A 71,301-nucleotide genomic window follows, 5' to 3' on the forward strand; every position below is an offset into this window, starting at 1 on the left:
TAGGATCTAGTTATCCTCAGTATTAGGATCTAGTTATCCTCAGTATTAGGATCTAGTTATCCTCTGTATAAAGTTAGGATCTAGTTATCCTCAGTATTAGGATCTAGTTATCCTCAGTATTAGGATCTAGTTATCCTCTGTATAAAGTTAGGATCTAGTTATCCTCAGTATTAGGATCTAGTTATCCTCAGTATAAAGTTAGGATCTAGTTATCCTCAGTATTAGGATCTAGTTATCCTCTGTATAAAGTTAGGATCTAGTTATCCTCAGTATTAGGATCTAGTTATCCTCAGTATTAGGATCTAGTTATCCTCAGTATCATAGACTGTTGTGATACAGCCTGGAATCAAACCAGGGGCTGTAGTGACGCCTCTAGCACTGAGATGCAGTGCCTTAGACCGCTGTGATACAGCTTGGAATCAAACCAGGGTCTGTAGTGACGCCTCTAGAACTAAGATGCAGTGCCTTAGACTGCTGCGCCACTCAGGACATGCAACAATGCAAGATTAAACATGATAGTCAGTTTCCACCCAGGACAACACCTACACGTTTTCACCCCTTGACTTTTTCTACATTTTTGGTGTTACAGCCTGAATTAAAAGTAGATTGTGTCACTGGCCTACTACCCACAATACCCCATAATGTCAAAGTGGAATAATGTTTTTCAAAATGTTTACTGTTTAGGGTGGTGTGTTTGGACCATGGTAGTAGAGGTGGACATGAAGAAACTCTCAATCCCGCTCCACTAGAAAACTATTTTCATCTCAAAGTCATCTGTCCGACCCGCAGGTGCCTCAGGCAGCCCTCCAGTGCAGTCAGTACATGCTCATCATGTCTTATCAGGATCAGATAGTGACAGGGGTCCCAGAGGGGGTCAGACAACCAGAGAAGACATGTCTACAGAGCTCAGGTGAATTTTTGCAGTATGTTAACAATATCTTGAAATTGATGGGTAGACCTACAGTATCTACAGGACAGCAGCTTAAAGCTACAGTCTGGGATCTGGGAATAACAGTCATTTCAATAACTGAACTATTGATTCTATTCTTGGATAATTTAATGTATAAATGTATACCATGGTAGTTCTTTGTCATGCCTCATTTTAGGAGGATCTGATGGTGACAGGGGTCTCAGCAGGGTCAGTCAGCCAGGGAAGACCAGTCTGTGATGGTGCTGAGGTCAGACAGCCAGGGAAGACCAGTCTGTGATGGTGCTGAGGTCAGACAGCCAGGGAAGACCAGTCTGTGATGGTGCTGAGGTCAGACAGCCAGGGAAGACCAGTCTGTGATGGTGCTGAGGTCAGACAGCCAGGGAAGACCAGTCTGTGATGGTGCTGAGGTCAGACAGCCAGGGAAGACCAGTCTGTGATGGTGCTGAGGTCAGACAGCCAGGGAAGACCAGTCTGTGATGGTGCTGAGGTCAGACAGCCAGGGAAGACCAGTCTGTGATGGTGCTGAGGTCAGACAGTGAAGACCAGTCTGTGATGGTGCTGAGGTCAGACAGCCAGGGAAGACCAGTCTATGATGGTGCTGAGGTCAGACAGTGAAGACCAGTCTGTGATGGTGCTGAGGTCAGACAGCCAGGGAAGACCAGTCTGTGATGGTGCTGAGGTCAGACAGTGAAGACCAATCTGTGATGGTGCTGAGGTCAGACAGTGAAGACCAGTCTGTGATGGTGCTGAGGTCAGACAGTGAAGACCAGTCTGTGATGGTGCTGAGGTCAGACAGCCAGGGAAGACCAGTCTGTGATGGTGCTGAGGTCAGGCAGCCAGGGAAGACCAGTCTGTGATGGTGCTGAGGTCAGACAGCCAGGGAAGACCAGTCTGTGATGGTGCTGAGGTCAGACAGCCAGGGAAGACCAGTCTGTGATGGTGCTGAGGTCAGACAGCCAGGGAAGACCAGTCTGTGATGGTGCTGAGGTCAGACAGTGAAGACCAGTCTGTGATGGTGCTGAGGTCAGACAGTGAAGACCAGTCTGTGATGGTGCTGAGGTCAGACAGCCAGGGAAGACCAGTCTGTGATGGTGCTGAGGTCAGACAGCCAGGGAAGACCAGTCTGTGATGGTGCTGAGGTCAGACAGCCAGGGAAGACCAGTCTGTGATGGTGCTGAGACAGTCAAGACCAGTCTGTGATGGTGCTGAGGTCAGGAAGTGCTGAGGTCACAGTGAAGACCAGTCTGTGATGGTGCTGAGGTCAGACAGGGAAGACCAGTCTGTGATGGTGCTGAGGTCAGACAGCCAGGGAAGACCAGTCTGTGATGGTGCTGAGGTCAGACAGCCAGGGAAGACCAGTCTGTGATGGTGCTGAGGTCAGACAGCCAGGGAAGACCAGTCTGTGATGGTGCTGAGGTCAGACAGCCAGGGAAGACCAGTCTGTGATGGTGCTGAGGTCAGACAGTGAAGACCAGTCTGTGATGGTGCTGAGGTCAGACAGTGAAGATCAGTCTGTGATGGTGCTGAGGTCAGACAGCCAGGGAAGACCAGTCTGTGATGGTGCTGAGGTCAGACAGCCAGGGAAGACCAGTCTGTGATGGTGCTGAGGTCAGACAGCCAGGGAAGACCAGTCTGTGATGGTGCTGAGGTCAGACAGTGAAGACCAGTCTGTGATGGTGCTGAGGTCAGACAGTGAAGACCAGTCTGTGATGGTGCTGAGGTCAGACAGCCAGGGAAGACTAGTCTGTGACGGAGGACAGTATTTTTCTAAAAGTTGCTATTTCAAGGCAAGTCTGACAAACCACCAAAGTTGATTTCCCAAACTGTATCAAGGGTTGATCGAGGCTTTTCAACAAAAAGAAAACGTGATGGTAGACCTGGTAGAAGCTATTGATGATGATGCATGGATACAGATGTGTTTGAATGCCCAGCCATGTTCATATCATCTCAGACATGAAAGACTGTAGTTCAAGGCCATCCACGGAACATACTATGTGCCAGTGAAAGTGCATTAGATGCACTCGGAAAAGTCATTCCTCTACTGGAGGTGTAAAATACAAAAGGGACATATTGGCATAATTATGGTTGTGAAGTCAGGCTGAATTATGACAAAATATGTTTTGTTTTTTCTTATCTCGTCATGTCTGCAGATTCTCCCTTCTCCCTGATTTTGTTTGCTTAGAAATGTTGATACTGGAGACTCTTATCTGAAGAAACTTTGTAACCAAGCATTTATTGAGGCTTAAGAAATGAATTGAAATGAATTTAAAGGTTGGTTATCCTCCCACGATGTCAAGTTAGGTATTACTAGATTAAGGGTATACTTGGCAACTTTCATAAGGTCTGGATGGCTTTTATGGAATTAAGTACGACTGAGTCTGGAGTCTGTATTGAAAACATGCCCACGTTAGGTTAGATACCCGGTTTCGGTAATCCCTAGCTGCTGGGATCCTCAGTCCTGGCCCTGGGAGTCTGCCGTCCTGTGGGCTGTCACTCTGGCCTTGGCCTAACACACGCAATACCAATAATGACTGTTTCACTAAGATCCTAAAGCTGAGCGGGTTTGTGTTGGGGCGCTGCAGGACGGTGGACCACTAGGGACAGGACGAGGTGAGCCAGCTATAGTGTGTGCAGATAAAAAACCTATACAGCACTATAAGATGAATTATATGGAGGATTTTCTGTGTATTCATGTATATTTGAGACGGGGGAAGGTTCATCTTTATTTTATTTTTTATTTTTATTATACCTTTATTTAACCAGGCAAGTCAGTTAAGATGGATGTCATAAGGTGAATGCACCAATTTGTAAGTCGCTCTGGATAAGAGCGTCTGCTAAATGACTTAAATGTAATGTAATGTAACAAATTCTTATTTTCAATGACGGCCTAGGAACAGTGGGTTGACTGCCTTGTTCAAGGGCAGAATGGCAGATTTTTACCTGGTCAACTAAGGGATTCGATCTTGCGACTTTTCAGTTACAATTCCAACGCTCTAACCGCTATGCTACCTGCCACCCCTACAATCTAACCACTAGGCTACCTGCACCCTCTACACTCTAACCACTAGGCTACCTGCCACCCCTACACTCTAACCACTAGGCTACCTGCACCCTCTACACTCTAACCACTAGGCTACCTGCAACCTCTACAGTCTAACCACTAGGCTACCTGCCACCCCTACACTCTAACCACTAGGTTACCTGCCACCTCTACAGTCTAACCACTAGGCTACCTGCCACCCCTACACTCTAACCACTAGGCTACCTGCCACCCCTACACTCTAACCACTAGGCTACCTGCCACCCCTACACTCTAACCACTAGGCTACCTGCCACCCCTACACTCTAACCACTAGGCTACCTGCCACCCCTACACTCTAACCACTAGGCTACCTGCCACCTCTACACTCTAACCACTAGGCTACCTGCCACCTCTACAGTCTAACCACTAGGCTACCTGCCACCTCTACACTCTAACCACTAGGCTACCTGCCACCTCTACACTCTAACCACTAGGCTACCTGCCACCTCTACACTCTAACCAGTAGGCTACCTGCCAATCAAAAGACTTTGTGTCTTTCCAAGAGTTGTTAATTTGTTAAGCTATTGGTTAAAATATTTACTATTGAATTACCTTTGTTCAGTCTTATTAACCACTTAACATATTTAATAATGACCTCTTACCAAGCTTGACGACTGTGGGCGTTTTTGCTTACATTTTGTCCTAAATAGTGATGGCATACTGGATTGTGTAAAAATGTAGGAAATGCGCATTAGACCAAAAATCCCCCCCCAACGCACACACTTCTAGAACCAAAGTGGCGCTCCTGAATGCACTAATCAAGTTCACCCACAGGTGCAAGGAAATGCTCTCTCCATCTATCTCACGCAGGCACACATAAACACTCTGCAACTACACACACAAATGACTGTCAGTTCCTATGTATTTCATCCTACTAATGCACGCATTGATGGCCCTGGCGAAAATATACATAATGACAAGTCTCTTTCCGAGCAAGACAAACATTGAATACAAAGGCACCTGGTATTCAGATTCCATCAAGTGATATTTTCGTTAGAACTTACCCAAGTCGAAATGGGAACTGAGGGCAAACCCGGGGACGAAGAATGATGAAGACATTATGACCATCAGCAGAGCCGCCAACATCTTCCTCGCAATGTGGAGTTAAGGATGCTGCAGAGACACTAGCCCACTGCAGCTTCTAATCAAAGAAATGGGCCAGTTGTAGAGAGAAACACTGCATTTTTTTGCACATTCAAGCCCGGTTTTTGCGTTTCAAATCGCTCCTTCATCTTTTGACGGGCAAAAAAATAACAATCGGATTGAAAGGCAGATGTCGACAGATTGTTAGAATGTCCATTTGTTGGCTTGTATTTGATGGTATTATTGCTTGTCGCTACATAGCAACACAGACATCAGAGTCTCACCTGCAATTTACCGTTTCCTATGCAGTCCAATTGTGGAAAATGTGCTGTGATTGTCGCTGCAAAAGTGTCCCGGGTAAGTGCCGTTACCCGTAGCAATCAACCGGATACCACACAGTATTTAAATTGCTGCTATTCTCCGATCTCTGCTGCACCAAACGGCTGACAGGTGTGATGTAGGCTATCATACCTCTCACATATGAACTCAGATTAATGCTAAATTCTTTGATGATGATATCACCAACAATAGCCTAATAGCACACTTCACTATGAATAACGCAATCTCATTGAATTACTGGCAGCTTCTCATAGCTGTTGCGTTAATAGCACAAGCACAGAGCGGCAGCTGTCCGCTTGCGGGTGCTGACAGCGAGAGCGCCATCTTGCCTGCTAATGTTCCATTCCCAAAAATAATTTCTGACTGAGCTGGGGTTCAGCTCTGCTCCGGAGACTGCGGGGGAGGGGGTGATGCGCTTTAGCTGGCGGATATAGCCTATTTGAGGTGAGCAGTTAAGCAAGACCAGTTTATGCCGATGAACCAGTCGTATGCTTATCTCACAAATCAAAATGTGTTTTGGTTATAGAGTTAGGCTTTAGCATAGACTATAACTGTCATCATTCACATTGTTGATATCATGTCATGATGTGACTTATTTCACGTTTCCCTTTCCTTAGATATTATAATAATAAGAATGGACTCTGTCTCTCCCTGCTGTTGTAAAGTGTCAGCCAGGACCCCCTCTCCTTCCATCCATCCATCTATCCCTTTACCCCCCTTTCCTCCTTGGCCCTCATTCCCGCTTCCTGACACACACACACACACACCCCTCTCTCTCGCGCTCTCTTTTTCACTTCCATTAATTGAATTAAGATTTCCCCCGTCTCCTCGCGTGCCACGGTCCGTATGTCACAATCAGCGCAACCCTTCCTTTTAACACAGAGAGGCGGATCAAAATGTCACAGGGCTGTTCACAAGGAACGTCTGTTCCCCTTTTCCATGGATGGAATTCCCTTTTTTGTCACATTCTTCCCGTACAGAAAAACCACATGAATTTCACATGTAATCACGTGTTTCAACATGTGATCTAATGTGATCATGTGATCTTATGTGAAGTTAATGTGACAACATGAAGCTACACATGTGAAAACGTGTGATATAAATGTGACAACATGGGGGATGCAAAATTTCAACATGTGATACCATGAAACGTACACGTGACAACATTTGAATGTTTTTCACATGTAAAACTGCTAATTCAATCTTTACACATGAATGTTTTTCACGTGTGAAAATGCGATTTTACATGTGAGAGTTTTATTTTCAATTAGAAAGTTTTTCACGTGATAGTGCAAATTCAATTGTCACATGTGACTGCAAATTTCACATGTGAATCTGCAATTCACATGTGAGGTGAAAACATGGTGGTGGAAATACGTATGATTTCACATGTGAGGTGAAAACATGGTGGTGGAAATACGTATGATTTCACATGTGAGGTGAAAACATGGTGGTGGAAATACGTATGATTTCACATGTGAGGTGAAAACATGGTGGTGGAAATACGTATGATTTCACATGTGAACAACTGACCTCACGAGTATCTCTTTGGATTTCATGTGGGAAAATTTCCACTCAATATGATTTTTCATGTGAAAATACAATTTCATATGTTTTTGGTTGTTGTAAATAGTGTAAACATATTGAATGATTATGACTACACTAGATATATTGAAATATCAGAACTAAATGATCATAACACCATCTGAGATTTGAACTCACAACCTGTCGATTTTAGGCATGCTGCTCTTTCTGCATAACAGTCTGTAGCATTCCCCTACACATTCATTACCCATAATACATCTCTGCACTTAGGAAAAGAGTAGCATCTGCACTGTTATTTTAGTTATCAGTTATTCTGACTACTCTCTCATCATTGATTTCATTAACTTCTTTCAGCAGTTTGAGGGTTTTCTGTATAGTTGTCTAATGTTGGTGAGGAATATTATTCAGTTTTAATGTTACTCCCTCAATCACTATGGTAAATATACACGTTTTCCTTGATTATACAAAGCTGAGGTTTACTATGAAGTCCAAAGTGTTGGAATACAGGTGAAATCAGTTACTGACACAGACATGGAATGCCATGAACACGCTTAACCAACAAGGTCTTCTACCAAATAGGGCTATCTCCTCTATACCACCTCTACTTTGTCACAACACAACTGGTTGTCTCAAACGCATTCAAAAGAAAATAAATTCTGCTAATTTCATTTTAACAAGTCACACCTGTTAATTGAAATGCATTCCAGGTGACTACCTCGTGAAGCTGGTTGAGAGAATGCCAACAGTGTGCAAAGCTGTCATCAAGCCAAAGGGTGGCCACTTTGAAGAATCTAAAATATTTGTTTAACACTTTTTTGCGTACTGCATGTTTCCATATGTGTTTTTTTTTCCATAGTTTTGATGTCTTCACTATTATTCTACAATGGAAAACATAGTAAAAATAAAGACAAACCCTGGAATGAGGAGGTGTGTTCAAAGGGAATAGGGGGCCATTTTATATTTGTAATAGAAAAGGCATTTTAGCTTTTGTATTAAACGCATGCCTTTACAGAGGTACATATTAGTTGCCAGGGCACAATATGTGTAGTTTTATCTGTCTAGTTAATTCATATTCTGATCGCTGACTGAATGATACACTGTGTTGCTTATGTATTGTTTCCCTGGTAACAGCATGGATGGAGGGGGGGGGTGGAGCGATGATTTCTGAGGTGAAAGGCTAACAGAAGTGGTTCTCTCCACACACACGTCTCAACCCATAACACAGATCATGTTCAAATGCTGTGCATATAGGCTACAGTTTAAATATCTGCATCGAGGAGGCTGCTGGGAGGAGCTATAGGAAGACGGGCTCATTGTAATGGCTGGAGTGGAATGAATGGAACGGAGCCAGAGTAAACATGCATGTTTGCTACCGTTCCAGCTATGATTACAATGAGCCCGTCCTCCTATAACTCCTCCCAGCAGCCTCCTCTGATCTGCATATCAAGTCGTTGGTACTGTATGTTGAAGCAGATACCTTGGTATTCTCCGACTAACACATTGCAAAGTCAAACACAGACACTTTGTGTTATATTACTGTCCTTTTTCAAATACTGTCACGGCCGTTGGAAGAACTGAACCAAGGTGCAGCGTGGTTAGCGTACATATTCCTTTTTATTTATATGACGCTGACAAAACCAAAAAACAATTAAAAAAACAACAACCGTGAAGCTTAAGGCTATAGTGCCAACAAACAAAGACAACTTCCCACACAGAAAGGAGGGAAAATGGCTACCTAAGTATGGTTCCCAATCAGAGACAAAGATAGACAGCTGTCCCTGATTGAGAACCATACCCGGCCAAAACATAGAAACACAAAATCATAGAAAACAAACATAGAATGCCCACCCAGAATCACACCTTGACCAAACCAAATAGAGAAATTAAAAGGCTCTCTACGGTCAGGGCGTGACAGTACACCCCCCCAAGGTGCGGACTCCGGCCGCAAAATCCGAACCTATAGGGGAGGGTCTGGGTGGGCATCCATCCGCGGTGGCGGCTCAGGTGCGGGACGTAGACCCCGCTCCACCTCTGGCTCACCCCGCTGTGGTGGCGCCTCTGGTGTGGGGACCCTCGCTGCTGACCCCGGACTGGGGACCCTCGCTGCAGGCCCCGGACTGGGGACCCTCGTTGCAGGCCCCGGACTGGGGACCCTCGTTGCAGGCCCCGGACTGGGGACCCTCGTTGCAGGCCCCGGACTGGGGACCCTCGTTGCAGGCCCCGGACTGGGGACCCTCGTTGCAGGCCCCGGACTGGGGACCCTCGTTGCGGGCCCTGGACTGGGCAACCTCGCTGCGGGCCCCGGACTGGGGACCCTCGTTGCGGGCCCCGGACTGAAGGACGTAGCTGGAGGCTCTGGTTCCATGCAACGATAGACAGCTGTCCCTGATTGAGAACCACACCCGGCCAAAACATAGAAACACAAAATCATAGAAAACAAAACATAGAATGCCTTACCCCAAATCACACCTTGACCAAACCAAATAGAGACATTAAAAGGCTCTCTACGGTCAGGGCGTGACAAATACACAATATAAACACAACCTCCAAAAAGATCGCGTTCAAATACAACGTAGGTCGTTTATAGACCCCTCTGCTCTGCTCACAGAGAAAAGCAGTGAAGGAATCAGTGCATTGGTATTAATAAAATAATAACCTCTTCCCTCTTCCTTTCCCCCCTCCTCCTCCTCCACCTCCTCCCCTCCCCTCTTCCTTTCCCTCCTCCTCCTCCTCCTCCTCCTCCACCTCCTCCCCCCCCTCTTCCTTTCCCTCCACCTCCTCCCCTCCCCTCTTCCTTTCCCCCCTCCTCCTCCTCCCCTCTTCCTTTCCCTCTCATCCTCCTCCTCTCGCCTCTGCCCACCTCCCTCTCTTCATGCTCCCCATCATCCTCCTAACCACTTTCCTCATCCATCCCTCCCTCCATCCCAGACTCAGAAAGTCCCCTGGGGGTGATGGACGAGAGGGCCTGCGGCTGCAGACTTGGAGCCCAGGTTTTACTAGCCCCTCTGGAGCACAGGTCATTCTCCAACTGGGGAGCTGCAGCTGGTTCTGTGGAGCCGATCATTACCACACCCTGGTTTCACTCCCTCCCTCTCTTTCCCTCCCTCCCTCTCGTTCTCTCCCTCCCTCTCGTTCTCTCCCTCCCTCTCGTTCTCTCCCTCCCTCTCGTTCTCTCCCTCCCTCTCGTTCTCTCCCTCCCTCTCGTTCTCTCCCTCCCTCTCATTCTCTCCCTCCCTCTCATTCTCTCCCTCCCTCTCATTCTCTCCCTCCCTCTCTTTCCCTCCCTCCCTCTCTTTCCCTCCCTCCCTCTCTTTCCCTCCCTCCCTCTCGTTCCCTCCCTCCCTCTCGTTCCCTCCCTCCCTCTCGTTCTCTCCCTCCCTCTCGTTCTCTCCCTCCCTCTCGTTCTCTCTCCCTCCCTCTCGTTCTCTCTCTCCCTCCCTCTCGTTCTCTCTCTCCCTCCCTCTCGTTCTCTCCCTCCCTCCCTCTCGTTCTCTCCCTCCCTCTCGTTCTCTCCCTCCCTCTCGTTCTCTCCCTCCCTCTCGTTCTCTCCCTCCCTCTCGTTCTCTCCCTCCCTCTCGTTCTCTCCCTCCCTCTCGTTCTCTCCCTCCCTCTCATTCTCTCCCTCCCTCTCATTCTCTCCCTCCCTCTCATTCTCTCCCTCTCTGTCTGTCTTTCTTTCTCTCCATCTTCTATCCCTATACCCCTCCAGTCTCTCCTCCCCTCTCAGTCTATCCCCTCCCATCTCTCCCCTTCCCTCTCTCTTTTCTCTATATCCTTCTTTCTCTCTCTTCTCTATTTCCCTCTTTTTTTCTCTCTCTCTCCATCTTCTCTCGCTTTCTCTTTTTTCTAGCCAGCTGCTCTGGAACAGTCCCAGTGAAGCCTCCACTATGTGGGTGTACAGCTTTTCTCAGTAGGAAAACATCTACAAAAATATCCCATATATTTAATTAAAGAACACAGACAAGAATACATACCTCTATGTCTAAAGTTAAACCATACATCCCAGAATCTGAAATCTGATGCATTGCACCAAATAGCTAAAAAAGTTCCTGCTCATCTCCAGTCCTTAGACACATAACATTCCTCATACATACACCAGCTTAGTAATGGGTAGTGGACATGTAATGGTGTTGTGTACACAGGCAGTCAAGCTGTGTATGTTAACACGTCATTAGGAAGCTGTCGTCAGCAGCTCTGTTGTGTTAATCCTCTACTAATGTGCTGTATATAAAAGTATGTCCCAACATTGCACCCTATGCCCTGTGTAGTGTACTGCATTTGATAGGGGCCCATAGGGCTCTCGTCAAAAGTAGTGCACTACCTAGGGAAAAGGGCGCCTTTTTGGACTCTCTGAAATGATTATCTCTCTGAAATGAGATGCTTCACAATGATTTACTAACTGAGTCTTTCACCAAGTCATTTCACCGTAGGCCTTCAGGGTAGTCAGAATCAGACATTCTTCATTTGAAGTGAGTTTAATATAATGGAAATATAAAATGATAATTATTGTAGTTTATTATGAAATTATTGTAGTTATTGTAGTTTATTATGAAAAAGAATTTGGTTGCACTTCAAATGGGGAATATTAAATCTTGGGTCAATATTATGTCAAAGTGATTTTGAGTTGAGTTTTGATAGGCAGCTCCAGTGAAATGTGTGCTATTTTCTGTCTATGTTGTTCCCTCGGTGTATATCTTACCACAGAAGTGACGTCCCAATTGCACCCTAAATACCTTTACGGAGCACTACTTTTTGACCAGGGTCCTGGTCAAAAGTAGTGTACTATGTAGGAAATAGGGTTCCATTTGGAAAGCATAGGGTTCCATTTGGAAGCAATAGGGTTCCATTTGAAAGCAATAGGGTTCCATTTGGAACGCATAGGGTTCCATTTGGAACGCATAGGGTTCCATTTGGAAGCAATAGGGTTCCATTTGGAAAGCAGTAGGGTTCCATTTGGAAGCAATAGGGTTCCATTTGGAAGCAATAGGGTTCCATTTGGAAGCAATAGGGTTCCATTTGGAAGCAATAGGGTTCCATTTGGAAGCAATAGGGTTCCATTTGGAAGCAATAGGGTTCCATTTGGAAGCAATAGGGTTCCATTTGGAAGCAATAGGGTTCCATTTGGAAGCAATAGGGTTCCATTTGGAAGCAATAGGGTTCAATTTGGAAGCAATAGGGTTCATTTGGAAGCAATAGGGTTCCATTTGGAAGCAATAGGGTTCCATTTGGAAGCAATAGGTTCCATTTGGAAGCAATAGGGTTCCATTTGGAAGCAATAGGTTCCATTTGGAAGCAATAGGGTTCCATTTGGAAGCAATAGGGTTCCATTTGGAACGCATTGGGGTTCCATTTGGAAGCAATGGGGTTCCATTTGGAAGCAATGGGGTTCCATTTGGAAAGCAGTAGGGTTCCATTTGGAAAGCAGTAGGGTTCCATTTGGAAAGCAATAGGGTTCCATTTGGAAGCAATAGGGTTCCATTTGGAAGCAATAGGGTTCCATTTGGAAGCAATAGGGTTCCATTTGGAAGCAATAGGGTTCCATTTGGAATGCATAGGGTTCCATTTGGAAGCAATAGGGTTCCATTTGGAAGCAATAGGGTTCCATTTGGAAGCAATAGGGTTCCATTTGGAAGCAATAGGGTTCCATTTGGAAGCAATGGGTTCCATTTGGAAGCAATGGGGTTCCATTTGGAAGCAATAGGGTTCCATTTGGAAGCAATAGGGTTCCATTTGGAAGCAATAGGGTTCCATTTGGAAGCAATGGGGTTCCATTTGGAAGCAATGGGGTTCCATTTGGAAGCAATGGGGTTCCATTTGGAAAGCAGTAGGGTTCCATTTGGAAAGCAATAGGGTTCCATTTGGAAGCAATAGGGTTCCATTTGGAAGCAATAGGGTTCCATTTGGAAGCAATAGGGTTCCATTTGGAAGCAATAGGGTTCCATTTGGAAGCAATAGGGTTCCATTTGGAAGCAATAGGGTTCCATTTGGAAGCAATAGGGTTCCATTTGGAAGCAATAGGGTTCCATTTGGAAGCAATAGGGTTCCATTTGGAAGCAATAGGGTTCAATTTGGAAGCAATAGGGTTCAATTTGGAAGCAATAGGGTTCCATTTGGAAGCAATAAGGTTCCATTTGGAAGCAATAGGGTTCCATTTGGAAGCAATAGGGTTCCATTTGGAACGCATAGGGTTCCATTTGGAACGCATTGGGTTCCATTTGGAAGCAATGGGGTTCCTTTTGGAAGCAATAGGGTTCCATTTGGAAGCAATAGGGTTCCATTTGGAAGCAATAGGGTTCCATTTGGAACGCATTAGGTTCCATTTGGAAGCAATGGGGTTCCATTTGGAAGCAATGGGGTTCCATTTGGAAAGCAGTAGGGTTCCATTTGGAAAGCAATAGGGTTCCATTTGGAAGCAATAGGGTTCCATTTGGAAGCAATAGGGTTCCATTTGGAAGCAATAGGGTTCCATTTGGAAGCAATAGGGTTCCATTTGGAATGCATAGGGTTCCATTTGGAAGCAATAGGGTTCCATTTGGAAGCAATAGGGTTCCATTTGGAAGCAATAGGGTTCCATTTGGAAGCAATAGGGTTCCATTTGGAACGCATTGGGTTCCATTTGGAAGCAATGGGGTTCCTTTTGGAAGCAATAGGGTTCCATTTGGAAGCAATAGGGTTCCATTTGGAAGCAATAGGGTTCCATTTGGAAGCAATAGGGTTCCATTTGGAACGCATTGGGTTCCATTTGGAAGCAATGGGGTTCCTTTTGGAAGCAATAGGGTTCCATTTGGAACGCATAGGGTTCCATTTGGAACGCATAGGGTTCCATTTGGAAGCAATAGGGTTCCATTTGGAAAGCAGTAGGGTTCCATTTGGAAGCAATAGGGTTCCATTTGGAAGCAATAGGGTTCCATTTGGAAGCAATAGGGTTCCATTTGGAAGCAATAGGGTTCCATTTGGAAGCAATAGGGTTCCATTTGGAAGCAATAGGGTTCCATTTGGAAGCAATAGGGTTCCATTTGGAAGCAATAGGGTTCCATTTGGAAGCAATAGGGTTCCATTTGGAAGCAATAGGGTTCCATTTGGAAGCAATAGGGTTCAATTTGGAAGCAATAGGGTTCAATTTGGAAGCAATAGGGTTCCATTTGGAAGCAATAGGGTTCCATTTGGAAGCAATAAGGTTCCATTTGGAAGCAATAGGGTTCCATTTGGAAGCAATAGGGTTCCATTTGGAACGCATAGGGTTCCATTTGGAAGCAATAGGGTTCCATTTGGAACGCATTAGGTTCCATTTGGAAGCAATGGGGTTCCATTTGGAAGCAATGGGGTTCCATTTGGAAAGCAGTAGGGTTCCATTTGGAAAGCAGTAGGGTTCCATTTGGAAAGCAATAGGGTTCCATTTGGAAAGCAATAGGGTTCCATTTGAAAGCAATAGGGTTCCATTTGGAAGCAATAGGTGGAAGCAATAGGGTTCCATTTGGAAGCAATAGGGTTCCATTTGGAAGCAATAGGGTTCCATTTGGAAGCAATAGGGTTCCATTTGGAAGCAATAGGGTTCCATTTGGAAGCAATAGGGTTCCATTTGGAAGCAATAGGGTTCCATTTGGAACGCATTGGGTTCCATTTGGAAGCAATGGGGTTCCTTTTGGAAGCAATAGGGTTCCATTTGGAAGCAATAGGGTTCCATTTGGAAGCAATAGGGTTCCATTTGGAACGCATTGGGTTCCATTTGGAAGCAATGGGGTTCCTTTTGGAAGCAATAGGGTTCCATTTGGAAGCAATAGGGTTCCATTTGGAAGCAATAGGGTCCCATTTGGAAGCAATAGGGTTCCTTTTGGAAGCAATAGGGTTCAATTTGGAAGCAATAGGGTTCCATTTGGAAGCAATAGGGTTCCATTTGGAAGCAATAGGGTTCCATTTGGAAGCAATAAGGTTCCATTTGGAAGCAATAGGGTTCCATTTGGAAGCAATAGGGTTCCATTTGGAAGCAATAGGGTTCCATTTGGAACGCATAGGGTTCCATTTGGAAGCAATGGGGTTCCTTTTGGAAGCAATAGGGTTCCATTTGGAAGCAATAGGGTTCCATTTGGAAGCAATAGGGTTCCATTTGGAACGCATTAGGTTCCATTTGGAAGCAATGGGGTTCCATTTGGAAGCAATGGGGTTCCATTTGGAAAGCAGTAGGGTTCCATTTGGAAAGCAATAGGGTTCCATTTGGAAGCAATAGGGTTCCATTTGGAAGCAATAGGGTTCCATTTGGAAGCAATAGGGTTCCATTTGGAAGCAATAGGGTTCCATTTGGAAGCAATAGGGTTCCATTTGGAAGCAATAGGGTTCCATTTGGAAGCAATAGGGTTCCATTTGGAAGCAATAGGGTTCCATTTGGAAGCAATAGGGTTCCATTTGGAAGCAATAGGGTTCAATTTGGAAGCAATAGGGTTCAATTTGGAAGCAATAGGGTTCCATTTGGAAGCAATAGGGTTCCATTTGGAAGCAATAAGGTTCCATTTGGAAGCAATAGGGTTCCATTTGGAAGCAATAGGGTTCCATTTGGAACGCATAGGGTTCCATTTGGAACGCATTGGGTTCCATTTGGAAGCAATGGGGTTCCTTTTGGAAGCAATAGGGTTCCATTTGGAAGCAATAGGGTTCCATTTGGAAGCAATAGGGTTCCATTTGGAACGCATTAGGTTCCATTTGGAAGCAATGGGGTTCCATTTGGAAGCAATGGGGTTCCATTTGGAAAGCAGTAGGGTTCCATTTGGAAAGCAATAGGGTTCCATTTGGAAGCAATAGGGTTCCATTTGGAAGCAATAGGGTTCCATTTGGAAGCAATAGGGTTCCATTTGGAAGCAATAGGGTTCCATTTGGAATGCATAGGGTTCCATTTGGAAGCAATAGGGTTCCATTTGGAAGCAATAGGGTTCCATTTGGAAGCAATAGGGTTCCATTTGGAAGCAATAGGGTTCCATTTGGAACGCATTGGGTTCCATTTGGAAGCAATGGGGTTCCTTTTGGAAGCAATAGGGTTCCATTTGGAAGCAATAGGGTTCCATTTGGAAGCAATAGGGTTCCATTTGGAACGCATTGGGTTCCATTTGGAAGCAATGGGGTTCCTTTTGGAAGCAATAGGGTTCCATTTGGAAGCAATAGGGTTCCATTTGGAAGCAATAGGGTCCCATTTGGAAGCAATAGGGTTCCTTTTGGAAGCAATAGGGTTCAATTTGGAAGCAATAGGGTTCCATTTGGAAGCAATAGGGTTCCATTTGGAAGCAATAAGGTTCCATTTGGAAGCAATAGGGTTCCATTTGGAAGCAATAGGGTTCCATTTGGAACGCATAGGGTTCCATTTGGAACGCATTGGGTTCCATTTGGAAGCAATGGGGTTCCTTTTGGAAGCAATAGGGTTCCATTTGGAAGCAATAGGGTTCCATTTGGAAGCAATAGGGTTCCATTTGGAACGCATTAGGTTCCATTTGGAAGCAATGGGGTTCCATTTGGAAGCAATGGGGTTCCATTTGGAAAGCAGTAGGGTTCCATTTGGAAAGCAATAGGGTTCCATTTGGAAGCAATAGGGTTCCATTTGGAAGCAATAGGGTTCCATTTGGAAGCAATAGGGTTCCATTTGGAAGCAATAGGGTTCCATTTGGAATGCATAGGGTTCCATTTGGAAGCAATAGGGTTCCATTTGGAAGCAATAGGGTTCCATTTGGAAGCAATAGGGTTCCATTTGGAAGCAATAGGGTTCCATTTGGAAGCAATAGGGTTCCATTTGGAACGCATTGGGTTCCATTTGGAAGCAATGGGGTTCCTTTTGGAAGCAATAGGGTTCCATTTGGAAGCAATAGGGTTCCATTTGGAAGCAATAGGGTTCCATTTGGAACGCATTATGTTCCATTTGGAAGCAATAGGGTTCCATTTGGAACGCATTAGGTTCCATTTGGAAGCAATAGGGTTCCATTTGGAACGCATTAGGTTCCATTTGGAAGCAATAGGGTTCCATTTGGAACGCATTAGGTTCCATTTGGAAGCAATAGGGTTCCATTTGGAACGCATTAGGTTCCATTTGGAAGCAATGGGGTTCCATTTGGAAGCAATGGGGTTCCATTTGGAAAGCAGTAGGGTTCCATTTGGAAAGCAATAGGGTTCCATTTGGAAGCAATAGGGTTCCATTTGGAAGCAATAGGGTTCCATTTGGAAGCAATAGGGTTCCATTTGGAAGCAATAGGGTTCCATTTGGAATGCATAGGGTTCCATTTGGAAGCAATAGGGTTCCATTTGGAAGCAATAGGGTTCCATTTGGAAGCAATAGGGTTCCATTTGGAAGCAATAGGGTTCCATTTGGAACGCATTGGGTTCCATTTGGAAGCAATGGGGTTCCTTTTGGAAGCAATAGGGTTCCATTTGGAAGCAATAGGGTTCCATTTGGAAGCAATAGGGTTCCATTTGGAACGCATTATGTTCCATTTGGAAGCAATAGGGTTCCATTTGGAAAGCAATAGGGTTCCATTTGGAAAGCAGTAGGGTTCCATTTGGAAAGCAATAGGGTTCCATTTGGAAGCAATAGGGTTCCATTTGGAAGCAATAGGGTTCCATTTGGAAGCAATAGGGTTCCATTTGGAAGCAATAGGGTTCCATTTGGAAGCAATAGGGTTCCATTTGGAAGCAATAGGGTTCCATTTGGAAGCAATAGGGTTCCATTTGGAACGCATAGGGTCCCATTTGGAACGCAAGGGTTCCATTTGGAACGCAAGGGTTCCATTTGGAAAGCAATAGGGTTCCATTTGGAAGCAATGGGGTTCCTTTTGGAAGCAATAGGGTTCCATTTGGAAGCAATAGGGTATATATAACACGCAATAACACGCACAATGGCTGCTGTGAGAAACAGTCATCGTCACCATTGCATTATATAAAGGCCATTAAACTCCTACTGACACAGTATCGTATACCACAGCCTATTTCAATAGGTCTGGCAGCATTGAGACCATGATAAACATATACCATTACTTGGTCATGTCGCCTTAATGGACATATTGTGCACTGCAGCTGCTCTTCTCTTAGGTCTAATTGCTTAAGTAAATACACTATACCAGCAGTATATGAAATATTTGAAAGGTGCCGTCTGGGATCTAGGAATCTATATCTGTATACCAGAACAAGCAGAGGGGCTGACATTTTGCAACAATAAAAAAACGCCCAGATTGTAGCTTTAATAGACATCCTAATAGTTAAACCTCCTTCTAGTAAATGAAAAGACAAGTAAAGGTGAGGTAGTTTCTCTGTGGGTAAACAGATAGCTGCAGTGGAGAGAGACCAGAACAGATAGCTGCAGTGGAGAGAGACCAGCACAGATAGCTGCAGTGGAGAGAGACCAGAACAGATAGCTGCAGTGGAGAGAGACCAGAACAGATAGCTGCAGTGGAGAGACTAGAACAGATAGCTGCAGTGGAGAGAGACCAGAACAGATAGCTGTAGTGGAGAGAGACCAGAACAGATAGCTGCAGTGGAGAGAGACCAGCACAGATAGCTGCAGTGGAGAGAGACCAGAACAGATAGCTGCAGTGGAGAGAGACCAGAACAGATAGCTGCAGTGGAGAGACTAGAACAGATAGCTGCAGTGGAGAGAGACCAGAACAGATAGCTGTAGTGGAGAGAGACCAGAACAGATAGCTGCAGTGGAGAGACTAGAACAGATAGCTGCAGTGGAGAGAGACCAGAACAGATAGCTGCAGTGGAGAGAGACCAGCACAGATAGCTGCAGTGGAGAGAGACCAGAACAGATAGCGGCAGTGGAGAGAGACCAGAACAGATAGCTGCAGTGGAGAGAGACCAGAACAGATAGCTGCAGTGGAGAGAGACCAGCACAGATAGCTGCAGTGGAGAGAGACCAGAACAGATAGCTGCAGTGGAGAGAGACCAGAACAGATAGCTGCAGTGGAGAGACTAGAACAGATAGCTGCAGTGGAGAGAGACCAGAACAGATAGCTGCAGTGGAGAGAGACTAGAACAGATAGCTGCAGTGGAGAGAGACCAGAACAGATAGCTGCAGTGGAGAGAGACCAGAACAGATAGCTGCAGTGGAGAGAGACCAGAACAGATAGCTGCAGTGGAGAGAGACCAGAACAGATAGCTGTAGTGGAGAGACCAGAACAGATAGCTGTAGTGGAGAGAGACCAGAACAGATAGCTGTAGTTGAGAGAGACCAGAACAGATAGCTGTAGTGGAGAGAGACCAGAACAGATAGCTGTAGTTGAGAGAGACCAGAACAGATAGCTGCAGTGGAGAGAGACCAGAACAGATAGCTGTAGTGGAGAGAGACCAGAACAGATAGCTGCAGTGGAGAGAGACTAGAACAGATAGCTGCAGTGGAGAGAGACCAGAACAGATAGCTGTAGTGGAGAGAGACCAGAACAGATAGCTGTAGTGGAGAGACCAGAACAGATAGCTGTAGTGGAGAGAGACCAGAACAGATAGCTGCAGTGGAGAGAGACCAGAACAGATAGCTGTAGTGGAGAGAGACCAGAACAGATAGCTGTAGTGGAGAGAGACCAGAACAAAGGCCACATGGTGTGTTTCCTATGGGACAGGAGGGCTTCTTAAAGAAAAACTAACAGGTCTGTGAGAGACAGAATTCTTACTGGTTGGTAGGTGATTTGTAAGTAGGAAAACCTGCAAAATCGGCAGTGTATCAAATACTTGTTCTCCCCAATGTACAGCATTACTTCTGACCTGGGCCCATTTGGGACGCAGCCTGGGGTTGGTCTGTATCTGTACAGTGGTCCAGATTACACAGCATGCTTTTTTTATGGATCTGAGCCTAGTGGGGGGGGGTCTCTATCTTTGGGATGGGATCTGAGACAGACCGGATCGATACACAGTGGGGAAGAGAACACAGCGATACACAACAGACCTCAACTCTGAATAGATGGATACAAACTGGTATAATCCAATAATCTCTCTCTCTCTCTTTTTTTCTCTTTCTCTTTCTCTCTCTCTCTCTTTTTTCTATTTCTCTTTCTCTCTCTCTCTCTCTCTCTCTTTCTATAGAATTTGCATACCTTATCTCTCAAAGTTGTGACATTTGCATAATTACAGCGTCTTGCCCTCAAATTATGTCCATAAATACTTTATATTTGGTGCATTTTCTGTCATAACAAGTAGTAATGTATTCGACGATGAAAAGCTTTATATAAATTGCAGGTATTATCATGATTATTATATTCATGAATAATGTTATATTCATTATACGGAAGCCTGTTTCTGCTTCTGAAACTGCTTCTGTGCACTTAGTTCCTAGCTGAACATGGTTTTCAAAGGCCAAACCTCTCTGCTCATCTTACAGTGTCTGTGCCAGGGAATTTAGACAGGAGAGCCCATCTTACAGTTTATGGGCCAGGGAATTTAGACAGGAGAGCCCATCTTACAGTGTCTGGGCCAGGGAATTTAGACAGGAGTCCCATAGTACAGTGTCTGGGCCAGGGAATTTAGACAGGGGTGCCCATAGTACAGTGTCTGGGCCAGGGAATTTAGACAGGAGAGTCCATCTTACAGTGTCTGGGCCAGGGAATTTAGACAGGAGTCCCATAGTACAGTGTCTGGGCCAGGGAATTTAGACAGGGGAGCCCATAGTACAGTGTCTGGGCCAGGGAATTTAGACAGGAGAGCCCATCTTACAGTTTATGGGCCGGGGAATTTAGACAGGAGAGACCATAGTACAGTGTCTGGGCCAGGGAATTTAGACAGGGGAGCCCATAGTACAGTGTCTGGGCCAGGTAATTTAGACAGGAGTCCCATAGTACAGTGTCTGGGCCAGGGAATTTAGACAGGGGAGCCCATAGTACAGTGTCTGGGCCAGGGAATTTAGACAGGAGAGCCCATCTTACAGTTTATGGGCCGGGGAATTTAGACAGGAGAGACCATAGTACAGTGTCTGGGCCAGGGAATTTAGACAGGGGAGCCCATAGTACAGTGTCTGGGCCAGGTAATTTAGACAGGAGAGCCCATAGTACAGTGTCTAGGCCAGGGAATTTAGACAGGGGAGCCCATCTTACAGTGTCTAGGCCAGGGAATTTAGACAGGGGAGCCCATCTTACAGTTTATGGGCCAGGGAATTTAGACAGGAGAGCCCATAGTACAGTGTCTAGGCCAGGGAATTTAGACAGGGGAGCCCATCTTACAGTTTATGGGCCAGGGAATTTAGACAGGAGTGCCCATAGTACAGTGTCTAGGCCAGGGAATTTAGACAGGGGAGCCCATCTTACAGTGTCTGGGCCAGGGAATTTAGACAGGGGAGCCCATCTTACAGTGTCTGGGCCAGGGAATTTAGACAGGAGTGCCCATAGCACAGTGTCTAGGCCAGGGAATTTAGACAGGGGAGCCCATCTTACAGTTTATGGGCCAGGGAATTTAGACAGGAGAGCCCATAGTACAGTGTCTAGGCCAGGGAATTTAGACAGGGGAGCCCATCTTACAGTTTATGGGCCAGGGAATTTAGACAGGAGTGCCCATAGTACAGTGTCTAGGCCAGGGAATTTAGACAGGGGAGCCCATCTTACAGTTTATGGGCCAGGGAATTTAGACAGGAGTGCCCATAGTACAGTGTCCGGGCCAGGGAATTTAGACAGGGGAGCCCATCTTACAGTGTCTGGGCCAGGGAATTTAGACAGGGGAGCCCATCTTACAGTGTCTGGGCCAGGGAATTTAGACAGGAGTGCCCATAGCACAGTGTCTAGGCCAGGGAATTTAGACAGGGGAGCCCATCTTACAGTTTATGGGCCAGGGAATTTAGACAGGAGAGCCCATAGTACAGTGTCTAGGCCAGGGAATTTAGACAGGGGAGCCCATCTTACAGTTTATGGGCCAGGGAATTTAGACAGGAGTGCCCATAGTACAGTGTCTAGGCCAGGGAATTTAGACAGGGGAGCCCATCTTACAGTTTATGGGCCAGGGAATTTAGACAGGAGTGCCCATAGTACAGTGTCTAGGCCAGGGAATTTAGACAGGGGAGCCCATCTTACAGTGTCTGGGCCAGGGAATTTAGACAGGGGAGCCCATCTTACAGTGTCTGGGCCAGGGAATTTAGACAGGAGTGCCCATAGCACAGTGTCTAGGCCAGGGAATTTAGACAGGGGAGCCCATCTTACAGTTTATGGGCCAGGGAATTTAGACAGGAGAGCCCATAGTACAGTGTCTAGGCCAGGGAATTTAGACAGGGGAGCCCATCTTACAGTTTATGGGCCAGGGAATTTAGACAGGAGTGCCCATAGTACAGTGTCTAGGCCAGGGAATTTAGACAGGGGAGCCCATCTTACAGTTTATGGGCCAGGGAATTTAGACAGGAGAGCCCATAGTACAGTGTCTAGGCCAGGGAATTTAGACAGGGGAGCCCATCTTACAGTGTCTGGGCCAGGGAATTTAGACAGGAGTGCCCATAGCACAGTGTCTAGGCCAGGGAATTTAGACAGGAGAGCCCATCTTACAGTGTCTGTGCCAGGGAATTTAGACAGGAGAGCCCATCTTACAGGGAATTTAGACAGGAGTGCCCATAATACAGTGTCTGTGCCAGGGAATTTAGACAAGAGAGCCCATCTTACAGGGAATTTAGACAGGAGTGCCCCTAATACAGTGTCTGTGCCAGGGAATTTAGACAGGAGAGCCCATCTTACAGGGAATTTAGACAGGAGTGCCCATAATACAGTGTCTAGGCCAGGGAATTTAGACAGGAGAGCCCATAGTACAGTGTCTGGGCCAGGGAATTTAGACAGGAGTGCCCATAGTACAGTGTCTAGGCCAGGGAATTTAGACAGGAGAGCCCATCTTACAGTTTATGGGCCAGGGAATTTAGACAGGAGAGCCCATCTTACAGTTTATGGGCCAGGGAATTTAGACAGGAGTGCCCATAGTACAGTGTCTGGGCCAGGGAATTTAGACAGGGGAGCCCATCTTACAGTGTCTGGGCCAGGGAATTTAGACAGGAGAGCCCATCTTACAGGGAATTTAGACAGGAGTGCCCATAATACAGTGTCTGTGCCAGGGAATTTAGACAGGAGTGCCCATAATACAGTGTCTAGGCCAGGGAATTTAGACAGGAGTGCCCATCTTACAGTGTCTTGGCCAGGGAATTTAGACAGGAGAGCCCATCTTACAGTGTCTAGGCCAGGGAATTTAGACAGCAGAGCCCATCTTACAGTGTCTGGGCCAGGGAATGTAGACAGGAGAGCCCATATTACAGTGTCTGGGCCAGGGAATTTAGACAGGAGTGCCCATAATACAGTGTCTCGGCCAGGGAATTTAGACAGGAGTGCCCATAGTACAGTGTCTGGGCCAGGGAATTTAGACAGGGGAGCCCATCTTACAGTGTCTAGGCCAGGGAATTTAGACAGGAGAGCCCATAGCATAGTGTCTTGACTGTTTAGGATACAAAAATCCAAGGCTAATGGTCATTGGGATCCATGGTAGAGCGAGAGACGGGTACAAGGCGGACACAGCGCTCCATACTACCTTTATATAAGACACAGTTTGAGAGCGAGAGGCATGAACGGGGTATCTGCCAGGAAATTGAGAATCTAGAGGGTGTGGGGCAGTGTATGAGACAGAAGTGGTGAGTGTGATGGAAGAATCAGGGACAGTGAGGCAGGGATAGGTGTACTGGAGTTGGAAACATTTGAATGTTTGAGTTGTTTTGTGCTGATAGTACTGAACAATTCAGTGAAATTGTGTCAGCATGTGAGATGAATGTTGGTTGACCAACTCCAGTGGCTGTGTCCAAATGCATGTGGTACGCTCTTCAGAATACATGGAAATTCAACAGGAATGCTCCCTCTCTTTGAAGCCTTGACTGTCTGATAACCCTGGCCTACATACAATATGTTCTGGAGGGAGAAAAACAAAAAAAGTGCTTGAAGTGCAAATGATAGAGACGAGGAATTTGTGTGAGATGAATGAGGAAGCATTCTCTCTCTCTGTCTCTCTCTCTCTCTCTCTCTCAATTCAATTCAATTCAAGGGGCTTTATTGGCATGGGAAACATGTGTTAACATTGCCAAAGAAAGTGAGGTAGATAATATACAAAAGTTAAATAAACAATCAAAATTAACAGTAACTCTCTCTCTCTGTCTGTCTCTCTCTCTGTCTGGCTCTCTGTCTCTGTCTCTCGCTCTCGCTCTCTGTCTGTATCTCTCTGTCTCTCTCTCTCTGTCTCTCTCTCTCTCTCTCTAGCTCTCGGTCTCTGTCTCTCGCTCTCTCTCTCTCTGTGTCTCTCTCTCTCTCTGTCTCTCTGTCTGTCTCTCTCTCAATTCAATTCAAGGGGCTTTATTGGCATGGGAAACATGTGTTAGCATTGCCAAAGCAAGTGAAGTAGATAATATACAAAAGTTAAATAAACATAAAAAATGAAGAGTAAACAATACACTCACAGAAGTTCCAAAAGAATAGACATTACAAATGTCATATTGTGTAAATATACAGTGTTGTAATGATGTGCAAATGGTTCAAGTACAAAAGGGAAAATAAATAAACATAAATATGGGTTGTATTTACAATGGTGTTTGTTCTTCACTGGTTGACCTTTTCTTGTGGCAACAGGTCACAAATCTTGCTGCTGTAATGTCACACTGTGGTATTTCACCCAGAAGATATGAGAGTTTTTTCAAATTCTTTGTGGATCTGTGTAATCTAAGGGAATTATGTGTTTCTAATATGGTCAAACATTTGGCAGGAGGTTTGGAAGTGCAGCTCAGTTTCCACCTCATTTTATGGGCAGTGTGCACATAGCCCGTCTTCTCTTGAGAGCCATGTCTGCCTACAGCGGTCACAGTGGTCAGGTATTCTGCCACTGTGTACTCTCTGTTTAGGATCAGTCACAGTGGTCAGGTATTCTGCCACTGTGTACTCTCTGTTTAGGATCAGTCACAGTGGTCAGGTATTCTGCCACGATGTACTCTCTGTTTAGGGTCAGTCACAGTGGTCAGGTATTCTGCCACTGTGTACTCTCTGTTTAGGGCCAAATAGCATTCTAGATTGGAAATAATTAACAAAAAAACAAAGCAATGTGTCAAGTAATTATCTTTTAGTTTTCTCATGATTTGGTTGAGTCTAATTGGGTTGCTGTCCTGGGGCTCTGTGGGGTCTGTTTGTGAACTGAGCCCCAGGACCAGCTTGCTTAGGGGACTCTTCTCCAGGTTCATCTCTCTGTGGGGACTGTTTGTGAACTGAGCCCCAGGACCAGCTTGCTTAGGGGACTCTTCTCCAGGTTCATCTCTCTGTCGGTGACGGCTTTGTTATGGAAGGTTTGGGAATCGCTTCCTTTTTAGGTGGTTGTAAAATTTAACGTCTCTTTTCTGGATTTTGATAATTAGTGGGTATCGGCCTAATTCTGCTCTGCATGCATTATTTGGTGTTTTATGTTGTCAACGGAGGATAACCATAAAGGGCAATCGGCTCTATGACTGATTCAAGTATTTTTTGCCAGATCCTAATTGGTATGTTGAATTTTATGTTCCTTTCGATGGTATAAAAGGCCCTTCTTGCCTTGTCTCTCAGATCATTCACAGCTTTGTGGAAGTTACCTGTGGCGCTGATGTTTAGGCCAAGGTATGTATAGTTTTTTGTGTGCTCTAGGGCAACAGTGTCTAGATGGAATTTGTATTTGTGGTCCTGGCGACTGGACCTTTTTTGGAACACCATTATTTTGGTCTTACTGAGATTTACTGTCAGGGCCCAGGTCTGTCAGTATCTGTGCAGAAGATCTAGGTGCTGCTGTATGGTTGGTGACCAAACACCAGATCATCAGCAAACAGTAGAAATTTTAATTCAGATTCTAGTAGGGTGAAGCCGGGTGCTGCAGACTGATCTATTGCCCTCGCCAATTCATTGATATATATGTTGAAGAGGGTGGGGCTTAAGCTGCATCCCTGTCTCACCCCACAGCCCTCTGGGAAGAAATGTGTGTGGTTTTTTTGCCTACTTTAACCGCACACTTTTTGTTTGTGTACATGGACTTTATAATGTTGTATGGTTTTGCCCCAACACCACTTTCCATCAATTTGTATAGCAGACCTGTCACGCCCTGACCTTAGTTTATAGTTTTACACTCGTTTTGTAATTTTGTTAGTTTGTTTAGTGTTACTTCTTTATTAAAAGAAGTATGTATTCAAATCACGCTGCCCCTTAGTCTCCTCACTATGACGAACGTGGCAGAATAACCCACCAAACAAGGACCAAGCAGAGTGAAAAGGCGGAACAGCGCTTAATGGGGAAATGGACCAGGGAGGAGATATTAGATGGAGCAGGACCCTGGACACAGCCGGGGGAGTATCGCCGTCCTAAGGAGGAGTTAGAGGCAGCGAAAGCAGAACGGCGATACTACGAGGAGAAATACAGGAGAATAGAGGAACAGCGAAGATATGAAGGTACACGGCTAGCACGGAAGCCCGAGAGGCAGCCCCAAAAATGTTTGGGGGGAGGTGGACACGAGGAGATTGGCTGAGTCAGGTAGGAGACCTGAGTCAACTCCTCATGCTTACCGTGGGGAGCGTGTAACTGGTCAGGCACCGTGTTATGCAGAGATGCTCACGGTGTCTCCAGTGCGCTATTCTAGCCCGGTGCGCTCTATTCCAGCTCCTCGCATTTGCCAGGCTAGAATGGGCATCCAGCCAGGACGTATTGAGCCAGCTCTATGTTCTGGATCTCCAATGCGTTTCCACGGTCCAGTGTATCCTGTGCCTCCTCTCAGCACTCGCCCTGAGGTGTGTGTCACCAGCCCAGTACCAGCAGTGCCAACACCACGTACCAGGCTTCCTGTGCGCCTTCAGAGCCCAGTACACCCTGTTCCTCCTCTCGGCACTCGCCCTGACGTGCATGTCCCCAGCCCGGTACCACCAGTTCCGGCACCACGCTCCAGTGTGCCTCCAGGGTCCAGTGAGCCCTGTTCCTGCTCCCCGCACTCGCCGTGAGGTGTGTGTCACCAGCCCAGTACCACCAGTGCCAGCACCACGCACCAGGCCTACAGTGCGCCTCGGCAGTCCAGATCATCCGGCGACGGTACCCAGTCCGGAGCCTCCGACGACGGGCCACAGTCCGGAGCCTCCGACGACGGGCCACAGTCCGGAGCCTCCGACGACGGGCCACAGTCCGGAGCCTCCGACGACGGGCCACAGTCCGGAGCCTCCGACGGGAGCCTCCGACGACGGGCCACAGTCCGGAACCTCCGACGACGGGCCACAGTCCGGAACCTCCGACGACGGGCCACAGTCCGGAACCTCCGACGACGGGCCACAGTCCGGAACCTCCGACGACGGGCCACAGTCCGGAACCTCCGACGACGGGCCACAGTCCGGAACCTCCGACGACGGGCCACAGTCCGGAACCTCCGACGACGGGCCACAGTCCGGAACCTCCGACGACGGGCCACAGTCCGGAACCTCCGACGACGGGCCACAGTCCGGAACCTCCGACGACGGGCCACAGTCCGGAACCTCCGACGACGGGCCACAGTCCGGAACCTCCGACGACGGGCCACAGTCCGGAACCTCCGGCGACGGGCCCCAGTCCGGGGTCTCCTGCGACGGTCCCCAGTCCGGGGTCTCCTGCAACGGTCCCCAGTCCGGAACATCCGGCGATGATCCATGCAGCGAGGGTCCCCAGCCCGGGGCCTACAGCGAGGATCCACAGTCCAGAGCCTTCGACGATGATCCACGGGTCTGTGCTACAAGAGCGAACTCAGTGTAAAGTAGGGGGGCGGCGTCCAGAACCAGAGCGCCACCGAGGTTAGATGCCCACCCAGACCCTCCCAAATAGGTTTAGGTTTGCGGCCGGGAGTCCGCTCCTTTTGGGAGGGTGTACTGTCACACCCTGACCTTAGTTATCTTTGTTTTCTTTATTATTTTTGTTAGGATAGGGTGTGACGAGGGTGGTATGTGTGTTCTTCACTTGTCTAGGGGTTTTTGTATATCTAGGGGGTTTGTTATTGTCTAGGTAAATGTAGGTCTATGGTGGCCTGAGTTGGTTCCCAATCAGAGACAGCTGTTTATCGTTTTCTCTGATTGGGGATCCTATTTAGGTTGCCATTTGCCATTTTGGTTTTGTGCGTCATTGTCAATGTGTAGTTGCCTGTTTCAGCACTTGTTGTTTATAGCTTCACGTTCGCTTTGTTGTTTTGTAGTTACGTGTTTATCATTCATTAAAAGAAGAATGTATTCAAATCCCGCTGCGCCTTGGTCTCCTCACTATGACGAACGTGACAAGACCCTCATGTCAAATTGAGTCAAAGGCTTTTTTGAAATCAACAAAGCATGAGAAAATGTTGCCTTTGTTTTGTTTGTTTGCCAAATAGGGTTTGCAGAGTGAATACGTGGTCTGTCGTACGATAATTTGGTAAAAAGCTAATTTTCCCAAGGTTGCTGTTGACGCATATCTCACAGTAGTTGTTGGGGTCAAATTTGTCTCCACTTTTGTGGATTGGGGTGAGCAGTCCTTGGTTCCAAATATTGGGGAGGATGCCAGAGCTGAGGATGATGTTAAAAAGTTTTAGTATAGCCAACTGGAATGTGTTGTCTGTATATTTTATCATTTCATTGAGGATACCATCAACACCACAGGCCTTTTTGGGTTGGAGGGTTTTTATTTATTCCTGTAACTCATTCAAGGTAATTGGAGAATCCAGTGGGTTCTGGTAGTCAGTTGATTCTAAGATGTGTATTTGATCATGTCTATGTTTTTGCTCTTTATTCTTTGTTATAGAGCCAATAAGATTGGAGAAGTGGTTTACCCATACATCTCCATTTTGGATAGATAATTCTTTGTGTTGTTGTTTGTTTAGTGTTTTCCAATTTTCCCAGAAGTGGTTTGATTCTATGGATTCTTCAATTACATTGAGATGATTTCTGATGTGCTGTTCCTTCTTTTTCCGTAGTGTATTTCTGTATTGTTTTAGTGATTCTCTCTCGCTCTCTGTGACCAGCATGTAAACAGCAGGTACATGGAAACCTCCTAAATGATGACTGATCAGAGATGAGTGGCACGCTTGGAGCACCTTGATAACAGATCTTGACCATTACAGCTGGCTGGATGAGGACCTAAAAATAATCAGCTGGCTCACCTCACAGCCAAACCTCGAGTCATCAACAGAACGGACCAGGATCAATGGTTTTTGCAGGTTGAAACACTTTGGAGTCAGAAGTCAGAAGAAAGAGAGAACCAATGGCAAGAAAGTATGTTATCCCTTTGGAATTACCTGTACTTCTGTGTAAACGGTCGTAAAATGTTATCTGATCTTCATCTAAGTCACAACAATAGACAAACACAGCCTGCTTAAACTAATAACACACAAAAAAAGTATAAGTTTTCATGCCTTTATTGAACACACCGTGTAAACATTCGTAGTGCAGGGTGGGAAAACTATGTGAACCCTTGGATTTAATAACTGGTTGACCCTCCTTTGGCAGCAATAACCTCAACCAAACGTTTTCTGTAGTTGGGGATCAGACTTTTTTTCAGGAATTTAGGAATATTCCTTCTTTACAAAACTTTCAGTTCAGCAATATTCTTGAGATGTCTGGTGTGAACCACTCTCTTGAGGTCATGCCACAGTATCTCAATCGGGTTGAGGTCAGGACTCTGACTGGGCCACTCCAGAAGGTCAGGACTCTGACTGGGCCACTCCAGAAGGAGTGTTTTCTTCTGTTGAAGCCATTCTGTTGTTGATTTACTTCTCTGTTTTGGGTCTTTGTCCTGTTGCATCACCCAACTTCTGTTAAGCTTCAATTAGCGGACAGATGGCCTTACATTCTCCTGCAAAATGTCTTGATAAACTTGGGAATTCATTTTCCCGTCGATGATAGCAAGCTGTCCAGGCCCTAAGGCAGCAAAGCAGCCCCAAACCATGATGTTCCCTCCACCATACATTACCGTTGGGATGAGATTTTGATGTTGGTGTGCTGTGCCTTTTTTTCTCCACACATAGTGTTGTGTGTTGCTTCCAAACAACTCATCTTTAGTTTCATCTGTCCACAGAATATTTTGCCAGTAGCGCTGTGGAACATCCAGGTGCTCTTCTGTGAACTTCAGATGTGCAGCAATGTTTTTTTTTGGATAGCAGTGGCTTCTTCCGTGGTGTCCTACCATGAACACCATTCTTGTTTAGTGTTTTACATATCGTAGACACTGTCAGCAGAGATGTTAGCATGTTCCAGATATTTCTATAAGTCTTTAGCTGACACTCTAGGACTCTTCTTAACCTCATTGAGCATTCTGCGCTGTGCTCTTGCAGTCATCTTTGCAGGACGGCCACTCCTAGGGAGAGTAGCAACAGTGCTGAATTTTCTCAATTCATAGACAATTTGTCTTACCGTGGACTGATGAAAATCAATGCTTTTAGAGATACTTCTGTTATATTATATCGCTATTTCTGACTTTCGTGGCGCAACTGCCTGGTTGAAAAATGATTTTCATGCATTTGTATGCAGAGCGCTGTCCTCAGATAATCGCATGGTTTGCTTTCGACGTAAAGCCTTTTTGAAATCTGACACAGCGGCTGGATTAACAAGAAGCTAAGCATTATTTTGGTGTATGACACTTGTATTTTCATGAATGTTAAATATTTCTATTTCTGTCATTTGTATTTAGCGCTCTGCAATTTTGCCGGATGCTGTCGAGGTGGGTCGCTAGCGCCACGCTTAACCATAACAACGATTTATACTAGAACAGAAGGTCTCCTTTGGGAGGGTAAAGGTACATCTTCTGTAGGCTATAGGTCAGAGGTCACAACACACCTGTGGGAATCCTATTGAGGCTGTTGCTGCCATTACTCTTTAAGTCAGAGTTATGGGATACAGCTATCTGTTCTCTGTGCTAAATCTGGTTTACGCGAAGATCAGATCACCGTAGCTTTACACTAGTCTCAAGCCACTCTCTATACTAGCTATAACTAAATATAAGCAGTATTGTTTTCCAAAATTAGACCTTTCCTATATTAGACCAGAACAGACAGATCCAAAATGGTGGCAGATGACTTTGGCGTTTAGGTGAAGAAGTTGGCCCTGGCCATGGGAGCATCACTCAGTGAACAGGATGTACACTGTATTCCCAGACAGATGAGATTACAGGGTGAAGCTGGGAGGAGGGAGGGAGGGAGGGAGGGAGGGAGGGAGGGAGGGAGGGAGGGAGGGAGGGAGGGAGGGAGGGAGGGGGAGGGAGGGAGGGAGGGAGGGAGGGAGGGAGGGAAGGGAGGAAGGGTAGAGGAGGGCATCAGTCAATAGCAGACATCACAGCAGCCAGAGGGCATCAGTCAGTAGCAGACATCACAGCAGCCAGAGGAGCAGCCAGAGGAGGGCATCAGTCAGTAGCAGACATCACAGCAGCCAGAGGAGGGCATCAGTCAGTAGCAGACATCACAGCAGCCAGAGGAGCAGCCAGAGGAGGGCATCAGTCAGTAGCAGACATCACAGCAGCCAGAGGAGCAGCCAGAGGAGGGCATCAGTCAGTAGCAGACATCACAGCAGCCAGAGGAGGGCATCAGTCAGTAGCAGACATCACAGCAGCCAGAGGAGGGCATCAGTCAGTAGCAGACATCACAGCAGCCAGAGGAGGGCATCAGTCAGTAGCAGACATCACAGCAGCCAGAGGAGGGCATCAGTCAGTAGCAGACATCACAGCAGCCAGACGAGGGCATCAGTCAGTAGCAGACATCACAGCAGCCAGACGAGGGCATCAGTCAGTAGCAGACATCACAGCAGCCAGACGAGGGCATCAGTCAGTAGCAGACATCACAGCAGCCAGAGGGCATCAGTCAGTAGCAGACATCACAGCAGCCAGAGGGCATCAGTCAGTAGCAGACATCACAGCAGCCAGAGGGCATCAGTCAGTAGCAGACATCACAGCAGCCAGAGGGCATCAGTCAGTAGCAGACATCACAGCAGCCAGGGGAGGGCATCAGTCAGTAGCAGACATCACAGCAGCTAGGGGAGGGCATCAGTCAGTAGCAGACATCACAGCAGCTAGGGGAGGGCATCAGTCAGTAGCAGACATCACAGCAGCCAGGGGAGGGCATCAGTCAGTAGCAGACATCACAGCAGCTAGGGGAGGGCATCAGTCAGTAGCAGACATCACAGCAGCTAGGGGAGGGCATCAGTCAGTAGCAGACATCACAGCAGCTAGGGGAGGGCATCAGTCAGTAGCAGACATCACAGCAGCTAGGGGATGGCATCAGTCAGTAGCAGACATCACAGCAGCCAGAGGAGCAGCCAGAGGAGGGCATCAGTCAGTAGCAGACATCACAGCAGCCAGAGGAGCAGCCAGAGGAGGGCATCAGTCAGTAGCAGACATCACAGCAGCCAGAGGGCATCAGTCAGTAGCAGACATCACAGCAGCCAGAGGAGGGCATCAGTCAGTAGCAGACATCACAGCAGCCAGAGGGCATCAGTCAGTAGCAGACATCACAGCAGCCAGGGGAGGGCATCAGTCAGTAGCAGACATCACAGCAGCCAGGGGAGGGCATCAGTCAGTAGCAGACATCACAGCAGCTAGGGGAGGGCATCAAAAATACATATTTTAGAAATGCTCAGGTAACAGAGATTAAGACCGTACCATGAGCTCACTCCACAGCCAGCTTGAAATGTCAGATCGGTCAAACGGTTAGTTTCGTTGTCAAGGAGGGCGGTCACGTGTGTCTGCGAGCAGAGAATGACTGGTTGGGGCCCAGTATGGGACAGAGACAGTCGAGGAAACTATACTGTTAGCACCACACTGATGTCTGACTTCATTTACATAACACACTAATTGTAATAGGGCCATCTTCTGCACTAGACAAGGTCCTGCGTTAAAGTCTCGTAACAAATCGCATACACATACTAATCGTGTATTCACAAACTGCCTTTACTAGCTGTCTAAATCGATTTGGATACAAACATCTACTAAAGTTGTATATCATATCAATAGTACTATTATCAACGTTCGGTGAATGACTCTTCGCCAAATAGATGCTGCCATTCCTTCCCTATGCAGCCACATTCTATCTACAGTTCTTCTAGTACCCCATCTGATGAGGAGGCTGAGGCCATGATGCAGGCTGCTGACGGAGACCTTCGACAACAGTGGTGAGGGGCTGGGGAAAGGCCATTTTTAGATCATAGTAAATAACCTTATATGGACAGTTGGGACATGATCCTAGATCAGCACTGTTACCAGAGATGGAAGAGGAAGCGAGACATCTCACTCGCTCCTTTTTTCTGGGTTATATACAGTCAGGGAACTAAGCAGACCAGACCCAGCTACTAATGCATTGGTTCCTATGGGAGAGCCACTCCTTATTAAGCAGACCAGAAATGTGACCAATTTCTTTTCGAAGTGGGACACCTTCAATTATACACTTTGGTACTACTCCGAGACATTTCTTTTAATTCGGGTCCTGGCCTGCACTGAGATATTTATTTATTATTTATTATTTTATTTTACCTTTATTTAACCAGGCAAGTCATTTAAGAACAAATTCTTATTTTCAATGACAGCCTAGGAACAATGGGTTAACTGCCTGTTCAGGGGCAGAACGACAGATTTGTCGTTCTAACCACTAGGCTACCCTGCCGCCCCATATATGGCCACTAGAGGTCAGCAGAGAACAGGTTGTTCACAGGGCCAGTCTGGTACTGTTCCAGTCAACACAACAAAGCAAGCTTATTACTCATGGACCAATATCTTTAGCAAGTACAGAGGTTACTTCTGGTTAAAAAAAATTGTCACAAAGACATCACTTGATCGCATAGAGACCTTGCATCCCTACAAATGTTGAGCCTGAAACATGGGGTTATGGATGTTATGGATTGTAATGAGTATCCACAACATTGGTATGTGAGGAACATTACTGTAGCTGGCTGGTGGGATTGTAATGATTATTAGACGTTAGCTAGAACATTTAATTATAATTAATATAAGAAGATTACTCACGTCTACCCAACAGACCCAGGTTATCTTCTACCACCTATCAACAACTCCCTCCCAACTCACTCCCAACATCTTCCTCTTCCTCATCCGTAGACAAGCCTGCCTTTACTAATTTGAATACATACATTTTACAAGTCTGTTCTACTTTGAATACTTCCTGTATTCATTTGAATGGAATGTTCTTTGCTAAATTAATTCCTTTACCACACAGCACGGAGCACTCTCGCAGGAACGAGATTAGACTGTGGTGTGAAAGGACATGACCTCGCTCACGCGACACAACCTCCAACTACCACACTTAACATTTTGGTAGACACTGTTGGAAGGTGAATACATGACTCACTGCAAAGACAGATCCTGTGTTTTCAAAGTCGCCCCTCGTCTACTCTCTCAGACCCAGATATAACGTTGTTCTCTCTCTCCTCCAGAGTTGTCTGACTTTGTCATGCTGGAGAAGAATTCCAAGAAGTAGAGGTCAGAGAATGGTTATAATATGCCATTTAGCAGACGCTTTTATCCAAAGCGACTTACAGTCATGTGTGCATACATTCTACGTATGGGTGGTCCCGGGAATCGAACCCACCACCCTGGCGTTACAAGCGCCATGCTCTACCAACTGAGCTACAGAACCACCGAAGAAGAAGTCAGAGAATGGTTAGAAGGGTCTTCACCACCAAAGAAGTAGAGGTCAGAATGGTTAGAAGGGTCTACACCACCGAAGAAGAAGTCAGAGAATGGTTAGAAGGGTCAACACCACCGAAGAAGTAGAGGTCAGAGAATGGTTAGAAGGGTCTACACCACCGAAGAAGTAGAGGTCAGAGAATGGTTAGAAGGGTCTACACCACCGAAGAAGAAGTCAGAGAATGGTTAGAAGGGTCTTCACCACCGAAGAAGTAGAGGTCAGAGAATGGTTAGAAGGGTCAACACCACCGAAGTAGAGGTCAGAGAATGGTTAGAAGGGTCTTCACCACCGAAGAAGTAGATGTCAGAATGGTTAGAAGGGTCTACACCACCGAAGAAGTAGAGGTCAGAGAATGGTTAGAAGGGTCTTCACCACCGAAGAAGTAGAGGTCAGAGAATGGTTAGAAGGGTCTTCACCACCGAAGAAGTAGAGGTCAGAGAATGGTTAGAAGGGTCTTCACCACCGAAGAAGTAGAGGTCAGAATGGTTAGAAGGGTCTACACCACCGAAGAAGTAGAGGTCAGAGAATGGTTAGAAGGGTCTACACCACCGAAGAAGTAGAGGTCAGAGAATGGTTAGAAGGGTCTACACCACCGAAGAAGTAGAGGTCAGAATGGTTAGAAGGGTCTACACCACCGAAGAAGTAGAGGTCAGAATGGTTAGAAGGGTCTACACCACCGAAGAAGTAGAGGTCAGAATGGTTAGAAGGGTCTACACCACCGAAGAAGTAGAGGTCAGAGAATGGTTAGAAGGGTCTACACCACCGAAGAAGTAGAGGTCAGAATGGTTAGAAGGGTCTACACCACCGAAGAAGTAGAGGTCAGAGAATGGTTAGAAGGGTCTACACCACCGAAGAAGAAGTGGTCAGAGAATGGTTAGAAGGGTCAACACCACCGAAGAAGTAGAGGTCAGAGAATGGTTAGAAGGGTCTACACCACCGAAGAAGTATAGGTCAGAGAATGGTTAGAAGGGTCTACACCACCGAAGAAGTAGAGGTCAGAGAATGGTTAGAAGGGTCTACACCACCGAAGAAGTATAGGTCAGAGAATGGTTAGAAGGGTCTACACCACCGAAGAAGTAGAGGTCAGAGAATGGTTAGAAGGGTCTACACCACCGAAGAAGTAGATGTCAGAATGGTTAGAAGGGTCTACACCACCGAAGAAGTAGAGGTCAGAGAATGGTTAGAAGGGTCTACACCACCGAAGAAGTAGATGTCAGAATGGTTAGAAGGGTCTACACCACCGAAGAAGTAGATGTCAGAATGGTTAGAAGGGTCAACACCACCGAAGAAGTAGATGTCAGAATGGTTAGAAGGGTCAACACCACCGAAGAAGTAGAGTAGGATGTTATGGCAGAGTGGAGAGAAGGAAACATTTCTCTGGATGTGAACTTTGTTGCTTTGCTGAGACATTGTTGACTCCATGGCTAGTTCTTGTCTGGCCTCTAAAAACTAATGATGATATTAAGGCTGATGTAATACTTAAATCAGGCATGTGATTTTTCCTGTTTGTACTTTGAGTCATGATAGTAGACATTTGGGAGTGGAGAGAAAACCATGTTTGACCTTATTGCTGTACTTCATGACCATTTGTCTGTATAGAACACCTTTGTTAATGGCGGATTAGGGTTCAGATACACACGTGATCGGGGCGGATATATTCTCACTCGGCAGGTCCCCAAAGCCAAAACATAATGTACCACAACCAACCAAGAAGGTGACCTTCAACTCGAGATTAAATGTTGTGAAAGCCTTGGTGGTTTTGCCAACCTGTATTTTCTATCCCGTGTTGACCATAACGCCTACTCAGGAGGCACACAAAATTATATTCAGCTGAGTGACATGCAATCCTGTTCAACTGACGGGCACGAAAATCCAGACACACAAACGTAATTCTTTATTCATAATAGATGTGTTATTACATTAACGTACATTCAACAACAACAAAAAAGTGAAAAGACAAAAACGATAAACATTACGCCCCTTTGTGTTTCAGTACAGTGGATCACTCAGCACATCGTCAGCAATAAGAGTCAGGAAGGTTATCCCATGGGACAAGAGAGCTGTTGAAAATAGGGGAGTACTATATGTTTTCTCACACTACTCTACTACATTGCGAGTCGTCTGCCGAGGAACCATTTAGCGAGTCGTCTGCCGAGGAACCATTTAGCGAGTCGTCTGCCGAGGAACCATTTAGCGAGTCGTCTGCCGAGGAACCATTTAGCGAGTCGTCTGCCCATTTAGAGGAACCATTTAGCGAGTCGTCTGCCGAGGAACCATTTAGCGAGTCGTCTGCCGAGGAACCATTTAGCGAGTCGTCTGCCGAGGAACCATTTAGCGAGGAACCATTTAGTCTGCCGAGGAACCATTTAGCTGCCGAGGAACCATTTAGCGAGTCGTCTGCCGAGGAACCATTTAGCGAGTCGTCTGCCGAGGAACCATTTAGCGAGTCGTCTGCCGAGGAACCATTTAGCGAGTCGTCTGCCGAGGAACCATTTAGCGAGTCGTCTGCCGAGGAACCATTTAGCGAGTCGTCTGCCGAGGAACCATTTAGCGAGTCGTCTGCCGAGGAACCATTTAGGCGAGTCGAACCATTTAGTCGTCTGCCGAGGAACCATTTAGCGAGTCGTCTGCCGAGGAACCATTTAGCGAGTCGTCTGCCGAGGAACCATTTAGCGAGTCGTCTGCCGAGGAACCATTTAGCGAGGAACCATTTAGCTGTCTGCCGAGGAACCATTTAGCGAGTCGTCTGCCGAGGAACCATTTAGCGAGTCGTCTGCCGAGGAACCATTTAGCGAGTCGTCTGCCGAGGAACCATTTAGCGAGTCGTCTGTCGAGGAACCATTTAGCGAGTCTAAATATAAAGCTCGCCACCATTGGACTCTCGAGTAGAGGAAATGAGTTCTCTGGAGTGATGGATCACTCTACACTATCTGGCAGTGCGACGGACAAATCTGGGTTTGGCGGATGCCAGGAGAACGCTACCTGCTCAAATGCATAGTGCCAACTGTAAAGTTTGTAGAAACTTTCAAAGTTCTTGACATTTTCCGGATTGACTTCATGTCTTAAAGTAAAGTAATGGACTGTCGTTTCCGGATTGACTTCATGTCTTAAAGTAAAGTAATGGACTGTCGTTTCCGGATTGACTTCATGTCTTAAAGTAAAGTAATGGACTGTCGTTTCCGGATTGACTTCATGTCTTAAAGTAAAGTAATGGACTGTCGTTTCCGGATTGACTTCATGTCTTAAAGTAAAGTAATGGACTGTCGTTTCCGGATTGACTTCATGTCTTAAAGTAAAGTAATGGACTGTCGTTTCCCCTTTGCTGATGAGCTGTTCTTGCCATAATATGGAATTTTACCCAATAGGGCCATCTTCTCTATACCACCCCTACCTTGTCACAACACAACTGATTGGTTCAAACAAATGAAGAAATAAATTCCACATATTAAATTTGAAGGCACACCTGTTAATTGAAATGCATTCCAGGTAACTACCTCATGAAGCTGGTTGAGAGAATGCCAAGAGTATGCAAAGCTGTCATCAAGGCAAAGAGTAGCTACTTTGAAGAATCTCAAATATATTTTTATTTGTTTCACACCGCTTTGGTGACTACATTATTTCATAGTTCTGATGTCTTCACTACTCTACAATGTAGTACATGGTAAAAATAAGGAAAAACCCATGAATAAGGAGGGGTGTCCAAACTTTTGACTGGTACTGTGTGTACACACACACACACACACACACACATTCTAAAGTTTAGGCTCACTTAGAAATGTATTTGTTTTAAAAAATTGTCCAATAAAATAGCATTTAATTTATCAGAAATACAGTGTAGACATTGTTAATGTTGTAAATGATTTTTTTTTAATGGAATATCTACATAGACGTACAGAGGCCAATTATCAGCAACCATCACTCCTGTGTCCCAATGCCACGCTGTGTTAGCTAATCCAAGTTCATTTTTAAAAGGCTAATTGATCATTAGAAAACCCTTTTGCAATTATGTTAGCACAGCTGAAAACTGTTGTGCTCGTTAAAGAAGCTATAAAACTGGCCTCTTTTAGACTAGTTGAGTATCTGGAGCATCAGCATTTGTGGGTTCGACTACAGGCTCAAAATGGCCAGAAACAAATAACTTTCTTCTGAAACTCAGTCTATTCTTGTTCTGCGAAATGAAAGTCATTCTATGCGAGAAATTGCCAAGAAACTGAAGATCTCGTACAATGCTGTGTACTACTCCCTTCACAGAACAGCGCAAACTGGCCCTAACCAGAATAGAAAGAGGAGTGGGAGGCCCCGGTGCACAACTGAGCAAGAGGACAAGTACATTAGAGTGGCTAGTTTGAGAAACAGACGCCTCACAAGTCCTCAACTGGCAGCTTCATTAAATAGTACCTGCAAAACACCAGTCTCTATGTCAACAGTGAAGAGGCGACTCCGGGATGCTGGTCTTCTAGGCAGAGTTGCAAAGAAAAAGTTGTATCTCAGACTGACCATAAAAGATTAGGATGGTCAAAAGAACAGAGGAACTCTGCCTAAAATGCCAAACCTGTCAGATGGCAGATGTTCACTAACAGGGATGTAAACAAATTTGTGCTCAACATTTGAGAGAAATAAGCTTTTTGTGCATACAGAACATTTCTGGGATGTTTTATTGAATTTATATATTTTTTGTTCAATAATATATAAATATACAGTTTATGACTATTTTTTTTAATCCTATGGGAGGTGGTCGTTGCCGTAGCAACCGTGAGTGAGTTAGTTCCTGAGTTCACTGGCGCATGTAGAGAGTGATGAGGCCTGCACGGTGGAGTTGTTGCCACAATGTCATTTCCATCCTCATGTCGTGGTTAATGAAGAAACCCACTGGGTGATATTGGTGGTCAAAGTAGTGGTCAGAGTATTTCACATAGTCTGGAGTCATGAAGCCATACGCGCTCACCTGTTTTCAAACACGACAGACAGAAGGAGAGAGAGAGAGGGGGAGGGGACAGAAGGAGAGAGAGAGAGAGGTAGAGAGAGGGGATGGGGACAGAAGGAGAGAGAGAGAGAGAGAGAGAGAGAGAGAGAGAGAGAGAGAGAGAGAGAGAGAGAGAGAGAGAGAGAGAGAGAGAGGGGATGGGGACAGAAGGAGAGAGAGAGAGAGAGAGAGAGAGAGGGGACAGAAGGAGAGAGAGGTAGAGAGAGGGGATGGGGACAGAAGGAGAGAGAGGTAGAGAGAGGGGTGGGGACAGAAGGAGAGAGGGGAGAGGGGGGGTGGGGACAGAAGGAGAGAGAGGTAGAGAGAGGGGATGGGGACAGAAGGAGAGAGAGGTAGAGAGAGGGGATGGGGACAGAAGGAGAGAGAGGTGGAGAGAGGGGATGGGGACAGAAGGAGAGAGAGGTAGAGAGAGGGGATGGGGACAGAAGGAGAGAGAGGTAGAGAGAGGGGGTGGGGACAGAAGGAGAGAGAGTTAGAGAGAGGGGGGGGGGCAGAGGTCAGTTGCTGCAGTCACAGCCTTTTTTCTTTTTTTATCTAGTGTTCCATGCCTCAAGAACAATGATTACCATATGGGCCTTTGCTTTAGGCAGTGATCGGAGCAGAATGTATAATTTCTGTTTTACAGGGCTTTTGAAGACTATCAGGGTCAGAGTAAATGCTGCCCAACTGGAGGGTCAGTGCAGTCATGTCCAGAGACTTATTGTTTTAATGGCGCTGGTGGGTCGTACCGTACCTGGTCACAGGTGTGTATTGCAGCCAGCAGCATCACAGCACCTGTTGATGGACGGTAGATGTCCTTGTATTTGGTCTGCATGGCGTGGGCCCGGAGGAACCTACGACATAACACAAGAGAACATTTAAACAATACAGCTGGTCCACACATTAAAATAGTGTCCCCAAAAAATTATCTTCAGGGACAATGGATTTTGTCATTTCCTAAAATGCCCTTGCTGGAGAAAAGGTTGTGGACAGACCAGACCTGGCTGCTACCTTTTCCTTGTTGAGAGGAGAGCCAACCCCACAGGCCTGATTAGTATGCACCCAAACAGAGTCATGGTATAATAATTACCTTTAAGTGTTAGATGGTGTGGGATGGAGTTCTGGCCTCCTTGGTGACATCACCAGGTGATAAATGAGTTAATAGACCAATAAGAAAGAGAGTTCCAAACCTTTCTGCCAATAACAGTTAGTCTTCAGTTTTCCCCTCCCCATTCAGACCACTCCCAGAGAGTCTTAGCAAAATCCTCGTTTGCGAAATGTTTCTTTGCTAAGAAGATATTATTGTTTTCAATTCCAAAAAAAAATGGTCAAAAATAAAAATAAACAAAATCACAGTAAGGTAATTATTTGATATGGAGATAAAAATGGGCACTGCCACTCAACCAGGGTTGGGATCAGTTACATTTCAATACAAAAAATAATAATATATATATATATTTTTGTTAAAATCACAGAAGTGCACATGTGTCATATATTATTGGATCCTCAACATCAGAGGACCTCTTTAACCATTGTAGGAAGAGTTCTTCATCATAAAGTGGCTCCCCACCCAAAAGAGTTGGGACTTCAAAAGGGGTTTCTTTAATACCTTAGTCCAGGTGTGTGTGTGTGAGATATATATATATAATAAATAATCAGAGCTCAGCTGTGATTCGGATTAGCCACAACAACTCTCCTAAAGACTATGTGCTTTGTACTAAGATAACTCACTTCCCCCTTTTAATTTTTTTTTTTTTTACACACCTGTTTCTGATGTAGCGTATGAAATCTGGATGGTACATCTTCAACTTTTCTACAGTCACATTTCCTCCAAAGTATGTGGGAGGTCTAAAAAGGGCAAAACAAACAGATAACAGTATAGGGTAGCCTAGTGGTTAGAGTGTAGGGACGGCAGGGTAGCCTAGTGGTTAGAGTGTAGGGACGGCAGGGTAGCCTAGTGGTTAGAGTGTAGGGACGGCAGGGTAGCCTAGTGGTTAGAGTGTAGGGACGGCAGGGTAGCCTAGTGGTTAGAGTGTAGGGACGGCAGGGTAGCCTAGTGGTTAGAGTGTAGGGACGGCAGGGTAGCCTAGTGGTTAGAGTGTAGGGACGGCAGGGTAGACTAGTGGTTAGAGTGTAGGGAGCCTAGTGGTTAGAGTGTAGGGACAGGGTAGCCTAGTGGTTAGAGTGTAGGGACGGCAGGGTAGCCTAGTGGTTAGAGTGTAGGGACGGCAGGGTAGCCTAGTGGTTAGAGTGTAGGGACGGCAGGGTAGCCTAGTGGTTAGAGTGTAGGGACGGCAGGGTAGCCTAGTGGTTAGAGTGTAGGGACGGCAGGGTAGCCTAGTGGTTAGAGTGTAGGGACGGCAGGGTAGCCTAGTGGTTAGAGTGTAGGGACGGCAGGGTAGCCTAGTGGTTAGAGTGTAGAGACGGCAGGGTAGCCTAGTGGTTAGAGTGTAGGGACGGCAGGGTAGCCTAGTGGTTAGAGTGTAGGGACGGCAGGGTAGCCTAGTGGTTAGAGTGTAGGGACGGCAGGGTAGCCTAGTGGTTAGAGTGTAGGGACGGCAGGGTAGCCTAGTGGTTAGAGTGTAGGGACGGCAGGGTAGCCTAGTGGTTAGAGTGTAGGGACGGCAGGGTAGCCTAGTGGTTAGAGTGTAGGGACGGCAGGGTAGCCTAGTGGTTAGAGTGTAGGGACGGCAGGGTAGCCTAGTGGTTAGAGTGTAGGGATGGCAGGGTAGCCTAGTGGTTAAGAGCGTTGGACTAGTAACTGAAAGGTTGCAAGTTCGAATCCCCGAGCTGACAAGGTACAAGTCTGTCGTTCTGCCCCTGAACAAGGCAGTTAACCCACTGTTCCTAGGCAGTCATTGAAAATAAGAATTTGTTCTTAACCTGTTACTCCTACCCCCTACTTTTTTGAACATTCTGTTAAAAATCGCGCAACATTTCAGTGCCCCGTTACTCAGGCCAGGAATATAGTATATGCATATGATTAGTATGTGTGGATAGAACACACTCAGACGTTTATAAAACTGGTTAAATCACGGCTGTGACTATAACAGACGTGCGTTTCATCGAAAAGTGCAGGAAAATCTGATCACTGAAAGTGGAAAAATATATCCATCCGCCGCTTCAACCCAGTGTTATGGGCGAACGACATTAAATAGGGCTGAGGTTGCAGTACCTACAGCTTCCACATGATGTCAACAGTCTTGTCATTTGCCAATTCTTTGTTTCTTGGTCAAACGAACAAGAGACAGGCTTTTTCTTCAGGTCTCCGACCGGATATTTTGGTTGAGAAATACACGGACATTATTTCCAGACGGACCCCTATAGAAAACACTTCGTCTCGTGATTAATTTGATCGCTTATTAACGTTTACTAATACCTAAAGTTGCATTACAAAAGTATTTCAAAGTGTTTTGTGAAAGTTTATCGTCAACTTTTTTAATTTTAAAAAATGACGTTACAAGACGCTATTTTTTTTCGTTTATCACAGTCTTCATAGATCGATATCTAGGCTATATATGGACCGATTTAATCGAAAAAAAGACCCAATAGTGATTATGGGACATCTAAGAGTGCCAACAAAGAAGATGGTCAAAGGTAATGAATGTTTTATATGTTATTTGTGCGGTTTGTGTAGCGCCGACTATGCTAATTATTTTGTTTACGTCCCCTGCGGGTCTTTTGGGGTGTTACATGCTATCAGATAATAGCTTCTCATGCTTTCGCCGAAAAGCATTTTAAAAATCTGACTTGTTGCCTGGATTCACAACGAGTGTAGCTTTAATTCAATACCCTGCATGTGTATTTTAATGAACGTTTGAGTTTTAACTAATACTATTAGCATTTAGCGTAGCGCATTTGCATTTCCAGAGCTCTAGATGGGAAGCCTGCGTGCCAGGTAGGAGCAAGAGGTTAACTGCCTTGCCTAGTTAAAATAAATATTTTTTTTTAAATTAAACATTAGTAAATAAAGAAGGAATACTTGGGGATATTGAGGGTATTTAATTACAATGGAAATCCACATAGATGCTGTGTGGGCAATGAAATCAAAAGCTCCATGGAGATGAACCCATCCAGTATCTTACGTTTTGCTCCTTTCTGGTCCTCTCTCTACTGGAGTGTGTGTGGCAGCTGCTTTCATCAGCAGATAATCCCTGTCATGGTCTGGCAGGAAGACATAGCGTGTCTCCTACAGGATAAAGACAGAGAACGAGGGGAATGCATGACAAAAATGTAAATGAGAGTTAAGAGTTTGTCTGTAAATGAATTAAATAATGGAGGATGAAGTTTATTCCCAGTGAGTAAACGTGATTGTGAACCATCATCATCATCATCATCATCATGATAGAAGTGTTCACCTCAGAGAGCGGTGGTCCTCTGTAGCCCGCTCCGGCGTAGCTCCTCATGGAGTTACGGAGTGTGTTGGTGGAGAACGTGTAGAAGGATGTTCTGGAGCCCACATCCTGCTCAAAGCCTTTAATGACAGCTCCGTTGGTCCTGGAGTAACAACAGAAGCATGGAACAGAACTTTGTCAATAACCAATATAAACATTTAAAAAAATAAAATTAAAATAAAAGTTGCTGGTTCGAATATCAGAGCCGACAAGGTGGAGAAAAATAAATCTGCCACCGTGTGCCTTTGAGGCACTTAACCCAAATTGCTTCAGGGGTGCTGGACAATAGTGACCCTGGCCATGACCTCACTCCCTGCGGGTGTCTCAGGGGGAGCTGGAATATGCAAAGAAAACACATCTCTATTATATAGTCCCTTGTGACAAAGCTCTGAAAAGAAAAGGACGGGAGTGGAATGGACTCTACCCATGTGTCTTTATCCTACTGTTTTACCAAACTGTCAATATAACCACCTCCCAAATGATTATCTTTACACAACACAGGAACACTGTCAAAGACGACCAATTACAACACAGGACACACAGGAAGGAACACGGTGAACGACAACCACGGCATGAAGGAACATGAACACTGTCAATGACCCCACACTCAGGTAACCACAGAAACCAGACGCTTCATTCAACAGACTCTTGAGGAGCCCTTGTGATCAGCCTTCCTGAATGACAAAATGAACCACAGGATGAAGGCCAACTGTACTAAACATAATACACATTCCAAGGAACATCTTCCACTTAAGAAGGGCCAACCACCCCCCCGCAGGCTATTGAGGAAGTCAAGACTAAACAAGGTCAAAGACAGTGTCTCACCTAAATACGTAGTCATGCTGGTCAATCTCATGGCCTTTCTTTGACTCATTCAGAATCCCGCCGTTGCCCACGACAGCACAGCGGACACACCGTGAGCCGTTGCTACGACGATCCCAGTCATCAAACATGTGCCAGTTGGCTGACGTGTTGAGAACAGATAGGGTCGACACCAGAGCTGCAACAACAAAAAACATTCCAATGTAATAAAATAACTGGTGAAGACAGCCAACCAACAGATGAAATCTCTGCCTCGCGCACATTTCCAATGGACGGCTACTACACTCAACTGTCAGTGTCTCGTCTCACTAGCTGGGAGACATGGGTAAAGTCCACAGGGTAAAAACAGTGGAATCATTCTATCGTTTACTCTTGTAGATGTGAGCTGATATGAGATTGCCATGCATCTGTGAAGTTGTGCAGATGTACTCAATCGACTGACCATAAAGGGTCGTGTTTCCCATCTCTGAAGCCATGTAACATCTTTATTGGGGTGACCATGGATCATAGGGCACTGGAGTTAGACAGTGGCAGACAACGATGTGGAACTAAATTGTTTGTCGTCAGCATGTGAACATGATTTGTCAGCCAATTTTCAAACAGTTGGTATGGAGTAACACATTGTAACGTTCATGTCAACGTGTATTGAAAGTACGTACTGTTAAAGTCGAGGTTTGCCCAGCCATGAGTCCCTGGATACAGTCGGAGGCGCTGGTACTGTTCTGGAGTGGCATGCTTGGCCCACTGAAGCACAGGGATCCTGCCCAGAAACCGTACCCCAAAGTCTGTCTGGGGCACCCTGCTACGAATACTGTCTGGACAGTCCTGGGTGGAATAACGTTCAGAAAGTTGAAGCTCATTTACTGTATTTCAATACAATTTCAAAACTCTAAAATACTATTTGGAGAACAGTGAAGTAAAAAATGACCCCAGACATTATCACCTTGGCTGCTGTAGCTTCATTCACCTCAGTCCATCTACAAACACATAGCCTATTAGCTATTAGCCGCTACACATTAACTCAGCACTGGGTAGACCGCGTGACGATGCCACTACAACATCCTATGGCGATGACACAAAGAGGGTAGCACAAGAGAACAGATTCTGGGAAACATGTACTATGACATCATATCCTGTCATTGTCACGGTACAGGGGGCCAGCACAACCGAATGTCCTTATAGAACAATAAGTGACTCAACATCAGCATCATCATTAAAAGTGAACGAACGGTGTAATTTTACCATGCAGACCTGCAGTTATACAAATGTCATTGTAAAGTGGGTGATTCAAGCACTGGATGCTGATTGGCTGACAGCCCTATATACCATGAGTATGATTTTTATTTTATTTTTATGTACTGCTCTAATTACATTGGTAACCAGCATATAATAGCAACAAGTCACCGCGGGGGTTTGTGGCATATTGCCAATATACAATGGCTAAGGGCTGTGTCCAGGCACTCTGCGTTGTACCTAAGAATCTCCCTTATCCCTCGGGCCTTACATTATATATATATAACTGTTATATATTATGTTGTGTGGAACGTTATATGGACATTACTGATTTTTTTTATTAAAAAGAAGGTTCCGAACCTCGGTGTCCCCTCATAGCTACGGTCTTGTATCAAACGAGACCATTTAGGTCTTCATCATCAGGGTAACTGCTCACTGTTTCTGAGGAACACTGAATCATGGAAAGTCAAGGAGTGGGAGATAAGCAGACAAAGAGTTTGATGGGAGTTGTGCATACCACTCCACTAAACAAAAAGGTAGAGAAAGAGATTGCATTGAACCGTACGGTGTTCCTGTACCACCCACATGTCCGGATCAAATAAACACATATGATTCACATCTTATCTGTCTTATGAAAGATATCAAGACAAAACAGTCCAGGCCAGTGAGAAACCACCACATGGAGTGGAGAGTTCTGCGTTGTGCTCGACCATATTTAGTCTATATTATAGGAAAAATAGGAAGCAGAATTCCTTTTAAACTGAAATGACTGTTTTCGCAAATGAACCTCAGCCATTGTTCATATGAAATGTACAATGTTCTTTCCTCGTCTCGGTTGACCGTGTGATGACGCTGCAACATTCTTCTATAGTGATGACACAAGGAGGGTAAGAGCAAGAGAACACAGTCTGGGAAACACGTATAATGGCAAATGTATGACGTGAGCCCAAAGAAAACACCAGTCAGTTTTCACTGGCATTCATTCAACTAGACATCCCACACACACGCAAACACCAGCCAACATCATTGCAGAACATCAAGTCCTTAGAACATCTGCGTGATTGACACTGAACTAGTGGTGGAATTTTCCCATGCAGACCTGCAGTTAAATAAAAAAGGTAATTATTGAACTGGGCTAATTTTCCACATAATGTAATATGGAGATTGCTTAAGATGCCCCAGAGCTTATCAAATTGCTGTATGAATTACACGTTGATGACCTTTTGGTTTGTGTAATCTGGTGATTAACGAGAGTATCACTCATGTCATCTGACTGAGATTTAAACAGATATCCACTGTCCTTATTTTATAACAAAGTGGAGCTTCCATGCTTCATGTGTCTGAAAGTACAATCAGTCGGCATTGACTGCAAGGAGACCACAGGCCTTCTAAGGTCTCTGAAGTAGACAGCAATCACATCAAACACAGCAATCACATCAAACACAGCAATCACATCAAACACAGCAATCACATCAAACACAGCAATCACATCGAGTAACAGGAACAGCTCAGAAAAGGGAACTTCAACTCACTGTTTGAGGTGGGGCATCTTCACTGTAGTAGCTGTCGCCAATGAAGGGTGGCTCTGTTGGTTTGGCGGACTTGAGGAGAGCACCTTTAAGATCAGAGCCCTTGGTAGTCCTGGCTCCAGGTTCTGTTGACGGTCTGACTCTGGCAGGGGATGTGGACTTCACCTTTAAACTTAAAGGTGTTGGTGGTGCGATACTACTATTATCTGACAGCGTATTGACAACAAGAGGTTCTTCAGGGTCATGTAACCTGGCAAGAGACAAAACACACACCTTCGAGCTGAAACCGGTGTGACCTTAACTGTCCTGGGTAATGTCAAAATGTGTCAAATGTCGTTGTCTCCTGCTACCCAATTGTGGAAAAACTCACATTTCTCTAACACAAGCAAAAGTTCCTCAGTAACAGCTGAAATATGTTGATTCTGTATCTGACTCGGCAGAAACAGCACACACTCTGTCAACTGTGGTCATGTGACCCAAACTGAGCAGAGAAGCTGAACCTAAAATGGCTTTCTAAACATTATCTAGAGTTGAGCCTAGTCATTATAAAGTGTTGTCAGATTTCACCATTATTGAAATGTATTTTACACTAACCTACAACTTCTCTTCTTACAGGCTAATTTGTGGTAGAGTCTGGATTATGGCTGACCCTAATTATTCAACTAGTCGATAGGCTTTGGTCGACCAATATTTTGTTGTTGTCGTCGTCCGGGACAACCCTAGTCTGGATTTATTCTGAGTAAAACAGTACGGAGAAGTGGTATGCTATTCAATGTGCCAATGGTAGAGCTGCATCGTGTTCGGTAGGGAAAGACAACAATCGTCCGTCTCATAAAATAACCTGTATCCTCCACATTGATGTTGGCCAAGTGCACTTATATTAAATAAACAATAAGGCCTGATTGTGTCTGGATGTATTTTCAGTACAACAAAATGCCAAAGAGCTCTACAGAGTAATATTGCCCCAATGCACTGAGTCATATCTGTACCTGTGTCCTCCAGTCAGTTAATGAAGGACAAAGGTAATAAACCAAAAATTAGATTAGGGCGTAACCGATACCTGTGACAATCTGAGATCATAAAGGTGATAGTCGCCACCAGGAAATACAATTGAAGGACTGATGCATCATGGACTATCCATTCTCTCATAAGAGGCTCTCGAGCAGACCGATGGTTGATGTAAAAAAATACCCCCTTTTCCACAGAAATGCTCATGTTTGTCGTGCAATAGCAGAATTCCCTTTCTCCATAAACTGTTCCTTCATCATTCACCGGCCTGTCTAAATACAGTGATCTCCATTCGTGTTAATAGACGATGACCCCAAAGCAAAAATGCATTTGGAAAGACAGTTTGGAACAAAAAGGAGTGGCAGAACAGGCCGATTTCAAATAACTGGCATTCAGATAAAATCACTGCTTAGGTGAAACCCAAGGGCTATGGGAGGGAGGGAGGGAGGGAGGGTGGGAGGGAGGGAGGGAGGGAGGGAGGGAGGGAGGGAGGGAGGGAGGGAGGCCATCAAAATGACAGACCTGCTGAACCTTAAACCACTCAAACGTATGATTTAGTCTCACAGCGAGAGAAATACAGCTGCTTCCACTACTCTGACATTACTACCAAGCTGACATTTCACATGTAACCCCTTTCTGTTGCTCTCCATTGGTTTTAATGTTAGCCCAGCTGCTTCCTGTTGTGTGGCTACATTGATATGACTTGTAGGAAGACAGTAAGCGTTTGATTTTTTAAAATCCCACGGTTTAAATCTCCATGATCTCAGGCAGGTGAACCATGTCAATCTGTACGGCTCGTCATTTGGCAAACCGAGCAACCAGGAAGAGTTTCAATAAATAAATAAAAAGGTAAAAAGAATAAACGTTACATACATTATATACATTAATTCCACTAGTTAATACATTAATTCCACTAGTTAATACATTAATTCCACTAGTTAATACATTAATTCCACTAGTTAATACATTAATTCCACTAGTTAATACATTAATTCCACTAGTTAATACATTAATTCCACTAGTTCAGCCTTTTAATAAATTAAAATCCCTCCAAATCTTTGCTTTTGAATTACACAACACACGCAGGTTGTGCGGGATATTTGTATTTATTAAGGATCCCCGTTATGTGCTGCCAAAGCAGCAGCTACTCTTCCTGGGGTCCAGCAAAAATAAGGCAGTTTATACCATTTTAAAAACATTACAATACATTCACAACACACCGCACTCAGGCCCCTAGTCTACATGAGATTATTATGGATAAGCGCGAGACTATTTAAAAATGTGTCAATCGACAGTCAAGCATTGATCATCATGTCACCACATTAAGGGCCTTTGATATGAATTGGAAAAGGAGCATCACGATCCGAGTGCTTTCACCACCCGGTGAATCTCGTCATAAACTATTGAACCTGTAGCCTTCTGAACAGCATGGTTTCCCCAGGTTGTATGAGGTTTCTTATGTTAATATTTGCTTATAAAAAAAGGCGTTTCTGCCTCCATTTCTCACATGATACATTTTTTTTTTTTTACATACACAATAAGAAGCCACCATGTCAAACGAAACAAATTATTTTGTCCGCATTTACAAAATTATCCCGAAACTTTGCCGTTTCAGTCACAACCGTCGTGATATTAATTTATACGGTATAACTTCTCACAAACTATGAATGGAAACATTATTAGAAGTGTCATAATTTCCACCAGGAGTTTTAGATTGTTGCATCGTTGTTCGTTTACCTCTTGGGTTCCTGTGTGTACCAGATGCCAGGGAACTGGGTCAGGTTCAGGTTGTCCATGCCCCAGGTGATCTCAAGGTTCAAATAGATGATATAGATGACTGGCAGGAAGCTGACACCCAGGAAGCACAGCCATAGCCTCCTCTGGAACCCCATGCTCGTCATCGTGGACCTGAGCCTGAGCAGCCGGCTGCGTGTGTGCCCTTGCCCTTCCATTGAGGAGGAATGTGGGGAGTAACCAATGTCCTGAGGAGGAGGATGTTCAAGGTTTTCAGGGGAGCAACGAGGAAAGAGACGAGGGCTGGAGTTGACTGTAAAATGAGTCCACAGAGGTGCACACTACTCTGGGGCCTCTCTTACCACATGACAGTCTGGAGAGACAGAGAGAGGAGAAACGGACATAGATAAAATGGAGAGAGCAAACTTTACCGTGTCAACAGAGCTGCTCCCAATAATCCCTTTTTAATTAAACCTTTGAGCACAAAAGTACAGTCTCTCTGTATTCTTTCAGATCCCTCTATTTTAGGGCCAGATAGATATTTACTTTGGACTGTTCATTGCCACTGATGAATCATGGTACGGGAACGCCCTCTGACCAGGTGAAGCCTTCATCCTTCCAGAATAATACAGGGATGGCAGAGTAACTGTCAAAATGTACCATCTCTGACAACCCTGCTCAACCGGTTTAACCCTGCTCAAACCGGTTTAACCCTGGTAAACCAACTATCCCTAAACCAGACAAGAAGAGGGTCATGATGACTGACTTGTGATAAGTCAAATAAAATGTTATTGGTCACACACACAACATATGTAGCAAATGTTATTGCGGGTGTAGTGAAATGCTTGTGTTCCTAGCTCCAACAGTACAGTAATATCTAACAATTCACAAATCTAAAAAGTAAAAGAATGGAATTAAGAAATATAAAGATAGTAGGATGAGTAATGTCAGAGTGGCATTGACTAAAACATAGTAGAATAGAATACAGTATTTACATATTGGATGAGTAAAGCAGTATGTGAACATTATTAAAGTGACCAGTGTTCCATTATTAAAGTGACCAGTGTTCCATTATTAAAGTGACCAGTGTTCCATTATTAAAGTGATCAGTGTTCCATTATTAAAGTGACCAGTGTTCCATTATTAAAGTGACCAGTGTTCCATTATTAAAGTGATCAGTGTTCCATTATTAAAGTGACCAGTGTTCCATTATTAAAGTGACCAGTGTTCCATTATTAAAGTGACCAGTGTTCCATTATTAAAGTGACCAGTGTTCCATTATTAAAGTGATCAGTGTTCCATTATTAAAGTGATTAGTGTTCCATTATTAAAGTGGTTAGTGTTCCATTATTAAAGTGACCAGTGATTCCATGTCCATGTACACTGCTCAAAAAAATAAAGGAAACACTAAAATAACACATCCTAGATCTGAATGAATGAAATATTCTTATTAACTACTTTTTTCTTTACATAGTTGAATGTGCTGACAAACAAAATCACAAAAATTCTCAATGGAAATCAAATTTACCAACCCATGGAGGTCTGGATTTGGAGTGACACTCAAAATTAAAGTGGAAAACCACACTACAGGCTGATCCAACTTCGATGTAATGTCCTTAAAACAAGTCAAAATGAGGCTCAGTAGTGTGTGTGTGGCCTCCACGTGCCTGCATGACCTCCCTACAACGCCTGGGCATGCTCCTGATGAGGTGGCGGATGGTCTCCTGAGGGATCTCCTCCCAGACCTGGACGAAAGCATCCGCCAACTCCTGGACAGTCTGTGGTGCAACGTGGCGTTGGTGGATGGAGCAAGACATGATGTCCCAGATGTGCTCAATTGGATTCGGATCTGGGGAACGGGCGGGCCAGTCCATAGCATCAATGCCTTCCTCTTGCAGGAACTGCTGACACACTCCAGCCACATGAGGTCTAGCATTGTCTTGCATTAGGAGGAACCCAGGGCCAACCTCACCAGCATATGGTCTCACAAGGGGTCTGAGGATCTCATCTCGGTACCTAATGGCAGTCAGGCTACCTCTGGCGAGCACATGGAGGGCTGTGCGGCCCCCCAAAGAAATGCCACCCCACACCATGACTGACCCATCGCCAAACCCGTCATGCTGGAGGATGTTGCAGGCAGCAGAATGTTCTCCACGGCGTCTGCAGACTCTGTCACGTGCTCAGTGTGAACCTGCTTTCATCTATGAAGAGCACAGGGCGCCAGTGGCGAATTTGCCAATCCTGCTGAGTTGGGCAGACCTCACCACCCTCGAGAGAGCCCTGCAGTTGCATGGAGGTACAGTTGCCGTACCAGCCGGTGATACAGCCCGACAGGATGCTCTCAATTGTACATATTAAAGTTAGTGAGGGTCGTAGGGGCCAAGAAGGAATTTCTTCAGCCTCATGTCTGTGTGGGATGACAATTTCAGAATGTCAGTGATGTGTACGCAGAGGAACTTGAAGCTTTTCACCTTATTCACTGAGGTCCCAAGGATGTAGATAGGGGGAGGGGTGTGCTCCCTCTGCTGTTCCCTGAAGTCCACGATCAGCCCCTTTGTTTTGTTGACGTCGAGGGAGAGGATATTTTCCTGCCACAAGTACTGGAAACACCAGGAAACCAGAATCACATCTCTACTCTGAGGAAATGTCTCTGTCCCAAGTGGCTCAGGTCAAAAGTAGTGGACTATATAGAAATAAAACATTCATGTAAAAAAACCAAAAAAATGTCCTTTGGGGGGCAATCAATGTATTGTTCACATGCTCCTCCCCCTGGCTGTGACGAACCACGAGGAACGTTTTGAATGTCAACAGTTACTCTGACAGAGTACGATCATTAGCACCTGTATGAGAACACGCACTTCTATACCTCATCTGTCACCTCCCTCTGACTACAATGACATGGTAAACACAGTGCTGGGCGGATAACATGGCCTTAGGGCACTACATTCTGTTCCGATTGGATTTACATGAGTGAAGTACATACTCCTCAACGTCAGATTAACCTTGTCTGTTTACCCTAGCCTTGGGATGTGGAGTGGACAAAGCCACATTCCTGCTTCATGTGGGACTGCAGCTATTAGCATAACGTAACATTTAGACTAACAAAAGAAAGATAGCAATACAAGCAATACAAACTATACAGAAGCTTCTCATCTAAAACCATACCACAGATAGTGTTGCGCACTTCATCAATGCCACGATTCAAAAGAGTGTGGATATTATACAAGCCTTTACATTTTCAATTGGGCTAAAAGAGAGAAAAAAAAGAATATATATATATATATAGTCTACTGGTATTAAAGGTCATTCTTGCAGGGTATGTGATGTGGGAGAGCTATTGTCTATATGCTGTACCACTCAGAGAGGGGTATATGATGTGGGAGAGCTATTGTCTATATGCTGTACCACTCAGAGAGGGGTATGTGATGTGGGAGAGCTATTGTCTATATGCTGTACCACTCAGAGAGGGGTATGTGATGTGGGAGAGCTATTGTCTATATGCTGTACCACTCAGAGAGGGGTATGTGATGTGGGAGAGCTATTGTCTATATGCTGTACCACTCAGAGAGGGGTATGTGGGGTACAGTAGATGACTCACACACTACCTCCAGGAGGTATTGTGGCAGAATAGAAAATGATAGAGAACTTTACTGGCCCAAAGTCTGTATTAGCACGTACAGCGCCGTTGAGTGCTTCCCCCACTTTAATGTAGTCAACTGGGTGGGACTTCCAATTCATTGGCTGATCCCTCCTGGTGACCCTGTTGGAGTCATGTCCCACCAGGTCACCAGGAGGGATCCGACAATTCTGAAGAAAATGGACTACTTTAAAAAAAATGAAGGTAGCCTCAAATGAAACTACTCATTCTGTCACATACACTAGAATGACACAGATACAAAAGGTTGAGTCTGTGTGTGGGAGACATCTGTTACGGTCATATCTCCACGTTACAGTGCTTGTAAACCAGACAGACGTCCACCTCTGGAGGTAGTGTGGGAGACATCTACACCCCCCTCTGGAGTTAGCCATCTAGTGTGCTCTGGACACCTGTGTGCAAGCTTTACTGAGGAAGTGTAGTTTGGTTAGATGGCAGCATCCATAGCTGTATGGCTGTGGAACGGTTACATTCTGTCTCGCTGATGAAATCAAATAAATTTAAAAAAGGCCATATATTTCCAAGCCCATATCGCATGCGTTGATTATCAATGTTAAAACACAGTTTTGAGATTGTAGTTCACATGAGCCAGTCGTTGGGCTGATGGATGAAAACTGTAGGGAGAAGGAAGAATGCGTTCAGCTGTCCTGGATTCAGTTTGTGTTGTCAAAGTAGTGTAGAGTAAATATTTGAAACATACCAACATGTAATAAATTCATCAGTAAACATTTATCAAACTACTGTAAGACGGAGGTCATTAAAATGTCAACTATTTACTTTCCCTGACTTATGCTTCAGTGTTTGTTTGAAGATAAATGACCAGGGAATGGAAGGAAAACCTTGATCCTCAGATTAGCCCTGTTCAACACGTCTGTGAAAACTTTGACATTTGGTGGAGAATAGAATAGAGAATAGAGACCTTAAAAAAGGTCTTAAAATGTATTTTATAATCTTGGCTGTGCTATCTGTCACCTTTTTTTTCCCAATTCAGTTGAATAATGATGATAATAAAATACTTTCCCCTCTTTTGATTTAATTCTCCTAAAAATCAGAACGAATCCTTAGAAGAAGAAAACAGCTGTAAACTTGATGGTATTTGTTAAAGTTCATGTTTTGCACCGATTACCATGATCACCCTCAGAGAAACAGCAAGTCACTAACTCTGAGATCTCTCTCCCCCCTTCTCACAACACAAAGCTAAACATAGAAAATAAAAAGTTAAAATGTCCCCATATCCACTTACCTGTGACGAGTCTTCTTTTAGTGACAGTTATCTGTCTGCATAGTAGTAGTAGAAAGTCATCTAAACCAGAAGAACTCTTTGACTAATAGACCGGAGCGCCGGCACCGCACAGCATGGGCGGGACGCTTGTGAAATGAGCAACAGATGCTGGCAATTGGGAGAGAGGGAACATTTACTCATTAATCCAAACCGTTTTGTTTTGCAACGAAAACTAGCGTTTCTATTTGACAAATTCACCAAGGTTCAGCCCCGTTTCGTTCTCTTTAGTTCCCAGTGAATACACCCCGGTCTACAATAAAGTCTGACGTGAGACGACAGCCTTAGAGGAATAGCGTTGCTATGGTCACAATGGCTGTGTTCACACAGGCAGCCCAATTCTGATATTTATTCCACAAAACAATTAACTGTCCAGAGCAGAGGTGTCATGCCAATTGGGGGCTAGTGACCCCTCAGTTTTGTCCATTAAAAATGTTTTACAAATAAAAAGTATACTTTAGTTTTTGTTTTTCTGTAGTACTACTAGCCACGGAGCATTTTTGTGGAGTTGGCTTTAGATAGACCCAGATAGGTTCCCAATCTCATAAAAAGCTACCAAGAAGCCATCAATCAAGTTAGAGTAGTTAGCTTGTCTAAAGCCTTGTTCACATTGACAGTTTGAAGTGACTCAAAGCCATTTTCTTTTGCATATCTGATTCAAATCTGTTCTCTTTCCTGCAGTCTGACCAGCCAAAATACACATGGAATCGGATATTTCAAGCCAGCTTTGTAGGTTGTTTGGCGTCAGATAGAAATTTGATTCCTGGCCATGAGACTTCTCTGAATGGTCAAATCTGATTTATTTGCCCTGTTATTTGGCATAACTTGTTGCTTGCTAGCTACTCCGTTAACAGTTTGACAAGAACGTGCGGTAGCTAACTAGCGTGTTAATTGTGTTTAAGATGGCGCCGAAGAACATGGCTGACGTTTTACATTCTCCCAACCAGTTGTGCTATTTTGTAATTTGTTTTGCATTTTGTGTAACTTGTTTTATAACTTATCGTGTACATAATGTTGCTGCTACCGTTTCTTATGACCGAAAATAACTTCTGGGCATCAGAAAAGAAACGTTTTCCTTACACAAGTTCGACGAGAAGGATCTCCTGCTTTCACTGGAACAGGCCCAAATCCACACTATTTGGCGTGAAGAAAAGACTCAGATCGGAGATCCTTCTGCGAATCCAGGGGCGAGCGAGTAAAATCCCACTGCCATCCGTTCTTCTTGCTAACGTGCATTCATTGGAAAATAAAATTGATGACCTACGATTAAGATTATCCTACCAGCTGGACATTAAAAATTGTAACATCTTATGTTTCACCGAGACGTGGCTGACCGACGAAACGGACAATATAAAGCTAGCAGGATTTTCGACAAGGGGTGGGGGTGTGTGTCTATTTGTCAATAACAGCTGGTGCGCGATGTCTAATATTAAAAAAGTCTTGAGGTATTGCTCGCCTGAGGTAGAGTACCTAATGATAAGCTGTAGACCACACTATCTACCAAGAGAGTTCTCATCTGTATTATTCGTAGCCGACTATTTACCACCACAGAACGAAGCTGGCACTAAGACCACTCTCAACCAACTCTAAGGCCATAAGCAAAGAAGAAAATGCTCACCCAGAAGCGGCGCTCCTAGTGGCCGGGGACTTTAATGCAGGCAAACTTAAATCAGTTTTAACACATTTTTACCAGCATGCCACATGTGCAACCAGATGGAAAAAAACTCTAGACCACCTTTACTCCACACACAGAGATGCATACAAAGCTCTCCCTCACCCTCCATTTGGCAAATTAGACCATAATTCTATCCTCCTGATTCCTGCTTACAAGCAAAAACTAAAGCAGGAAGTACCAGTGACTCGCTCAACACAGAAGTGGTCAGATGACGCGGATGCTAAACTACAGGACTGTTTTGCTAGCACAGACTGGAATATGTTCCAGGATTCATCCAATGGCATTGAGGAGTACACCACTTCATTCATCGGCTTCATCAATAAGTGCATCGATGATGTCGTCCCCACAGTGACTGTACGTACAGTTGAATTCGGAAGTTTACATACACTTAGGCTGTAGTCATTAAAACGTGTTTTTCAACCACTCTACACATTTCTTCTTAACAAACTATACTTTTGTAAAGTCGGTTAGGACACCAACTTTGTGCATGACACAAGTCATTTTTTAAACAATTGTTTACAGACAGATTATTTCACTTACAATTCACTGTATCACAATTCCAGTGGGTCAGAAGTTTACATACACCAAGTTGACTGTGCCTTTAAACAGCTTGAAAAAATCCAGAAAATGATGTCATGACTTTAGAAGCTTCTGATAGGCTGATTGACATCCTTTGAGTCAATTGGAGGTGTACCTGTGGATGTATTTCAAGGCCTACCTTCAAACTCAGTGCCTCTTTGCTTGACATCATGGGAAAATCAAAATAAATCAGCCAAGACCTCAGAAAAACACTTTTAGACCTCCACAAGTCTGGTTCATCCTTGGGAGCAATTTCCACATGCCTGAAGGTACCACATTCATCTGTACAAACAATAGTACGCAAGTATAAACACCATGGACCCACTCAGCCGTCATATGTTGGGGAATAATCAGAATGAGTTGGTAACATAGGTAAGATGTTTTATATTCATCATATGTTTGTAAGTTACTTCTCATCAGAATGTGTTTGTATAATACTGTGGCGGGGTTGCAGTATCTGTTCTCTGTCAAGACTAAGTTATTTGGGCCGCAGAGAGGGGAGAGGTCAAGCGTGTATCTCTTGGCTCCACAATGTCTGTGTGCCAGTCAGTGTGTCTCTGTGATCTTGTCAAGATAGGATGGATTTGATATATGGCTGTTGATATGGAGGATTTGTTTATGGTTCTGAGTTTGAGAAAATAACATAGTTTAGGAGACAAAGCTGAACGATAAATTTTGCCGACGCTGTCTCACTATGTGTGTCTTTGCTATAAAGGATCTCAGTTGAAATGTGTAATGGAATTCTTTGATAGTCACTGAATTGATCTGAGAGTCACAGGGTTGTGATTGAGCTCATATATAATTAAAGATGGACTTAGTTATCACAAACTCTGACTTGTGTGTGGTTTGCTCTCATGATTTGGTAAATAGAGGACATTTCCACGACACATACCACTCAGGAAGGAGACTCGTTCTGTCTCCTAGAGATGAACATACTTTGGTGCGAAAAGTGCAAATCAATCCCAGAACAACAGCAAAGGACCTTGTGAAGATGCTGGAGAAAACATATATAAAGTACGAGACTCTGATGTGTGCCACAGAAAGTATTTGACTCAAGCCACAAAATGAAGGACATTAGAAGGGAATTCTGGCAGTGGGGAAGGTTTTCGGCACAACACCGGCAATTTAGAATGTGAGGCTCAATTAAAGACGTTGCAGAACCGGTGGTTTTTGACCACTCACTTCTGCCCAGTTTCCCGGATGTTGCTACGGCAATCAAGCTGTTTTTATCATCCCTGTAAATGCCTGCGGACAGATCGTTTTCTAAACGTAAACTCATAATGAACTACCTAAAAGACATTAGGCTGTCGGTCTGATATGAGCTTTCGAACACCTGAGGAAGCTCCACTCATTCCACTGGCGCCGTCGTAGCCTTGACAACGCATATGTTCACCGATATCCCTTTACTTTCAATTAGTATATAAAATGTTTTGTTGACATAGTGGGAAATCAATGCCTTACTGTTGGTTGCCAACGAACATACCATAGAGTGATTCATGATTTTACCATTTTCGGCACCTAATACATTGCAGTGGAAAAGTACTTGCCTCCTTCTGATTCTCTGTTTGTATATTTTTTTATACTTAATGTTATCAGATCTTCAACCAAAACCTAATATTAAATAAAGGGAACCTAAGTTTACAAATAACTGATTTTATTTAACAAAATTATGCAACACCCAATTCCCCTGTGTGAAAAAGTAATTGCTTATTTGAGTCATAAATAGTGGTGCCACCATTAGCTGCAATGACTGAAGCCAAATGCTTTTTGTAGTTATTGACCAGTTTTTCACATCGCTGTGGAGGAATTTTGGCCTACTCTTACATGCAGAACATCTTTAACTCAGCTACGTTTGTTTTAAGTCCTGCCACATTTCAATGGGGATTAGGTCTGGACTTCAACTTGGCCCTTCCAAAATGTCCCATTTGTTGCTTTTGAGCCATTTCCATGTAGACTTGATTGTGTGTTTTTAGATCATTGTCTTGCTGCATGACCCAGCTGCGCTTCAGCTCACAGACACATGGCCTGACATTCTCCTGTACAATTCTCTGATACAGAGCAGAATTCATGGTTCCTTCTATTAATGCCAGTTGTCCAGGTCCTGCGTCAGAAAAGCATCCCCAAACCATCACACTGCCACCACCATGCTTGACCATTGGTATGAGGTTCTTAGTGTAGAATAAATGCACTGTTTGGTTTTCGCCAGGCATGTCATCCAAGAAGTTGACTCAGGTTTACCAAAAAGCACCTGGAAGATCATCAATAATCTTGGAAACATGTTGTATTGGCAGATGGGTCAGAAGTATAACTTTTTGTGGGTGTGTGGTGTGTTTGTTTGTGTTTGTAAACGCAGGTTCTCTTTATCTAAATATTAGGTTTTGGTTGAGGATTTGATAACATTCAGTAACATAAATATGCAAAAATAGAGAAATTCAGAAAAGGCAAATACAAGGATTCATTCACCACAAAATGAATCAAATTCCAGGTAACTAAAAGTCAGTATAAAAGGTAATTACATAGCATTTGATTGGTTGGGGAAATGCTTTCTCAATTAGTTATAATCTCGGAGACGGAGAAAGGGGAAGACGTAACAAGAGATCCGTAAAGATAAAAGATGCTGGGACTATAAAGAGGAGAGATGCTGGGACTATAAAGAGGAGAGATGCTGGGACTATAAAGAGGAGAGATGCTGGGACTATAAAGAGGAGAGATGCTGGGACTCTTTCACTGTGACTATAAAGAGGAGAGATGCTGGGACTATAAAGAGGAGAGATGCTGGGACTATAAAGAGGAGAGATGCTGGGACTATGAAGAGGAGAGATGCTGGGACTATAAAGAGGAGAGATGCTGAGACTATGAAGAGGAGAGATGCTGAGACTATGAAGAGGAGAGATGCTGGGACTATGAAGAGGAGAGATGCTGGGACTCTTTCACTGTGACTATAAAGAGGAGAGATGCTGGGACTATAAAGAGGAGAGATGCTGGGACTATAAAGAGGAGAGATGCTGGGACTCTTTCACTGTGAATATAAAGAGGAGAGATGCTGAGACTATGAAGAGGAGAGATGCTGAGACTATGAAGAGGAGAGATGCTGGGACTATGAAGAGGAGAGATGCGGGTGCAGGCAGCGATCGGTTGAAAAGCATGCATTTGGTTTTACTAGCGTTTAAGAGCAGTTGGAGGCCACGGAAGGAGTGTTGTATGGCATTGAAGCTCGTTTGGAGGTTAGATTGCACAGTGTCCAAGGACGGGCCGGAAGTATAAAGAATGGTGTCGTCTGCGTAGAGGTGGATCAGGGAATCGCCCGCAGCAAGAGCAACATCATTGATATATACAGAGAAAAGAGTCGGCCCGAGAATTGAACCCTGTGGCACCCCCATAGAGACTGCCAGAGGACCGGACAGCATGCCCTCCGATTTGACACACTGAACTCTGTCTGCAAAGTAATTGGTGAACCAGGCAAGGCAGTCATCCGAAAAACCGAGGCTACTGAGTCTGCCGATAAGAATATGGTGATTGACAGAGTCGAAAGCCTTGGCAAGGTCGATGAAGACAGCTGCACAGTACTGTCTTTTATCGATGGCGGTTATATTGTTTAGTACCTTGAGCGTGGCTGAGGTGCACCCGTGACCGGCTCGGAAACCAGATTGCACAGCGGAGAAGGTACGGTGGGATTCGAATGGTCAGTGACCTGTTTGTTTACTTGGCTTTCGAAGACCTTAGATGGGCAGGGCAGGATGGATATAGGTCTGTAACAGTTTGGGTCCAGGGTGTCCCCCTTTGAAGAGGGGGATGACTGCGGCAGCTTTCCAATCCTTGGGGATCTCAGACGATATGAAAGCGAGGTTGAACAGGCTGGTAATAGGGGTTGCGGCGGATAGTTTCAGAAATAGAGCGTCCAGATTGTCAAGCCCAGCTGATTTGTACGGGTCCAGGTTTTGCAGTTCTTTCAGAACATCTGCTATCTGGATTTGGGTAAAGGAGAACCTGGAGAGGCTTGGGCGAGTAGCTGCGGGGGGGGGGCGGAGCTGTTGGGCGAGGTTGGAGTAGCCAGGCGGAAGGCAAGGCCAGCCGTTGAGAAATGCTTGTTGAAGTTTTCGATAATCATGGATTTATCGGTGGTGACCGTGTTACCTAGCCTCAGTGCAGTGGGCAGCTGGGAGGAGGTGCTCTTGTTCTCCATGGACTTCACAGTGTCCCAGAACTTTTTGGAGTTGGAGCTACAGGATGCAAACTTCTGCCTGAAGAAGCTGGCCTTAGCTTTACTGACTGACTGCGTGTATTGGTTCCTGACTTCCCTGAACAGTTGCATATCGCAGGGACTATTCGATGCTATTGCAGTCCGCCACAGGATGTTTTTGTGCTGGTTGAGGGCAGTCAGGTCTGGAGTGAGCCAAGGGCTGTATCTGTTCTTAGTTCTGCATTTTTTTGAACGGAGCATGCTTATCTAAAATGGTGAGGAAGTTACTTTTAAAGAATGACCAGGCATCCTCAACTGATGGGATGAGGTCAATGTCCTTTCAGGATACCCGGGCCAGGTCGATTTAGAAAGGCCTGCTCACAGAAGTGTTTTAGGGAGCGTTTGACAGTGATGAGGGGTGGTCGTTTGACTGCGGCTCCGTAGCGGATACAGGCAATGAGGCAGTGATCGCTGAGATCCTGGTTGAAGACAGCGGAGGTGTATTTGGAGGGCCAGTTGGTCAGGATGATGTCTATGAGGGTGCCCTTGTTTGCAGAGTTAGGGTTGTACCTGGTGGGTTCCTTGATGATTTGTGTGAGATTGAGGGCATCTAGCTTAGATTGTAGGACTGCCGGGGTGTTAAGCATATCCCAGTTTAGGTCACCTAACAGAACAAACTCTGAAGCTAGATGGGGGGCGATCAATTCACAAATGGTGTCCAGGGCACAGCTGGGAGCTGAGGGGGGTCGGTAGCAGGCGGCAACAGTGAGAGACTTATTTCTGGAGAGAGTAATTTTCAAAATTAGTAGTTCGAACTGTTTTGGTATGGACCTGGAATGTATGAAATTACTTTGCAGGCTATCTCTGCAGTAGACTGCAACTCCACCCCCTTTGGCAGTTCTATCTTGACGGAAGATGTTATAGTTGGGTATGGAAATCTCAGAATTTTTGGTGGCCTTCCTGAGCCAGGATTCAGACACGGCAAGGACATCAGGGTTAGCAGAGTGTGCTAAAGCAGTGAGTAAAACAAACTTAGGGAGGAGGCTTCTGATGTTGACATGCATGAAACCAAGGCTTTTTCGATCACAGAAGTCAACAAATGAAGGTGCCTGGGGACATGCAGGGCCTGGGTTTACCTCCACATCACCCGCGGAACAGAGAAGGAGTAGTATGAGGGTGCGGCTAAAGGCTATCAAAACTAGTCGCCTAGAGCGTTGGGGACAGAGAATAAGAGGCGCAGGTTTCTGGGCATGGTAGAATATATTCAGGGCATAATGCGCAGACAGGGGTATGGTGGGGTGCGGGTACAGCGGAGGTAAGCCCAGGCACTGGGTGATGATGAGAGAGGTTGTATCTCTGGACATGCGGTGACCTCACCCATTACAACCAGCATGTGTGGGAGGTGGGACAAAGGAGGTAACAGGGGTATGCAGAGTGGATCTAGGGGCTCCATTGTGAACTAAAACAATGATAACTAACCTGAACAACAGTATACAAGGCATATTGACATTTGAGAGCGACATACAGCGAGGCATACAGTAATCACAGGTGTTGAATTGGGAGAGCTAGCTAAAACAGTAGGTGAGACAACAACAGCTAATCAGCTAGCACAACAATAGCAGGTAAAATGGCGTTGACTAGGCAACAGGGCCGACAGATAAAACATAAACAAGCAGAATGGAGTACCGTGATTAATGGACAGTCCAGCATGCATCAGCTATGTAGCCAAGTGATCAGTGTCCAGGGGGCAGCGGTGGACGGGGCAGGGAAGCTGGACTGGCGAGTGTTATCCAGGTTAAAAAACTAACAACTAGCTTGTAGCTAGTTAGCTGGTTAGCTTCTGGAGGTTCTTGAGTGTGTTCTAAAAATTGAAAATAATAGCGATTCCGTATCACATTGGGTGAGGCAGGTTACCGGAAGGTATAAACAAATTAAAAATCGAAAAGAGACAGAAAGTAAATATGGGTCCAGTGAGTGTTTGGGATGCGGCGATTCAGACGGTTAGCAGGCCTGTGCTAACAAGCTAACAGTTAGTAGGCCGGGGCTAAACAAGGTAGCAGTTAGCGGACCGGGGCTAAACAAGCTAGCAGTTAGCAGGCCGAATTGGCAAGCAAGGAGATATCAAATCAAATCAAATGTATTTATATAGCCCTTCGTACATCAGCTGATCTCTCAAAGTGCTGTACAGAAACCCAGCCTAAAACCCCAAACAGCAAACAATGCAGGTGTAAAAGCACGGTGGCTAGGAAAAACTCCCTAGATAGGCCAAAACCTAGGAAGAAACCTAGAGAGGAACCAGGCTATGTGGGGTGGCCAGTCCTCTTCTGGCTGTGCCGGGTAGAGATTATAACAGAACATGACCAAGATGTTCAAATGTTCATAAATGACCAGCATGGTCGAATAATAATAAGGCAGAACAGTTGAAACTGGAGCAGCAGCATGGCCAGGTGGACTGGGGACAGCAAGGAGTCATCATGTCAGGTAGTCCTGGGGCATGGTCCTAGGGCTCAGGTCCTCCGAGAGAGAGAAAGAAAGAGAGAAGGAGAGAATTAGAGAACGCACACTTAGATTCACACAGGACACCGAATAGGACAGGAGAGGTACTCCAGATATAACAAACTGACCCTAGCCCCCCGACACATAAACTACTGCAGCATAAATACTGGAGGCTGAGACAGGAGGGGTCAGGAGACACTGTGGCCCCATCCGAGAAGATAGCAAGGGCTAGAGAGTTAGCCTTTGAGTGATGTCGCAATGGGGTGAGTCTGTTTATTCCTCTTCATGCGGTGACATCGATAGACCGGTTGTGGGTCCGGGTATTGTAGCCCAGGAGTATGCTACGGTGGTAGCACAGGGGCTCTGGCTGGGCTAGCTTCAAGCTAAGTGGGTGGAAACGCTAGCCAGGAGTAATCATTTAGCTAGATAGCTAGTTGTGAAGATCCAGCTGAAAAATGTTCCGTTTGCGGTGGCAATCCGGGGATAAAAAAAGTAAAAAAATGTTTTAAAAATGGGTCTCTCGGTCGCGCCAGCTGTGACACAGTCCGAGATCGAACCTGGGTCTGTAGTGATGCCTCTAGCACTGCGATGCAGTGTCGTAGACCTCTGAGCCTTTTGGAAGGTCTCACCACGGTCAGCTGCTCTGGATAGGAGCATCTGCTCACCAGGTGGCGTGGCGAGAATCTGTCTCCTCACCATGCGCTCTCACCACTGGTGTCCCCCAGGGCTCTGTTCTAGGCCCTCTCCACCAAGTCACTTGGCTCTGTCATAACCCTCACATGGTCTCTCCTAATGTACAAAGGCACTTGTCATCTCCCGTGGATTACCTCCTGGGCCCATTAAACCCCTACAACTCATCCAGAACGCGCAGCCCGTCTGGTGTTCAACCTTCCCAAGTTCTCAACCTGGGTGCTTGCCTACGGAGCTGACTACAATGTGACACGCAAAGCCCAGAAGTGCCGAGTCAGCGTAGATGGCTTCTGAAAACTAACCCGTTGAATAGTTCCTTCCCTTGGTTGGTTAGGAACTAGTTTACTACTGCTGAGTGGAGGGGCCCCGTGTGAGACTAGAGACTAGTTTACTACTGCTGAGTGGAGGGGCCCAGTGTGAGACTAGATACTAGTTTACTACTGCTGAGTGGAGGGGCCCAGTGTGAGACTAGATACTAGTTTACTACTGCTGCGTGGAGGGGTCCAGTGTGAGACTAGTTTACTACTGCTGAGTGGAGGGGCCCAGTGTGAGACTAGAGACTAGTTTACTACTGCTGAGTGGAGGGGCCCAGTGTGAGACTAGAGACAAGTTTACTACTGTTGAGTGGAGGGGCCCGGTGTGAGACTAGTTTACTACTGCTGAGTGGAGGGGCCCAGTGTGAGACTAGAGACAAGTTTACTACTGTTGAGTGGAGGGGCCCGGTGTGAGACTAGTTTACTACTGCTGAGTGGAGGGGCCCAGTGTGAGACTAGAGACAAGTTTACTACTGTTGAGTGGAGGGGCCCGGTGTGAGACTAGTTTACTACTGCTGAGTGGAGGGGCCCAGTGTGAGACTAGAGACTAGTTTACTACTGCTGAGTGGAGGGGCCCAGTGTGAGACTAGTTTACTACTGCTAGTGGAGGAGCCCAGTGTGAGACTAGTTTACTACTGCTGAGTGGAGGGGCCCAGTGTGAGACTAGATACTAGTTTACTACTGCTGAGTGGAGGGGCCCAGTGTGAGACTAGTTTACTACTGCTGAGTGGAGGGGCCCAGTGTGAGACTAGTTTACTACTGCTGAGTGGAGGGGCCCAGTGTGAGACTAGTTTACTACTGCTGAGTGGAGGAGCCCAGTGTGAGACTAGAGACTAGTTTACTACTGCTGAGTGGAGGGGCCCAGTGTGAGACTAGTTTACTACTGCTGAGTGGAGGAGCCCAGTGTGAGACTAGTTTACTACTGCTGAGTGGAGGAGCCCAGTGTGAGACTAGTTTACTACTGTTGAGTGGAGGGGCCCAGTGTGAGACTAGTTTACTACTGCTGAGTGGAGGGGCCCAGTGTGAGACTAGTTTACTACTGCTGAGTGGAGGGGCCCAGCGTGAGACTAGTTTACTCCTGCTGAGTGGAGGGGCCCAGTGTGAGACTAGTTTACTACTGCTGAGTGGAGGGGCCCAGTGTGAGACTAGAGACTAGTTTACTACTGCTGAGTGGAGGGGCCCCATGTGAGACTAGAGACTAGTTTACTACTGCTGAGTGGAGGGGCCCAGTGTGAGACTAGAGACTAGTTTACTACTGCTGAGTGGAGGGGCCCAGTGTGAGACTAGATACTAGTTTACTACTGCTGAGTGGAGGGGCCCAGTGTGAGACTAGAGACTAGTTTACTACTGCTGAGTGGAGGGGCCCAGTGTGAGACTAGAGACTAGTTTACTACTGCTGAGTGGAGGGGCCCAGTGTGAGACTAGAGACTAGTTTACCACTGCTGAGTGGAGGGGCCCAGTGTGAGACTAGAGACTAGTTTACTACTGCTGAGTGAAGGGGCCCAGTGTGAGACCCTTTCAGTGTGATGTAGGAGTATTTTTTTTTTACACGGTATAGCTCTCAGAATACCATCCTTATAGACTCATCAGGCTCTTGGGGTCTCTTGTCAGATGAACTAGGCTGCCTTGTGTTGTGTTGTTCCTCCACATTGTTAGATGTGACTTTTAAGACTCTCATAAAAAAACCTGCCTGTCAGAGCAAAAGTGGGCTTGTGACTGCCAGAGGGCCAGAGGGGGTGTGTCGGAGGGGGTGGGGAGCAGACCAATCCAGGACAGCAGATCCTGTAATTAGCACTAGCCCAGAGGGGCACAAGGACAAAAGACATCTGTAACTCACACACAAAGGACACCGCGGAGCTGAGCCCTGACCAGCCCTAATGCCAACCCAGCCTTCAGCACCAGCTTCGTTCAGCAGAACTCTGTACTGACGTCTGTCTGAACCATGGACTGCCTGACCTCCGCAGGGGAAGAGGGCAGGGTCCAAAATGTATGTTTGGCTCCACCATCCACTGTGGCAGGTAGATGAAAGCAAAGTCTGATTTACCAGCCCAAACATTTTTTGACATAATTATATTTACCTGATGACCGTGCTTTGTAATGTTTCTAAGACAAGAAATGTATTAGTAAGAAGTAATGTGGATTATTGCTAAATTTCATTTCATTTTTTGTGACCCGAGTCTTTAAACCAAAATTTCAGATGAGACTAAATGTTCAGCTACCCCTTTAACTACGGGAGGGGTTACCGTGGTAATGGGGCCACAACAGTCATGTCAGCTATTAGTTGAAGCAGTGGACTCAAGCTAACATTGAAAAACAACCAGGCTTGTGAACAAAACAATGTAACTAGGCAAGAAACTCAAAGATAAAGTCTCACTTCGCTGACTTGAGTAAATTAGACAGCCTGCTATGCCTCTGCCAGCACCTCCAAAAATGAATCTATCTGCGCTTCACTTGCAGTGAGCAAAGCTGTTGCTGCACAAGATGGGGTCTAGCAGCTATGAAACAAAACAGCAGAAATACTTTGAAAACAGCTACTTAAGCATGTTTCTGCTTGAAATCGCAACTTGCACATATGCTCATTCTTGACTTTGACTGTATTTATTCGCAAATGAGAATGTAATGCTCACACTGTCGAGCCCTGCACAGATTGATGACCCGCAAACATATAGATATTCTTACCCGCCAATACCTAAATCTACCGGCATTTGGTGGGTGTTAATTTTATGCCCTGGAAGAGGGTGGAGCTGTTTTCCTTCTACTCAGAACGACCACCTAGCCCCCCCCCCCTCCTCCTCCTCTCTCGGCCTACCCTGAAAACATCATAAGGTCACAAAACGGGCCTGGGCTGGCTCAGAACATCTGGAACAGCAGCCTCTCTCTGCTCTGTGGGGAAAACAGGAGCCTCTCTCTGCCCTGTGGGGAAAACAGGAGCCTCTCTCTGCCCTGTGGGGAAAACAGGAGCCTCTCTCTGCCCTGTGGGGAAAACAGGAGCCTCTCTCTGCCCTGTGGGGAAAACAGGAGCCTCTCTCTGCCCTGTGGGGAAAACAGGAGACTCTCTCTGCTCTGTGGGGAACTGCAGCCTCTCTCTGCTCTGTGGGGAACTGCAGCCTCTCTCTGCTCTGTGGGGAACTGCAGCCTCTCTCTGCCCTGTGGGGAAAACAGCAGCCTCTCTCTGCCCTGTGGGGAAAACAGCAGCCTCTCTCTGCCCTGTGGGGAAAACAGCAGCCTCTCTCTGCCCTGTGGGGAAAACAGCAGCCTCTCTCTGCCCTGTGGGGAAAACAGCAGCCTCTCTCTGCCCTGTGGGGAAAACAGCAGCCTCTCTCTGCCCTGGGGAAAACAGCAGCCTCTCTCTGCCCTGGGGAAAACAGCAGCCTCTCTCTGCCCTGTGTGGAACAGCAGCCTCTCTCTGCCCTGTGGGGAAAACAGGAGCCTCTCTCTGCCCTGTGGGGAAAACAGGAGCCTCTCTCTGCCCTGTGGGGAAAACAGGAGCCTCTCTCTGCCCTGTGGGGAAAACAGGAGCCTCTCTCTGCCCTGTGGGGAAAACAGGAGCCTCTCTCTGCCCTGTGGGGAAAACAGGAGCCTCTCTCTGCCCTGTGGGGAAAACAGGAGCCTCTCTCTGCCCTGTGGGGAAAACAGGAGCCTCTCTCTGCCCTGTGGGGAACAGCAGCCTCTCTCTGCCCTGTGGAGAACAGCAGATATTCCCCACTCATTCAGAATACACATACATTCCAGAGGTGGGAGAATGGTTCAGTCCATCCATTGCTCTGTGGGTTATGACTCAGTGTTGTAAAAGATCACAGCCCCTAAGGAGAGAGAATGGTTCAGTCCAGCCATTGGGCCTCTGCACAGTGAAAGATTGCAATCCCATAGTTTTGGGAGAGAATAGTTCAAATCAAAGTTAATTTGTCACGTACGCCGAATAGAACGGGTGTAGACCTTACAGTGAAATGCTTACATACAGGCTCTAACCAATAGTGCGGAAAAAAGGTGTGTGTGTGTGTGTAAAGAAATAAAACAACAGTAAAAATACATTTGACAATAAGAGTAGCAAGGCTATATACAGACACCGGTTAGTCAGGCTGATTTGAGATAGTATGTACATGTGGGTATGGTCAAAGTGACTATGCATATATGATGAACAGAGAGTAGCAGTAGAGTAAAAGAGGGGTTGGTGGATGGTGAGACGCAATGCAGATAGCCCGGTTAGCCAATGTGCAGGAGCACTGGTTGGTCGGGCCAATTGAGGTAGTATGTACATGGATGTATAGTTGAAGTGACTATACATATAAGATAAACAGAGAGTAGCAGCAGCGTAAAAAGAGGGTTTGGGGGGGGGGGGTACACAAAATGCAAATAGTCCGGGTAACCATTGGTTACCTGTTGAGAAGTCTTATGGCTTGGGGGTAAAAACTGTTGAAGCCTTTTTGTCCTAGACTTGGCACTCCGGTACCGCTTGCCATGCGGTAGTAGAGAGAACAATCTATGATTGGGGTGGCTTGACAATTTTTAGGGCCTTCCTCTGACACCGCCTGGTGTAGAGGTCCTGGATGGCAGGCAGCTTTGCTCCAGTGATATATTGGGCCGTACGCACTACCCTCTGAGGTGCCTTGCGGTCAGAGGTCGAGCAATTGCCGTACCAGGCAGTAATGCAACCGGTCAGGATGCTCTCAATGTTGCAGCTGTAGAACCTTTTGAAGATCTCAGGACCCACTACCCATGTCAAATCTTTTAGTCCCAGGTTCCTTCGCTTAGTGATGAGCTTTGAGGGTACTATGGTGTTGAACGCTGAGCTGTAGTCAATGAATAGCATTCTCACATAGGTGTTCCTTTTGTCCAGGTGGGAAAGGGCAGTGTGGAGTGCAATAGAGATTGCATCATCTGGGGATCTGTTTGGGTGGTATGCAAATTGGAGTGGGTCTAGGGTTTCTGGGGTGATGGTGTTGATGTAAGCCATGACCAGCCTTTCAAAGCACTTCATGGCTACAGACATGAGTGCTACGGGTTGGTAGTCATTTAGGCAGTTTGCCTTTGTGTTCTTGGGCACAGGGACTATGGTGGTCTGCTTGAAGCATGTTGGTATTACAGACTCAATCAGGGACATGTTGAAAATGTCACTGAAGACACCTGCCAGTTGGTCAGCACATGCCCGCAGCACACGTCCTGGTAATCCGTCTGGCACCGCAGCCTTGTGTATGTTGACCTGTTTAAACGTCTTACTCACGTCGGCTACGGAGAATGTGATCACACCGTCGTCCGGAACAGCTGATGCTCTCATGCATGCCTCAGTGTTGCTTGCCTCGAAGCGAGCATAGAAGGGATTTAGCTCATCTGGGAGGCTCGTGTCACTGGGAAGCTTGCGACTGTGCTTCCCTTTGTAGTCTGTAATAGTTTGCAAGCCCTGCCACATCCGACGAGCGTCGGAGTCGGTGTAGTATGATTCAATATTAGCCCTGTATTGATGCTTTGCCTGTTTGATGGTTCGTCGCAAGGCATAGCAGGTTAGAGCCCCGGACCTTAAAAGCGGCAGCTCTACCCTTTAGCTCAGTGCGAATGTTGCCTGTAATCCATAATTTCTGGTTGGGGTATGTACGTACAGTCACTGTGGGGACGAAGTCCTCAATGCACTTATTGATAAAGCCAGTGACTGATGTGGTGTACTCCTCAATGTCATCCCGGAACATGTTCCAGTCTGTGATAGCAAAACAGTCCTGTAGTTTAGCATCTGCTTCATTTGACCTTTTTTTTTTAAAGACCGCATCACTGGTGCTTCCTGCTTTAGTTTTTGCTTGTAAGCAGGAATCAGGAGAATAGAGTTGTGGTCTGATTTACCAAATGGAGGGCGAGGTGATCTAGAATTGTTTTCCCTCTGGTTGCACATTTAACATGTTGATAGAGATTTGGTAGAACTGATTTAAGTTTCCCTGCATTAAGTATATGCACAGACCGCCCCCCCCCCTTGTCTTACTGGGGCAGCAGGGTAGCCTAGTGGTTAGAGCATTGGACTAGTAACCGAAAGGTTGCAAGTTCAAATCCCCGAGCTGACAAGGTGCAAAATCTGTCGTTCTGCCCCTGAACAGGCAGTTAACCCACTGTTCCTAGGCGATCATTGAAAATAAGAATTTGTTCTTAACTGACTTGCCTAGTAAAATAAAGGTTAA

The 71,301-nt window shown here is 45.7% G+C and overlaps 3 protein-coding genes across 6 annotated transcripts in view; all 3 read right to left on the minus strand.

Annotated features, from left to right (window-relative positions):
* Positions 1-5,762, minus strand: part of LOC124040408 (serine/threonine-protein kinase LMTK1-like) — a 129,161-nt gene extending 123,399 nt beyond the window's left edge. For both annotated transcript variants that reach the window (XM_046357572.1, XM_046357570.1), the window contains exon 1: positions 5,018-5,762. In XM_046357572.1, coding sequence (XP_046213528.1) covers positions 5,018-5,099 — 82 coding nt within the window. In that variant the 5' untranslated portion in view covers positions 5,100-5,762. The remainder of the gene's footprint in view (positions 1-5,017) is intronic.
* Positions 5,763-36,463: 30,701 nt separating this feature from the next.
* Positions 36,464-37,326, minus strand: LOC124039053 (leukotoxin-like). The gene is made up of 2 exons (XM_046354933.1): positions 36,975-37,326; positions 36,464-36,920 (listed from the first exon to the last, which is right to left on the minus strand). The coding sequence occupies exons 1-2, from the start codon at positions 37,324-37,326 to the stop codon at positions 36,685-36,687; spliced, it is 588 nt and encodes a 195-aa protein (XP_046210889.1). The 3' UTR covers positions 36,464-36,684.
* Positions 37,327-39,241: 1,915 nt separating this feature from the next.
* LOC124040410 (alpha-N-acetylgalactosaminide alpha-2,6-sialyltransferase 2-like) lies at positions 39,242-55,452 on the minus strand. Of its 3 annotated transcripts, none has more exons than XM_046357577.1 (10): positions 55,174-55,452; positions 50,279-50,523; positions 47,537-47,783; positions 45,431-45,596; positions 44,775-44,949; positions 43,914-44,052; positions 43,641-43,744; positions 41,320-41,403; positions 40,310-40,409; positions 39,242-39,537 (listed from the first exon to the last, which is right to left on the minus strand). In XM_046357577.1, the coding sequence occupies exons 2-10, from the start codon at positions 50,491-50,493 to the stop codon at positions 39,367-39,369; spliced, it is 1,401 nt and encodes a 466-aa protein (XP_046213533.1). In that variant the 5' UTR covers positions 50,494-50,523; positions 55,174-55,452; the 3' UTR covers positions 39,242-39,366. The 3 variants fall into 3 exon arrangements, with proteins under 3 accessions (XP_046213533.1, XP_046213531.1, XP_046213532.1); XM_046357575.1 differs by having other exon boundaries at positions 50,279-50,648; XM_046357576.1 differs by lacking the exon at positions 55,174-55,452 and adding an exon at positions 52,747-52,770 and having other exon boundaries at positions 50,279-50,648.
* Positions 55,453-71,301: the final 15,849 nt, after the last annotated feature.

Source organism: Oncorhynchus gorbuscha, linkage group LG07 (genome assembly GCF_021184085.1).
Source record: "Oncorhynchus gorbuscha isolate QuinsamMale2020 ecotype Even-year linkage group LG07, OgorEven_v1.0, whole genome shotgun sequence".
In the NCBI taxonomy this organism is placed as follows: Eukaryota; Metazoa; Chordata; class Actinopteri; order Salmoniformes; family Salmonidae; genus Oncorhynchus; species Oncorhynchus gorbuscha.

Excerpts from the sequence above, each read along its gene's own strand:
- LOC124039053 (XM_046354933.1), bottom strand. The coding sequence starts at position 37,326 with ATGGTTCCTCGGCAGACAGCTAAATGGTTCCTCGCTAAATGGTTCCTC. Across the intron at positions 36,921-36,974 it reads GGCAGACGACTCGCTAAATG|GTTCCTCGGCAGACGACTCG; the intron begins GTTCCTCGGCAG and ends CCTCGCTAAATG.
- LOC124040410 (XM_046357577.1), bottom strand. The coding sequence starts at position 50,493 with ATGGAAGGGCAAGGGCACACACGCAGCCGGCTGCTCAGGCTCAGGTCC. Across the intron at positions 41,404-43,640 it reads GGACCAGAAAGGAGCAAAAC|ACCTCCCACATACTTTGGAG; the intron begins GTAAGATACTGG and ends TGCCCTTTTTAG. Across the intron at positions 39,538-40,309 it reads CAATACACACCTGTGACCAG|GTGAGCGCGTATGGCTTCAT; the intron begins GTACGGTACGAC and ends GTTTGAAAACAG.